This window comes from Mercenaria mercenaria, unplaced genomic scaffold (genome assembly GCF_021730395.1).
Source record: "Mercenaria mercenaria strain notata unplaced genomic scaffold, MADL_Memer_1 contig_4268, whole genome shotgun sequence".
Lineage (NCBI taxonomy): Eukaryota > Metazoa > Mollusca > Bivalvia > Venerida > Veneridae > Mercenaria > Mercenaria mercenaria.
In genome coordinates this window covers 108-61,859 of record NW_026462484.1, presented here as the reverse complement: position 1 = coordinate 61,859, position 61,752 = coordinate 108, and the positions used below count along the sequence as shown (strand labels likewise).

General features: G+C 35.0%; 2 protein-coding genes across 2 annotated transcripts in view; both read right to left on the bottom strand.

Annotated features, from left to right (window-relative positions):
- Positions 1 to 1,004: 1,004 nt before the first annotated feature.
- LOC128553750 (trichohyalin-like) lies at positions 1,005 to 37,143 on the bottom strand. The gene is made up of 8 exons (XM_053534925.1): positions 36,785 to 37,143; positions 22,980 to 23,038; positions 21,621 to 21,701; positions 20,745 to 20,818; positions 20,124 to 20,207; positions 19,050 to 19,123; positions 11,454 to 11,509; positions 1,005 to 2,635 (listed from the first exon to the last, which is right to left on the bottom strand). The coding sequence occupies exons 1-8, from the start codon at positions 37,066 to 37,068 to the stop codon at positions 2,361 to 2,363; spliced, it is 987 nt and encodes a 328-aa protein (XP_053390900.1). The 5' UTR covers positions 37,069 to 37,143; the 3' UTR covers positions 1,005 to 2,360.
- Positions 37,144 to 46,504: 9,361 nt separating this feature from the next.
- LOC128553749 (uncharacterized) overlaps positions 46,505 to 61,752 on the bottom strand; it is a 15,349-nt gene continuing 101 nt past the window's right edge. The window contains exons 1-12 of the mRNA XM_053534924.1: positions 61,731 to 61,752; positions 61,201 to 61,455; positions 59,604 to 59,741; positions 59,114 to 59,368; positions 58,720 to 58,896; positions 58,228 to 58,404; positions 57,515 to 57,685; positions 57,040 to 57,216; positions 55,916 to 56,005; positions 53,668 to 53,889; positions 52,849 to 52,922; positions 46,505 to 50,835 (exon numbers count right to left, since the gene is read on the bottom strand). The exon at positions 61,731 to 61,752 is cut by the window's right edge and continues 101 nt beyond it. Of these exons, the coding sequence (XP_053390899.1) occupies positions 49,804 to 50,835; positions 52,849 to 52,922; positions 53,668 to 53,889; positions 55,916 to 56,005; positions 57,040 to 57,216; positions 57,515 to 57,685; positions 58,228 to 58,404; positions 58,720 to 58,896; positions 59,114 to 59,368; positions 59,604 to 59,741; positions 61,201 to 61,455; positions 61,731 to 61,752 (2,790 nt within the window). The 3' untranslated portion in view covers positions 46,505 to 49,803. The remainder of the gene's footprint in view (positions 50,836 to 52,848; positions 52,923 to 53,667; positions 53,890 to 55,915; positions 56,006 to 57,039; positions 57,217 to 57,514; positions 57,686 to 58,227; positions 58,405 to 58,719; positions 58,897 to 59,113; positions 59,369 to 59,603; positions 59,742 to 61,200; positions 61,456 to 61,730) is intronic.

Below are 61,752 nucleotides of genomic sequence, written 5' to 3'. Positions count from 1 at the left end.
GGAAAAACAAATTTGGAAAAACAAAAAGACAAATAAAACACTTTTTCCAGACAAGACAAACTGGTATGAATGTGTAAACAAGAACAATCCCAGTTTAAATTTGTTACTTTGAATTACAAAATGTACATATTCAATTCTTTATATGCTAATTTTATGCACATGCAATCATATAGGAATATGAGGCAAAATAAAACACTGACATGTTATATCAGTGAGGTTCAATTAGCCTGGGAAGCCGTTGATAATATTTGTGCTTTGTCAGAAGAAATCATACCTAATACCTATGCATTAAAGATCACTTAATTTGCGCTAATTAGTGTTAATTGGCATTCATCGAGTTTCTGATATTATCAACGCCTGGGGAAATCTGAAGGAGTTTCCATGTAACTACTGATTATCGATTTTCTATAATTAGCCTAATTAACATGTGATCAGATTTGCGCTTGTCTGAAACGGAAACGAGGCAATGATGTCAAAAATTCGGCAATTTCCGTAGATTACTAGGTCTGCATTAATATAACTTCTTGATAGCTATGACGCAAAAAGTTTATACTGATATATTTAAAAGTTGTTACAACTTGCTGGAAAGGCTATGGGAGGTACAAACTGGTATTTGTCTATGACCAGGAAATGTTCGGAAACCTTTGGAAGTACACGATTCCGATCTGTCTTTTCCGTGAGAATTCCGTTTCTATTTTTAGCCGTGGTATATTGCTTTCAGAAGTTATCGTTCTTTATCAAACACCCGCATATTTCGGGTGTAATATAGGTGGCGCTTCGGTCGGAAAACAGGTTTCCCCAGGCTGTCAATTTGCTGGTATTAAAAAAGTTAGAAATTGTCAGACTGGATTCCCAGGCTAAGGTTCAATATACAGTTCACATTACTATACAAATAGAGAGGTTCTTTGCAATATCAGAAATACAAGCATTCACCTGACTTTGAATGTTTGACCTTGATTATATATAATGACAAAATGTAGCATAAAAGTTAACAATCCTGTTAAGTATGAAAAAAATGCATCCTTAAAATATGATAGAAATGACCCAGACATGAAAACCAGACATATAAGCTACAAGGCCTTTACCTTGAAAATATGATCTCAACAACTGTGTCAAGGTACAGGATATCAATTAAATGCAGCCAAAGTATTTTAACTTTGTCTACAGATTTCCTTAAAGACATTTTGAAATATGGTATACAATGTATACAGTGGCAACCTGTCTTTCTTATCTGATGATATGGTAGTTTTCATGGATTGTTCAGAAGCTTTAAGGCCAACTGCAAGTCAAGAGATAGTGTTTTTCTTTCGCAAAATTTGCCAGAAATATTGTCATTTTTTTAAAATTTCAATTCTTGATACATTTTACGTTAAAAGAAAAAGCTGTTTATGAGAAAAAGTCTTTCAAAATATATTCCTAAACTTAAAATAGTGCTCTTTCAATGGTAAGTTTCAATACCCCCATGCCTCAAAATTATCTATAATTTTGGAATTAACTGTTTCTTTTGTTTTTGAACCTTCAAGTCTGCATACCAAATAAAAGTATTCAATTCAATAAAGTTCATAAAGTAATCAAAATCATTACTAAATCACATGAGAAATTATGCCTTATTTAGAATGTTATGAGAATGTTATGAAAAGTTCATGAAATATAAACTATTTCAGTATCTCACATATGATTTTGACCTAAAGTCAAATCTGTGCTAAATATCATCTATGAACAGAAACCACCATGCTTTAAAAGACTAAAAGTTACATTTAAAACTTAAACATTGTGCTGTGTATGTTAACAGTGACTAAAGAACACATGCAAATTAAGACAATGTTTTGACTTTACCAAGAATGATCTTATACCCATATTTGACTAATATTAAATGTAATGCTATGAAAAATTCAGAAAATACATAATTTCAATGTAAATCATGCAAGAAATTTTGGCATATTCCAATGCTAAGACAGACTGGTATAATACAAAATGTTACACAGTAGGTGAAAGATTTTGGGCTGATTTATACTGGTATGAAAAATTCATAAAATGTAGAATTTTCTTGCAACTTTTTAGAGAAATCTTAGTAATAAAATGTCATAGTAAAAATCAGCTTTAGTAGTTTTGTCAATTTTTTTCCGATATTTCATCTATACAGAAGTTTTGTCAATAAGGAATTTTGCCATATCTCATCTCTACGTCAAATCTATCAAATACTTTGAAAAACAATATTACATTCAGCATGGTCACTAACGCAGAAGACAATATTATTGAAAACAACTGTTCAAATATAATTTAAACTGATGTTGACAAATTAACCTTCACTAGTCAACATTCATTGAAGTTGATATCACAGTAAAAACAATCCCTTTATATCAGTCCTGTAGAATGGCTACAGCTGAATCTAATGAGAAATCAACCTGTTTTAGTATTTCCAAAAGTTCTGTTTCAGGATACTGTGGAAAAATGGCAGCTAGCTGACTGACTCTTTGTGTTTCCATTGAACTAAGTTCTTCATCTGTGTCTGAATAGTGATGAGTGTCCATGGCAACTGGAAATGAACTTCCCACTGCACCTTCTGGCTGCAATCTCTCATACGACTCTGATGAAGATGTATTAGGTGTTGGCTGAGTACTTGAAGACGGTTTGGCTGAAATATATAAAGGTTCACTAATTCTGTTAGGAATTAAATATTTGCATAATAGTAAGAACAAGAATAACGTCAACATTATATGACACATATCCATTGCATGGCTTGACAGAATAAAATATAGAGTGAAAAAGGGCCAACTCAAAAGGAAACAAGAGCTCGTCGAACACGAAATGCCCCCCTTGATGCATTTAGTAATTGCACAAGGAACAGAAATTATATGCACACTGTAAATAAGTATATGTAAACCATGTGACCCACAGGGCGGAGCCATATTTGACCCTTGGGGAATAATTTGAATAATCTTAGTAGAGGATCACTAGATGATGTCATATACAAAATATCAAAGCCCTAGGCCCTGTGGTTTTGGACAAGAGGTTTTTCAAAGTTTTTTCCTATATAAGGCTATATAAACCATGTGACCCTAGGGGTGGGGCCATATTTGACCCCAGGGAAATAATCTGAACAATCTTGGTAGAGGACCACTAGATTTTGCTACATACCAAATATCAAAGCCCTAGGCCCAATGGTTTTGGACAAGAAGATCAGAAACCATTTAACTGTTCCTGGCCAATGTGACCTTGACCTTTGACCTAATGACCTCAAAATCAATAGGGGTCACCTGCTGGTCATGACCAACCTCCCTATCAACTTTCGTGATCCTAGGCCTAAGCGTTCTTGAGTTATCATCTGGAAACTGTTTTACTGTTCAGGGTCACTGTGACCTTGACCTTTAACATACTGACCTCAAAATCAATAGGGGTCATCTGCTGGTCATGGCCAACCTAACTATCAATTTTCCTGACACTAGGCCCAAGTGTTCTTGAGTTATTGCCTGGAAACCATTTTACTGTTCCTGGTCACTGTGACCTTGACCTTTGACATACTGACCTCAAAATCAATAGGGATCACCTGCTGGTCATGACCAACCTCCCTATCAAATTTCGTGATCCTAGGCCTAAGCGTTCTTGAGTTATCATCCGGAAACTGTTTTACTGTTCAGGGTCACTGTGACCTTGACCTTTAACATACTGACCTCAAAATCAATAGGGGACATCTGCTGTCATGATCAACCTCCCTATCAACTTTCATGATCCTAGGCCCAAGTATTCTTGAGTTATCATCCGGAAACCGTTTTACTATTCAGGGTCACTGTGACCTTGACCTTTGACATACAGACCTCAAAATCAATAGGGGTCATCTACTGGTGATGACCAACCTCCCTATCAACTTTCATGATCCTAGGCCCAAGCGTTCTTGAGTTATCATCCGGAAACGGATAGGTCTACATTCCGACCGACCGACCGACCGACAGACCGACCGACATCTGCAAAACAATATACTCCTCCTTTTTCAAAGGGGGGCATAAAAATCTGACGTGAAAGTCCTAAAAAATATGTTCGTGTCTACTTCATGTTCTGACCAAGTCTGGTGAACACCCTTTACAAAGCTCATTAAAATTAAAGGTCTTTCAAGGTTTTCCCTATATTTTGCTGTGATGGCCCAAAAATTCATTACCATTATAACAAGCCTCAAAATAAGAAGTCATTTAATCTCTTTTATAACTCTAGCTCTAGTGTCCCTAGAAGGGACCAAGCAGAACCATTTGAACAAATTTGAAAGAGGACCTTACCATGAAGTTACAAACCCAGTTCAAGTGGTTTATGAGAAGATGTTTTTAATTTTTAGTTCTAGTGGCCCCTGATAGGGGCTAAGTGGCCCTATCTGAACAAGTTTAGAGAAGACCTTACAATGATGCCACAGACCAAGTTTGATGAAGATCCATCAAGCAATTCAGGAAAAGCAGTTGTTTAAAAGTATTTTATTCTAAGCTCTAGCAGTCCCTATAAAGGGCCAAGTGGCCCTAACTGAACAAAATTGATTGATGACCTTATAATGGTATTACAAATCAAGTTTGATGAAGATCCATCCAGCAGTTAATTAAACACGTCTATTTTTATGTCAAGCAGCAAATACAACTGGCCAAGAGCCCTTAATTGATAAAATGTTGTTTAGGACCTTAAAATGATGCTACAAATCAAGTTTGATGAAGATATATCAAGCAATTCATGAAAAGGAGTCATTTGGGCATTCATATTTTTAGCTCTAGTGGATCCTAACAGAGGCCAAGTGCCTCCACTTAACAAATTTGAGAGAGAGTCATATAACGATGCTACAGACCAACTTTGATAAAAATTCATTCATCATTCATGAGAAGAAGTCATTTAAAGGTATTTCTATTTCTGACTCTAGTGGCCCTTAAAATGTGCTGATCTTACCCATTTGAACACTGTCATGACAAGACCTTATAATTATGCTACAGACCAAGTTTGATAAAGTTTCATCCATTGTTTCATAAGAAGGGTCAATTAAAAGTATTTTCATTTTTAGTGCTAGTGGTCCCTACAAGGGGGCGACTGCCACCATTTGAATAAAACTGGGAAATGACCTTAAAGTTAAATGCCACAGTTGCCTATAAGTATATAGGGCAAAAAGTTTCCTATGATCAGAATTCCAATCAAGTTTAAAACGGAAATATGTTTTAAACAAGAGGACCATGATGGTCCTGAATCGCTCACCTCTTCCCATATGACCCAGTTTTGAGTATGACGTCGTTTTTTCTATTATTTGACACAGTGACCTAGTTTTTGAGCTCATGTGACCCAGTTTTGAACTTGACCTAGATATTATCAAGATAAAAATTCTGACCAATTTTCAAGAAGATCCATTGAAAAATATGGTCTCTAGAGAGGTCACAAGGTTTTTCTATTATTTGACCTATTGACCTAGTTTTCGAAGGTACGTGACCCTGTTTTGAATTTTACCTAGATATCATCAAGGTGAACATTCTCACTAATTTTCATGAAGATGTCATGAAAAATATGGCCTCTAGAGAGGTCACAAGGTTTTTCTATTTTTATACCTACTGGCCTAGTTTTTGACCGCACGTGACCCAGTTTCGAAACTGACCTAGATATAATCAAGGTGAACATTCAGATCCATTTTCATGAAGATCCATTGAAAAATATGGCCTCTAGAGAGGTCAAAAGATTTTAATAATTTTAGACCTACTGACCTAGTTTTTGACCGCAGTTGACCCAGTTTCAAACTTGACCTAGATATCATCAAGATGAACATTCAGACCAACTTTCATACAGATCCCATGAAAAGTATGGCCTCTAGAGAGGTCACAAGGTTTTTTTATTATTTGACCTACTGACCTAGTTTTTTAAGGCACGTGACCCAGTTTCAAACTTGACCTAGATATCATCAAGGTGAACATACTGACCAATTTTTATGGAGATCTATTCACAAGTATGGCCTCTAGAGAGGTCAAAAGGTTTTTCTATTTTTAGACCTACTGACCTAGTTTTTGACCGCACATGACCCTGTTTCGAGCTTGATCTAGATATCATCAAGATGAACATTCAGACCAACTTTCATACAGATCCCATGAAAAATATGGCCTGTAGAGAGGTCACAAGGTTTTTCTATTATTTGACCTACTGACCTAGTTTTTGAAGGCACGTGACCCACTTTCGAAACTGACCTAGATATCATCAAGATGAACATTCAGACCAACTTTCATACAGATCCCATGAAAAATATGGCCTCTAGAGAGGTCACAAGGTTTTTCTATTATTTGACCTACTGACCTAGTTTTTGATTGCACATGACCCAGTTTCGAACTTGACCTAGATATCATCAAGGTGAACATTCTGACCAATTTTCATGAAGATCTCATGAAATATATGGCCTCTAGAGAGGTAACAATGTTTTTCTATTTTTAGACCTTCTGACCTAGTTTTTGACCGCACGTGACCCAGTTTCGAACCTGACCTAGATATCATCAAGATGAACAATCAGACCAACTTTCATACAGATCCTATGAAAAATGTGGCCTTCAGAGAGGTCACAAGGTTTTTCTATTATTTGACCTACTGACCTAGTTTTTGATGGCACATGACCCAGTTTCAAACTTGACCTAGATATTATCAAGGTGAACATTCTGACCAATTTTCATGAAGATCTTTTGAAATATATGGCCTCTAGGGAGGTCACAAGGTTTTTCTATTTTTAGACCTACTGACCTAGTTTTTGATAGCACGTGACCCAGTTTCGAACTTGACCTAGATATCATCAAGGTGAACATTCTGACCAATTTTCATGAAGATCTTGTGAAATATATGGCCTCTAGAGAGGTCACAAGGTTTTTCTATTTTTAGACCTACTGACCTAGTTTTTGAAGGCATGTGGCCCAGTTTCGAACTTTACCTAGATATCATCAAGATGAACATTCTGACCAACTTTCATAAAGATCCCATGAAAAATGTGACTTCTAGAGTGGTCACAAGCAAAAGTTTACGGACGCACGCACGGACGGACGGACGGACGACGGACGACGGACACCGCGCGATCACAAAAGCTCACCTTGTCACTTTGTGACAGGTGAGCTAAAAATCATAGGTACCCAGGCTTGATCTTGTATTATCTGCCCTTGAAAATCAGAGAATACTAAAAAAATCTAATTTTCAAGGGCAAACAATTCAAGATCAAGGCAAGAGAACTGTGCATTTTAATTTTTATTTCTGTTTCAGACTTCATTTGCAGTCAGTATACAAAGTTTAAAGAAATTCAGTCCATAGAAAAGACCAGGACTTTGCAGTATCATTTTGTCATGTTCATAGTTAAGGACACTTGCAACAGTCTCTATATTGACATGGGGCAAACATTTTCTAACAGAAAGAATTTCTTCTTTAAACTTTTTTTACTGACAGAGAATCAAATCAAAAACAGAAATATGAAATAAAACAAGAGGGCCATTGACCCTAAAGCGCTCACCTGTGTATAAGGCTTCAAGTGTGTTTGTATAAGTACAGAATTAGGTTTCTTCTATGTAAGCCTATATTATATACATGTCACACACACTTTTGAACCTAGGGCAATAATTGAACAATTACGATAGATATTACAAATCTGATATCACACGCCAAATATCAAGGCTCTAAGTTTCTAATATAAAAGCCTATAGTAAGTACATGTCAGACACAAGGGCATGGCCATTTTTTTACCTTAGGACAATAATTTGGACAAGTATGGTATACATAAAGGGAAAAGTGACCACGCCACCAGGCAGCCATGTTTTTTGACAAATCGGAATAATTTGAACAATCTTGGTAGAGGGTCACACAAGAACCATTTACGTAAAATTATTTTTAATCTGGCTAGCAGTTTCACACAAGAAGATTTTTAAAGTTTCCACTTTATACATATAGGAGAGTCGCCATGACATCATGCATTAACACCTGTTTATCTGGTGGTGGGCAAAACAAATGTTTCTACATCGATTGTGTAAGGGATCGGAATTTTTAATTTTTAATAACTTTTTCACTTATTTATGTATTTTAAAAATTCAAAAAGTTTTGAAATGCCTATGATTTTCATATTTTCTCATTTAAATACGTTTTTAAAATGAATAACCATTTTAAATGACATATGATTTTAATAGTGGCGTAGCGATGCTCCAAACTTTTCGAAAAAACACTGTAAGTTAAGCGTTCATAATTAATCCATTTTATTTCAAAATAATTAAAAGTAATCAATAAATTGCTTGTTTTATATCCTTTCCATTGACCAAAAAATATTGATGTCATTTGTATTTTAAGAAAGTTTAAGCCGTTAGAAAAACATCACTGTTTACAAAAAAACATGGACTAAAAATAGAAAATACAACGGATTTGTATGGAAACACGATTTCTCCTATAGGGAAAAGTGACCATGCCCTCTGGCGGCCATGTTTTTTGACAAATCAAAATAATTTGAATAATCTTGGTAGAGGGTAACACAAGGCCCATTTGTGTAAAATTATTCTAAAATCGGGCCAGCAGTTTCACACAAGAAGATTTTTAAAGTTTCCACTATATACAAACAGGGAAAAATGACCACGCCCTCTGGCGGTCATGTCTTGACGAATCAGAATAATTTGAACAATAATGGTAGAGGGTCACATAAGGATCATTTTTTTGTGAAATTATTCTAAAATCAGGCCAGCAGTTTCACACAAGAAGAATTTTAAAGTTTCCACTATATACATATAGGGAAAAGTGACCATGCCCTCTGTTGGCCATGTTTTTTGACGAATCAACATAATTTGAACAATCTTAGTAGTGGGTGACATAAGGACCACTTGTGTGAAATTATTTCAAAATTGGACCATCGGTTTAGGAGGAAATGTCATTTGAAGATTTTTCTATTTTCAGCTCTGGCGGCCCCTATGTGCAACCAAGCGGAACCGTTTGAGCAACTTTGGTAGAGGACCATCCACGCCAAGTTTCATCAAAATCCATTCAGTGGTTATGGAGGAGATGTCTTTAAAACACAATTGTTGACGACGGATGAACGCACGACGGACACAGAGTGATAACAATAGCTCACCATAAGCATTGCTCAGGTAAGCTAAAAACATAGGAATCCAGTCTTGGTCTTGAATTATCTGCCCTTGAAAGTCGGAAAATACTGAAAAAAATCTACTTTCAAGGGCAGATAATTAAAGATCAAGCCTGGGTCCCTATGATTTTTTATATATATTTCCGTTCTAAACTTGATTCTCATTTGGTACACAAAGTTTAAAGAAATTCTGCCGTAGGAAAAATTTTGCCTTATATACATACAGGCATATCGACGCCTCAGAATTAGAAGGGCGTAAGTGGAAAAAGCATAGTTTTTGGCAAAACGAATACGCCCTTCTAATTCTACAGAAGTAACAGAAGGGCGTAAGTGGACCCTTCCTGTACAACATTTAAGGCAGATACGCACTTCTATTACTATGATTCTGAAAACTCTTTACTTACGCGCTTTTATTATTGGTGAATTTGGTGAACACAGCAGTTTGTAACAAATGTTTTTAATAGGATTATGCCTCTTGGCATGCAGTTTCAAAAAATATATAATTCATAAAAGGGCATAACTAACACTTACGCCTTTCTTATTCTGGGGCGTCGATATGTGGCATTTACCCTTAAAGCAGCATGCCTCCAGATTTGGCTAAAAAATAATCTTTCTTTCAAATTGAAGTTTGGTCATATTATGAACATTAGAATATGAATTTTTGTTTCTAAAATATTTTAAGTTCCAAATCAAGAAAAAAATATGACCGAGCCAGGAATCGAATCCCGGGCTGCGGCGGCAATAAAGACATTTTCCCGTCGTCGTAACCAATAGTGCTATAGCTGAAGTAGTGAATAATGACTTAAAAATATTGATATTTATAATCGAGACAGTTTACCTGGAGTAAAAGCGTGACAAACGCTTTTCGATTTTCATTGTAAAAATAGTAAAAACAGCAAATTCTCATGTGTTTCCGTAACATAAAGTTTGTCAGTAATTAAGTTTTAAAGCTTACTTAAGAAATATAGCATTTATTTCAAGATATCTAAAATTTTTTTATTTTTGTTGTTGTCGAACGATCTGGAGGCATGCTGCTTTAAAATTATGCTAATGACCAAGTTTGATGATGATGCATCCAGTGGTTCATGAGAAGAAGTCGTTTAAAGGTATTTATATTTTTAGCTCTAGTGGCTCCACTTTGAACAAACTTGGGAGAGGACCTTACAAATATAACTGATGTTTGAATTCAATTTGTGACCTTGACCTAAAGATCTAATCCATATGCTCTGGACATTGTCACATCACTATTTACCAACATACCAAGTTTAAAGTCAATACCTTGAATGGTTATTAAGTTATGCTACGGACATGAAATATAATGGATGGATGGATGAACGGACGTTCTCACGAAACGGTATTTATGTGACACCCCCATTGTTCTCTCTATTGTTCTATCAGTCACATAAAAAGAAAAATAGTCACATAAACAGAACGGAATGAATGACATCAAAGAGAAAGTACCGTTATGAAGTCACTAAACCATCATTTCGCGGGCACAGACAGACAGACTGATGCATGCACCATCACATATATCCACCATATTAAAAGGGACATAACTCAAAAAATAATAATCTGACATGAATGTCCTGACAATAGGTGCATGTCCACTTGATGTTTATTATGATTCGAGCTTATCAAATATATTTGAACTTGATGAAAACTGTAGATGAGAACAAGAGAAAGTGTGACTGACCGATGGAATGACCGATGGACAATTCAACATTATATGCCTCCGGGATCTTACACACATGGGGCATAAAAACACTTTTTCTAATCTAATTATTTTTTGTTGATTACCAAAAAAAAACTAATTACATTAAAAAAAAAAAAAACAACAACAGAGTTTGACATTAAAAATAAAGCTGTTGGTAACAAAAATATATGGAAAGTATTCACACAACAAAGGATATACATGATCTAACAGAAAAATTTCACAAACAAATTATTAAGCATGGGATACAACAGATCTGGAATGTTCAAATTAAATGAAACCCATTCTGTTATTAATTGTTTGACAGGCTGTCACTACAAGTAGGTGAACATCAATGTCACCAAATATTAATAAAACAAATTAAACATGAACTTGCATAATAAAATTGTTGCACCTTTTTCATGCTGATAATTGATGCCCTGACCTTTTAATTCTGTTTCTCTAGACATGTATCATTTGAAAGAAAAATACATTACATCAAAGGAAAACCTATAGTGGGGGGCTACCACTTACTTCTTATGTTTGTAAAAACCTCCATCATATATTAATTACAAAGAAATACTAATTTAAGAATTAGGTGGCTGTTGGAATCAAGTCCTTAATGGCAGTCTGCTTTAGCATACAAGTCATAGAAAAAGGGTTTAAAACTGTAAAAAGTACCTCCCGCAAGTCTTTTACTTTTGTTCTCAAATCTCCTTAGGAAGGCTTCATTTGCCCTGGAAAATATAATAAACAAATACAATATAAAAACATTAACAATAAATGCATTTAATATCGATTAAGATATAAATATTGTCATTTTCTTATAATAAATCACCTTAAAGGACCATCATTTCCCATCCTCGTCTGAGGAAAACACTTTCTTATAAAAAGTTCATTTGTGTTTGAATAGTGAATGTATATCTGATAACATATACACTTTATTTTGGCTAATACATAAAATACTGAGCTTACAAAGAATAATGGTTCTAAAATTACTAACACTTTTCAGTGAGTGCCTTATCTTTGTATTACTATAGATTATTTGAGCCACGCCATGAGAAAACCAACATAGTGCATTTGCGACCAGCATGGATCCAGACCAGCCTGCACATCTGTGCAGTCTGGTCAGGATCCATGCTGTTCGATAACAGTTTCTCTAATCGCAATAGGGTTTGAAAGCAAACAGCATGGATCTTGACCAGACTGCACGCATGCGCAGACTGGTCTGGATCCATGCTGGTCACAAACGCATAATGTTGGTTTTCTCATGGTGCAGCTCATTTCTGTTTTCTGCAGCTGTTACACCTGTGTACAGTAAAACACCATTCACTATGGCATCAAAGACTCCAGCACTTGGAATCAGTTACTCCCCAGATCTGGATTGCTTGAAATTCTCTTTTACTTAAGAAATAATAAATCTGTTCCTATATTTTATCAGTTTATAAAATATGGGCAGGAGTTTGGATGTGTTATAATTAAATCACGAGTGCGTAGCACGAGTGATTTCATTAGTCACATCCAAACAACTGCCCATGTTTTATTAATTGATAAAATTATTGGAACGTATTTATTATTTCGATTCTAACAACGCAAATAATTCGCATTTTACAGTACTTCATTTTTAGCGTAATACGTCATTCGGGTCATATGCTGTTACGATTTACCCCCTATGGTAAGAAAGTGCTGCATAGCCAATGGAACGTATAGATATTTGATTCTTTTTTATCAGAATTTTGAGAAGTATTTATGAATTAGTAATCTAACAGCTCGCAAACTAATTATGAAGAGAATCATCAAATTAGGCGAGTTGACCCTGTGTTACGAGTTACGAGCTTAACTTTATATGATGTCACATCGTTATGACGTCATACTTTATGTCATACATTTATGACGTCACTGCTGAATCATAATTAAGCTAATTGAATTCGCTCGTAGAGATCAAAATGTGTTTAACGGTCCTACACACAGGTCAGTATGACTTTTTATCATATTTATGTTTTTGAAATGCTGTTTTCAACCATTTGGCCCTGAAATAATTCGTATGTAATGGAACTGAAGTAGAATCTCTTCTGCCACAATCATATGGGGATGAAATGTAACAGCCAACCATATTTTATCGTAGATTCATGTATAGGCGATTTCGCTATTTGTTTATATAGCAATTGCTGCAGATTGTGTTAGAATCCAGCATTTTGCTTATCCCCTTGTGATTTCATGTTATAGCTGATTTACTGCACTATAATTTAATTATACTTTTCTCTAGTTGTCCCATCTTTGTTGTCATTATACTATATTTATACAGCACTCTTTCCATGTTCAAGGTTTGGGTTACTTTCACATTTCTCTAGTTGTTACTTTTGTGTTCAACAGTGTTTGTTCACATACACTTTTCCCTGGTTGTCTAATTTGCCTTTTTACACTTTCTCTCGTTGTCAGATTTGTGTTTAACAGTTTATTTACATTATTTTCTGGTTGTCTCATCTGTGCTTAACAATATGGTTACTTACATTTTTTTTGCAATTGTCCCCTCAATGTTTGGAAGTATGCCTAACTACACTATTTTTTTGGTTGTCCCATCTGTGATCAGTAATATGGTTACATTCACTTTTCTCTTGTTGTCCCATCTGTGTACAGCAAATATGATTACTTACACTGTTGTCCAATCTAGCTGTTTTAAGCAGTACGTTTTTTTCTTAAACCTTTCTCTGGTTGTACTATCTGTGTTCAGGAATTTGGTTTCTGTCATTTTCCCCTGGTTGTCTTATTTGTGTTTAGCAGTATGATTATTTACATTTTACTCTGGTGGTCCCATCTGTGTTCAGAAATATGGTTACTCCATTTAGCGTAGCTGAATTCAGAAATATGGTTACTCCATTTAGCGTAGCTGAATTCAGAAATATGGTTACTCCATTTAGCGTAGCTGAATTCAGAAATATGGTTCCCTACACATTTCCCTTGTTGTCTAGTCTAGCTGTGTTTAGAAATATGATCAGTTACTTCTTTCTCTGGTTGTCCTTTCTTTCTTTTCAGTACTAAGGTCATTTAAATTTTACTCTGGCTGTCAAATCTATGTTCAGTAACTTGATTACTTACACTTTTCTCTGGTTGTTTCATTTGTGTTTGTGTTCAGTATTATGGTTACTTACACTTTTCTCTTGTTGTTCAATCCATGATTAGCAGGTTTTTTACTTAATATACTTTTCTCTGGTTGTTCCATCTATGTTTAGCAGCATGGTTACTTATATTTTTCTCCAGCTGCCCAATCTGTGCAGCAATATAGTTACTTACACTTTCCTCTGACTGTCCAATCTGTGTTCAGCAATGCAGATAATTACACTTTCCTCTTGACTGTCCAATCTGTGTTCAGCAATGCAGATAATTACACATTCCTCTGACTGTCCAATCAGTGTTCAGCAATGCAGATAATTACACTTTCCTCTTGACTGTCCAATCTGTGTTCAGCAATGCAGATAATTACACATTCCTCTGACTGTCCAATCTGTGTTCAGCAATGCAGATAATTACACTTTCCTCTGGCTGTCCAATCTGTGTTCAGCAATGCAGATAATTACACTTTCCTCTGGCTGTCCAATCTGTGTTCAGCAATGCAGATAATTACACTTTCCTCTGGCTGTCCAATCTGTGTTCAGCAATGCAGATAATTACACTTTCCTCTGGCTGTCCAATCTGTGTTCAGCAATGCAGATAATTACACTTTCCTCTGACTGTCCAATCTGTGTTCAGCAATGCAGATAATTACACTTTCCTCTGACTGTCCAATCTGTGTTCAGCAATACAGTCACTTACACCTTCCTCTGGCTGTCCATTCTTTGATCAGCAATACAGTTACTTACACTTTCCTCTGACTGTCCAATCTGTGTTCAGCAATACAGTTACTTATACTTTCCTTTCACTGTCCAATCTGTGTTCAGCAATACAGTCACTTACACTTTCCTCTGACTGTCCAATCTGTGTTCAGCAATACAGTCACTTACACTTTCCTCTGACTGTCCAATCTGTGTTCAGCAATACAGTCACTTACACTTTCCTCTGGCTGTCCAATCTGTGTTCAGCAATACATTTACTTACACTTTCCTCTGACTGTCCAATCTGTGTTCAGCAATACAGTCACTTTAACCTTCCTCTAACTGTCCAATCTGTGTTCAGCAATACAGACACTTACATCTTCCTCTGACTGTGCAATCTGTGTTCAGCAAATCAGTCACTTACACTTTCCTCTGGTTGTCCAATCTGTGTTCAGCAATGCAGTTACTTACACTTTCCTCTGGCTGTCCAATCTTTGTTCAGCAACACAGTCACTTACACCTTCCCCCGACTGTCCAATCTGTGTTCAGCAATGCAGTTAATAACACTTTCCTTTGACTGTCCAATCTGTGTTCAGCAATACAGTCACTTACACCTTCCTCTGACTGTCCAATCTGTGTTCAGCTATACAGCTACTTACATTTTCCTCTGACTGTCCAATCTGTGTTCAGCAATACAGTCACTTACACTTTCCTCTGACTGTCCAATCTGTGTTCAGCAATACAGTCACTTACACCTTCCTTTCACTGTCCAATATGTGTTCAGCAATACGGTTACTTACACTTTCCTCTGACTGTCCAATCTGTGTTCAGCAATACAGTCACTTACACCTTCCTTTCACTGTCCAATCTGTGTTCAGCAATACAGTCACTTTAACCTTCCTCTGACTGTCCAATCTGTGTTCAGCAATACAGTCACTTACACTTCCCTCTGACTGTCCAACCGGTGTTCAGCAATACAGTTACTTACACTTTCCTCTGACTGTCCAATCTGTGTTCAGCAATACAGTTACTTACACTTTCCTCTGGCTGTCCAATCTGTGTTCAGCAATACAGCTACTTACACTTTCCTCTGACTGTCCAATCTGTGATCAGCAATACAGTCACTTACACATTCCTCTGGCTGTCCAATCTGTGTTCAGCAATACAGTTACTTAAATCTTCCTCTGACTGTCCAATCTGTGTTAATCAATACAGCTACTTACACGATCCTCTGGCTGTCCATTCTTTGATCAGGAATACAGTCACTTACATCTTCCTTTGACTGTCCAATCTGTGTTCAGCAATACAGTCACTTACACGATCCTCTGGCTGTCCTTTCTTTGATCAGCAACACAGTCACTTACACTTTCCTCTGACTGTCCAATCTGTGTTCAGCAATACAGTCACTTATACTTTCCTCTGACTGTCCATTCTGTGTTCAGCAATACAGTTACTTACATTTTCCTCTGACTGTCCAATCTGTGTTCAGCAATACAGTTACTTACATTTTCCTCTGACTGTCCAATCTGTGTTCAGCAATACAGTTAATTACACTTTCCTCTGACTGTCCATTCTGTGTTCAGCAATACAGTTACTTACAATTTCCTCTGATTGTCCAATCTGTGTTCAGCAATACAGTTACTTACACTTTCCTCTGGCTGTCCAATCTGTGTTCAGCGATACAGTCACTTAACACCTTCCTCTGGCTGTCCATTCTTTGATCAGCAATACAGTTACTTACACCTTCCTTTGACTGTCCAATCTGTGTTCAGCAATACAGCTATTTACACTTTCCTCTGACTGTCCATTCTGTGTTCAGCAATACAGTTACTTATATTTTCCTCTGACTGTCCAATCTGTGTTCAACAATACAGTCACTTACACTTTCCTCTGACTGTCCAATTTTTGTTCAGCAATACAGCTACTTATACTTTCCTCTGACTGTCCAATCTGTGTTCAGCAATACAGTTACTTACACTTTCCTCTGACTGTCCAATCTGTGTTCAGCAATACAGCTACTTACACTTTCCTCTGACTGTACAATCTGTGTTCAGGAATACAGTCACTTACACTTTCCTCTGACTGTCCAATCTGTGTTCAGCAATACAGTCACTTACACTTTCCTCTGACTGTCCAATCTGTGTTCAGCAATACAGCTACTTACACTTTCCTCTGACTGTCCAATCTGTGTTCAGCAATACAGTCACTTACATCTTCCTCTGGCTGTCCAATCTGTGTTCAGCAATACAGTCACTTACACCTTCCTCTGACTGTCCAATCTGTGTTCAGCAATACATTTACTTACACTTTCCTCTGGCTGTCCAGTCTGTGTTCAGCAATACAGTCACTTTAACCTTCCTCTAACTGTCCAATCTGTGTTCAGCAATACAGACACTTACATCTTCCTCTGACTGTGCAATCTGTGTTCAGCAATACAGTCACTTACACCTTCCTCTGGATGTCCATTCTTTGATCAGCAATACAGTTACTTACACTTTCCTCTGATTGTCCAATCTGTGTTCAGCAATACAGACACTTACATCTTCCTCTGACTGTCCAATCTGTGTTAATCAATACAGCTACTTACATGATCCTCTGACAGTCAATTCTTTGATCAGCAATACAGTTACTTACACTTTCCTCTGACTGCCCAATCTGTGTTCAGCAATATGGTTACTTACATGATCCTGTGGTTGTCCCATCTGTGTTCAGCAATATGGTTACTTACACTTTCCTCTGACTGTCCAATCTGTGTTCAGCAATACAGTTACTTACACTTTCCTCTGGCTGTCCAATCTGTGTTCAGCAATACAGCTACTTACACTTTCCTCTGACTGTCCAATCTGTGATCAGCAATACAGTCACTTACACATTCCTCTGGCTGTCCAATCTGTGTTCAGCAATACAGTTACTTAAATCTTCCTCTGACTGTCCAATCTGTGTTAATCAATACAGCTACTTACACGATCCTCTGGCTGTCCATTCTTTGATCAGGAATACAGTCACTTACATCTTCCTTTGACTGTCCAATCTGTGTTCAGCAATACAGTCACTTACACGATCCTCTGGCTGTCCTTTCTTTGATCAGCAACACAGTCACTTACACTTTCCTCTGACTGTCCAATCTGTGTTCAGCAATACAGTCACTTATACTTTCCTCTGACTGTCCATTCTGTGTTCAGCAATACAGTTACTTACATTTTCCTCTGACTGTCCAATCTGTGTTCAGCAATACAGTTACTTACATTTTCCTCTGACTGTCCAATCTGTGTTCAGCAATACAGTTAATTACACTTTCCTCTGACTGTCCATTCTGTGTTCAGCAATACAGTTACTTACAATTTCCTCTGATTGTCCAATCTGTGTTCAGCAATACAGTTACTTACACTTTCCTCTGGCTGTCCAATCTGTGTTCAGCGATACAGTCACTTAACACCTTCCTCTGGCTGTCCATTCTTTGATCAGCAATACAGTTACTTACACCTTCCTTTGACTGTCCAATCTGTGTTCAGCAATACAGCTATTTACACTTTCCTCTGACTGTCCATTCTGTGTTCAGCAATACAGTTACTTATATTTTCCTCTGACTGTCCAATCTGTGTTCAACAATACAGTCACTTACACTTTCCTCTGACTGTCCAATTTTTGTTCAGCAATACAGCTACTTATACTTTCCTCTGACTGTCCAATCTGTGTTCAGCAATACAGTTACTTACACTTTCCTCTGACTGTCCAATCTGTGTTCAGCAATACAGCTACTTACACTTTCCTCTGACTGTCCAATCTGTGTTCAGGAATACAGTCACTTACACTTTCCTCTGACTGTCCAATCTGTGTTCAGCAATACAGTCACTTACACTTTCCTCTGACTGTCCAATCTGTGTTCAGCAATACAGCTACTTACACTTTCCTCTGACTGTCCAATCTGTGTTCAGCAATACAGTCACTTACATCTTCCTCTGGCTGTCCAATCTGTGTTCAGCAATACAGTCACTTACACCTTCCTCTGACTGTCCAATCTGTGTTCAGCAATACATTTACTTACACTTTCCTCTGACTGTCCAATCTGTGTTCAGCAATACAGTCACTTTAACCTTCCTCTAACTGTCCAATCTGTGTTCAGCAATACAGACACTTACATCTTCCTCTGACTGTGCAATCTGTGTTCAGCAATACAGTCACTTACACCTTCCTCTGGATGTCCATTCTTTGATCAGCAATACAGTTACTTACACTTTCCTCTGATTGTCCAATCTGTGTTCAGCAATACAGACACTTACATCTTCCTCTGACTGTCCAATCTGTGTTAATCAATACAGCTACTTACATGATCCTCTGACAGTCAATTCTTTGATCAGCAATACAGTTACTTACACTTTCCTCTGACTGCCCAATCTGTGTTCAGCAATATGGTTACTTACATGATCCTGTGGTTGTCCCATCTGTGTTCAGCAATATGGTTACTTACACTTTTCTCTGGTTGTCCCATCTGTGTTCAGCAGCTTTCGCTTCCTCTTTCTTTCTCTTCTCATTTTGTTCTGCCTAGTGAACATCAAATGCATCAATACATGCTACCAAGCTAACTTGTTTATCATAAATCTCAACAAGACTGCCCACCAGGACTACTACTCATGAATTTTTCCAACATTTCTTAACTTTGTTTTAAACTTGGTTTACACACTCAAAATCACACTGCATGAAGTAGAAATCAAATAACTTCAATAGTAATAAGTTAGTGAAAACTTATGCTAAACAACCTAATAGGTCTGAATTACTCATCAGTACAAAAACAGTGATAACTACAGTTTATGGAAGATATTCAGTGCAATTATCTTTTCCTCTTCCTAACTGTTTTTGATAAAGGCTTTAACATTACTATTATTTATACAAGTGATCAGCATGTCAAAAAAACATGTAGCAGTATTCATGCGTAAAATGAGCTTTTATATCTTTTGGCCTCAATGGCAATCAGGTGACAAAACAAAACTGAAAACCAATGAATAGCAATGTTGGATGTAGTACAATACAAACGAAATAATTACAGAAAATGCCAACTGTAAATCCCTGAAACAATTAACTGTAATGAAATAATATTTCACTAATATATTGAAAGCATTAATATTTGTGCAGAATTAGCTTTCATGGATACCATGGTCGAGTCAAAATATAATATTTGATCCCAACAAACCATTCATTTGATCACTCTTTGTGACGTTTCGGCCAAGGGCCTTTATCAATTCACATGCACAAGTCTTAGATTACATATTCTGCAATTATTTTGACTTCCGTGATTCCAGACAGCCTAACTTATCTTCTGTATCTGTTAGCCAGAATAATTGCAAAGAGTGATAATACATGTAGAAACTATTAAAAACAATCCCTACGGATATTAATCAAATATATTTGCATTCATTTTATGTTCAAAGGTCAAAATCCATGAACTTGTATCCACTCAAAATAGTTATTTTGGTAAAAACCTCAAAATTTTATGCCCACAAAGTGAAATTGTTTTGCAAGTTAAATGTACAAGCTGTATATAAACCTTTCTTCTCTGTTCTTCTTTCTTCTTCTGTATTTCTTCTTCTTCCTTCTGTTTGAAATAGGATTTTTTCTCCTCTTTCTTCAGCTACAATTTAAGAACTGTAACTTACAGACAGTAGTAGATAACAAGTAGTTTCTCAAAAATAAATGTATGCACTTTATAAACTGTATATTAGAAGTGAAGTTATCAGGATCTATCACACCATTATGTTTCAATAAAGCACTTAATATCACATATACTTACTGCTTCAATGCTCAATGACTGTTCCCTTGGCCAAATTTCAACTGGATATCATACTATAAGTTGGCTCTAGGTGAGAAGTTTTGGGGGTGGGGGAGGGTGGTTTAATCCAAAGAAGTAATGCTAAAAAGAGCTGTTACTGGTTGTTTGTTTGCAAAGTCAGATGTTTCCCAGATCAAAAACATACAAAAACAAAATTCATATGTTCTTGCAAAAGTTTCAGATCCATTTTATTTCAAAGATCTTTGATTAAGCATATGCCATCATATGTAAAACTTTTTGGGAATATCAATCAGAAAAAAAAAATTGTACATAATTTAAACATATCCATTTCTGTCCTCCTCTGTTAGATATATTAAAGTAATGTTGAAAGAATGTTACCAGCTTTTGTGTTTTAGAAGGACTTTCCTGAATCAGTTTTCTTCTTGCCTCTGCTTGTGTCAACTGCCCTCCACCTAATTACAAACGCATTAATTTATCAGTGATATTGCAAATTTTAATTCATTTCTAATCTCCTCATGCCTAGGTAAAAAGACTGCAATTTCTGTTAATATCATGTCAATGCATTATCAATTTATATTTAACAATGACTACAGGATAAAAGACACTTCCATCAAACAAACACTGCCACTCAGAATCATTTGGATACTAGCACAAAATATTTGAGATAATATAAATCCATTTCAGTAAAAAAAGATTTACAGGCATAATTATACTGTATAAGTGAATATATGCACGGGTCTGAAAGTTCACGAATGGCTGATACCAGACGCTTCGCAAGCGGAAATATTCACAATCTAATATAATGTCAGTGTTAATGTTTAAGGACATGATGCAGATTAATATCCATGTATATTTTTAACTAGTGAGTTGCAGTATATGCAAATATTAACAAAAATAGCGCCATATTGGATATTAGAGTGTCTGAGTTGGGTTTTACGGTGAATCGGCACAAAATGGTCATATATATCGCCGAGGTCTTTGATATTACCCAGCGTACAGTAAAAAGACAACCCTTACCCTGCTAAATTACTATAATGAAGTTGTCCATCTTTCAATTCGGACAGTACCATTAACTGTTAAAAGGGATACTTACCAAAAAGATACTGACTGAATGGCAAACAGTGCAGATCATGATCAGACTGCATTGATGTGCAGGCTGATTAGGATCTACATTGGTCGCATAGCAGAATCAATCGTGTCCAGCATGATAAGGGTTAAAGTATGACATAAAGGAGTTGGGGTAATCAAAGTTACCTGCGGTTCCTACATAGTTGAAAGAGCCAGGGGTGTTCTGTTGTTTATGTTCCTGATATGCTTGTGTTTCTCTCTGAGCAACTGGAACAAAATACAAGCAGACATCAATTTCAACTTCAATCTTTTTAGAAGCAGGTCATTGAAAGACTCTACATTGAATGGAAGAGCGCAGTAAAATTTTAGATGCTCTAACAAAGTTAATGATCATCTTCAATTTCCATTCTGAAGTATTGTATCAAAGAATTTAAAGTATTTACACACAGTCACCAGTTGTTATTTTGACCCCGCAAAAAACTATTTGAATTGCATACTAAGTTCTTTCTACAGACTAGCAGTGTCCTTATTTAAATTTGATGGCCTGTTTGGAAATGAATTTTTTCTATTCTATATGTAACAGAGAAAAAGAGGATATCAAATGAGTGAATATTTAATGCTGAATTTATTAAATAAGTTGAACCAAAATTAAACTAGAGCTGCTTTTGAGAAAAGTGCATGTCTCCCACAACAGCCTAAGGCCTAAAGAAAAATTCTTTCCGGTAACATGCTAAAAAAAAATTAGGGTAGAATTCTTTTTTTTTTTTTAAATTTTTTTTATATTAAGGGAGACTTTTCGGAAAATATTTTTGTGTCAAAAAATGAATACAAATAAGGGGGTTATGCCTTCAGAGCATCAGTAAGTTGATTTATAACATCACTGACGATGTTTAAAGCATAAAAAGTGCAGTTTTGCAGCTTTTTGTTAAAAAGTTGAAAAAATTATCCTCCAAGGCCATAAAAACATTTAGGGTTGGGCCAAAAATTTAGGGTAGGTCGGGATACCGGAAACATAAAATGTTTTTTTCACACCTAATCATCTGAATAGTAAAAAAAGTACACTTCAGGAGTAAGTTTTAGGATGAATGGTTCAGTGTTTAGTTAGTCTAGGTGGACTAGGATGAATGGTTCTGTAATTATTGGAGCAAGTTCTAGGATGAATGGTTCAGTATTTCTATGAGTCTAGGTAATAAGGATGAATGGTTTTTGGAGCAAGTTTTAGAATGAATAGTTCAGCATTTTTATGAGTCCAGGTGATTAGGATCAATGGTTCTGTAATTATGGTCAAGGGCCATAATTCCGAAGAGCCTGGGCCGATTTGGCTAGTTATCGAACTTGGCTGAGGACTTACTGGCAAACACATTTTGTTCAAGTTTGGTGAAGATCGGATGAGAAATGTTCGACAGACACACACACACACACAAACAGGAGTAAATCAATATGTCTCCCACACGGCCACACCACTGTGTGGTGGGAGACATAATTATGAGCTTGTTCAATAAAGACCGTACTGAAACAGTTGATATAATTAATGATAATTGCTACCTTGGTTTATCTGCTCCCTCCGTCGCTGGTCTGGGGCAATCATGCTGTATCCACCTTGACTGCAATAGAAAAAAACATAAATAAAAACAGTTTTTTTTTTTAAATAAAAAATCTACGAGTTGCTTATGAAGTTTAAAGTTTAAAACTGTAATCTAAGCACATAGTTTAAAATATATGTGAAACTGATATAATCAAAGCTTTAAGAAAAATAATGGGGCAAGTTTATGTTATAGTAATGCAAAATGGTAACTTAATATAACTGTGTAATACAAGATATGCAAATTTAGTGTAACAATATGATTTTATTTCAAGTATTTTTAATTACTTTTTCTGCCTTAAAACAAATTTGTAAGAGACTTTACAAACTCCTTTAATACCCCAGTCAAACATACGGTGCATATAGCTACGTCTAGCCACGGATAAAAACGTAGTAATCCGTATCAATCCGTACCTGAGTTGTACAGACTGGTACGGATTGATACGGATTACTACTTTAAAGTACGGCTCAGGTAATAATTGATACAGATTACTATGTTTCTATCCATGGCTAGACGTAGCTATCCGCGCCGTATGTGTGACTGTGATATTAGAAAGGTTAACATTACTTATACATACAGGTAATGTCACCATAAAATTTGGCAATTTACCAACAGCTTCAATAAAGTTGTTTATTTTCTTACCTTGCATTTACTGATTTTGTTTCAAGCAACTTCTCAGGTACATGTTAAACAACAAAAGAGTGTTCTACCTTGTTTTGCATATCGGTAGTTTTGAGTCTACTGTCTACAGCTAGTTAGTTCAATACAGTAGTCTCCCTTGCATGCCTACTCTCAAGACAGTACCATAGAAAAAAAAGCTATATGTTCTATATAAGATAAGCAATCTTCTCAGAGTCACACATAGCTAGGCTCATTGTAAAAACAAATTATTAACCTTATCAGTCCTTATGTTCATAAATGACCTATAAAACACAAAAAAAACCCCCAAAAATACCATGAAAAGTAGGGGTCATCAGGGACATAATAGATATTATTCCTGGGGTCATCTATCTTCCAAGAGAATTTTTTTTTTGTCTGACAGGTGAACAATATGGAACATCTTCCAAAATTTGAGCACTTTCTATTAAATTTCAGAATATTTTTAGATATTAAAAAACAATAAAAGAAATGTTTAACCAGTGGCACATTATATTTTGAGAAAAGCTTAAGAATCTTTTCCACAGTCAGAGCTTAAAGTTTGGTAATATTAATATAGTTCAAATGATAAAACGTTTATAGAAAGGGTGATAACTTTTGACTGTTACTATCTCACCAATATAAACTATCAAATAATAATATAAGCCATCCTGATAAGCCAAATGTTTGTTTGTTTGTTTGTTTTGGGTTTAGCGCCGTTTTTTCAACAGTATTTCAGTCATGTAACGGCGGGCAGTTAACCTAACCAGTGTTCCTGGATTCTGTACCAGTACAAACCTGTTCTCCGCAAGTAACTGCCAACTTCCCCACATGAATCAGAGGTGGAGGACTAATGATTTCAGACACAATGTCGTTTATCAAATAGTCTCGGAGAACATGCACTCCGCCCGAGGATCGAACTCACGACCCCGCGATCCGTAGACCGACGCTCTACCTACTGAGCTAAGCGGGCGGGCTGATAAGCCAAATGAGTAAGGCTACTACTAGTAAATTTAACAAGTCATTAAAGTGGCATTCTCGTTTTTTTCTATTCCTGTTAAAGAAATCAACTAAATTGTCCCAGTCATCATCAAACACTATATTGGTAAATTAGTATGGTGACTATAGTCAGATAGCAATGAAATTGGTAATTCCTGATTTGGGCAAAGTAATAGCTTACTGATTTGGTGTGAACTTTATTTTTTGCTGTAATTTTACCAGTTGTGTGATGTCTTTGCTCTTTCCATTGTTTACATCGTAAAGCAACAATCATGTATGTGATCTGTAAATTATGGGAAGACACTGCATGACATTATTATTATCTGCCTCATTTTCTTACGAAAAAAAAACAAAACAACCTGTAGTATATGAGTTAATAGTTATCTAGACCATTGTTTTAAGAGCTATTAGAATGGCAGTCTTCAAATCCTTTTTCTGTTCTCTAGCCATCTTGCCTTACAGAAAATAAGACTGCATTACCGCTGCCACAATAGCCTTATTCATTTGGCTTATCGGGATGACTTATTTTATGGTCTGATATTTTATAGTTGTCATCCCTGCCTTACTTGTATCTGCATTTAACTATTAGGAAAATGAAGACATTAAAAAGTGTCATAAAAAAATTCTCAGACCAAAGAACTATTAAAAAAAAAATAGATCGGCAACTTGAAAGGCATACAGAGCTGATATCGTCAACACCAAGTGGGAACTGAATGTATCTCGTTTTACCGGTGTATGAATAGACAGCAGAAGGATAAACAAGAGCTATCACAGGAGACAGCGCACTCGACTATTTTGATGCTGGGTACATCTGAGGAAGATGGAGCTGTCACTGGAGTATTTAACCCTTACCCTGCTAAATTTCTATAATGGATTGGTCCATCATTCAATTTGGGCAATACCTTCTATTATTGGAAGGGGTGTGCACTGAAAATTTACAGACTGAATAGTGAACAGTGCAGACCATGATCAGACTGCACGGAGTGCAGGCAGATCTTGGACTGCACTGGTCGCAAAGGCAGAATCACTTGCCGCCAGCAGGCTAAAGGTTAATGACTCCAATGGTGGATGAAGATATTGCACAACAGCTTGAGTCTGTGTCAAAAATATTAAGTAATAAGAGAGATAGAGATAAAGTGTATCAAAACACTAAATAAGTATAGTTCTAAGCAAAAGGGGAAATAATTCATAAAATATTGGCGCAAGAGTTATGCACCTTGTGTCATATGATGTGGGTGATGATGTGGAACAACTGCTTCAAGTTTGATTGAAATCCATTTAGTAATAACTGAGATATAGTGGAAATGCATCAAAATTAACCTTAAATTCTAAGTAAAAGGGGGCACAATTCATAAAAAATTGGAGCCAGAGTTATGCAACTTGTGTCATATGATGTGGGTGATAAGGTGGAACAACTATTCTAAGTTTAGTAAAAATTGAGACAGACTGAAAGTGCATAAAAACTTTAATCTGAAATTGTAAGTCAATAGGCGGAATAATTCATAAAAAATGGTGCAAGAGTTATGGCCCTTGTGTCATAAGATGTGAGTGATGATTTCGAACAATTGTCTTAAGACTGAATCAAATCCATTTAGTAATAACAAAGACAGAGTGAAAATGCACCAAAACCTTAAATTGAAATTCTATGTAAAAAGGGGGAAAATTCATGAAAAATTTATGCCAAAGTTATGAACCTTGTGTCATATGATGTGGGTGATGATGTGGAAAAATTATTTTAAGTTTGAATCATATTCATTTAGTTATAACTGAGAGTGAAAGTGCACCAAAACTTTAACCAGAAATTTCAAGTTAAAAGGGGGCATAATTCATGAAAAATTTGTGTCATATGTATGGGCCGCAGTAACCGCCAAAATGAGTAAATATACAATCAATTCATAAACAAGTCAGTCAGTGCAGTGCATTTCAACGTCATCTAGTCTAAAACTTCATCCCATCCAATATTTTTGCATTCAACGCATATTGTATTTGAAAACCATTCAAACAATGGAACGATGCATTGAAAAACTTGTTGCGATGCACCGGAATATGAAATCATCTATCAAAACATGAAACCATGCAGCTCAATGTGAAGCCGTTTAACACAACATGAGTACGAGCAGTGTAAAATGAAATGATTTATTACAACTTCATGCCGTCTAATGCATATTGAAACCGCTTTCTGTAATTAATTGCGGTTTATAACAACTTGATGCCATGCAGTCCAATTTAAAGACATTTAACGCAACATGAGTTTATACAGAGTAAAATGGAACGATTCATTAAAGCTTGGCATCGTCTAATACATACTGAAACCATGTTGTGTGATTTGAAGCGGCATATCAAAATCTGGTGCCAGTCAGCCAAAGGTGAAGCCGTTTAACGAAACATGAGTACGTGCATTGTAAACGGTTAATAAGTCTATCGCAGTTCATAAGTTTGACCTGTTACAAATATAGATTCTGCATCAGTTTTATATAAAAATATCTTAAAATTTGTCCTAAAACCGACCTTGTGCTGAAATTCTAACATTTAATTTTAAACAATTCCTGTAATTTATCTGTATATTAAAAGGGACTTTATTCTCATGAAACATTTTCTTTTCTAAGTAAGCAGACTCAGTAATAGAAATAACAAGCAAATTCGATGAATTGGTATCCCCCGCCGAAAGGGTTTGTGGTCAGGAATGGCAAAAAAATATATCAGGTAAAAAGTTAAGGATGTTACTAAGAAGCAAAAGAAGCAAATAATTTCATTTGTCAAAGTCAATTTAACAGAAAATGAATGCTATTTTTTGGTTGGGGGAGGGGGCGCTGCAGGGGTGACTGGGTGAGGGTACAAAACATTGATTTTTGTCATTGATGTTGATTATAAATATTGAAATATGGATGGAAAATTAAAAAAAAAAAAGTGTGTGTGTGTGGGGGGGGGGGGGGGGGGGGAGGGGGGTGATGACTGGGTGGAGGAGTGAGGTGGGGGAACAGTACAACTTTGCATGTTGATAAATATTCATGGAGGGTTTGAAAAAAAATAATAATAAAAAGGAAAGAATTTTTTTTTTGGGGGGAGGGGGGTGGGGAGGGGGAGGGGGTGTGACAAAGGCAAGGTGGTGACCAGGTGTGGGTACACAACTTCACATGTTTATAATAAATGTTCATGGAAATGAAGTTTTATGAAATTCTACCAATTGGTTGGTTTGTTATGTACAAATCTGTAGATTTTCAAACAATTAAAGGGCAATAACTCTAAGGAAAATTGACCAATTGAAAAAAAAAATGACAGACATCACCGAAGTTTGTTGATTCATATTTAATTTCAAGAAATTCTACCAGCTTGTTACTGAGAAATGGCTGCAGACGTGGATTTTTCATTAAATCAAGGGCAATAACACTAAGGGAAATTGACCAATCCCAAAAAAAAACTTGACGGGCATCATTGCAGTATGTTGGTTCATGTTTATTTCAAGTTTCATGAAATTCTACTTGCTAGTTACTGAGAAATGGCTACGGACGGACGCATGCACACACGGACGTGACGGACAACGCCATTTCAATACCCACCTCCTGATTTCATCGGCGGGGGATAATAATGACAAAATTAACAAACACTAAAAATCTCCCGAGTCAATTATTAATCATATAAAATAAATGTTAACATGTTTATGTTTTAGACAATATGTCAAAATTACATGTACTTCATTGTACAATGCAAGTTTTGTTTGTTTGTTTTTCGGAGGGGTGGGGGAGGGGGCAGAAGATCTTATGCCGTTTTTAAACAGTATTTCATTTAAGTTGGACAGTCAGTTTCATGGATTTCATACATTAGTATTAACTTTATCTCCACAAGTATCTGCTACACTTGCTCAGTTCACAAATAAATCCCCTCACAACTAGTATGAAATCCAGAAAAATGGACTGTCCAACTTAAATGAAATACTGTTCAAAAATGGCATAAGATATTCCGCACACTCTCCCCCCACCACCGCTTAAATCTTAGGAAATATGATGTGAACAAGTTCGAGGAGATATCTACGCAGACACTGGTTTCAATTAATACTGGGTATACCAATTACCAAGACCAAGATTCAGTGGACTCTATTTATAACAAAATGATTGTTTGAAAGGATAAATTTTATTCTGTTTAATTAATTTATATTTTAGCTTATTTATGCTTAAGACTTTTGGCAAAAAATCGTCAAAACCCCAGGAAAATGTTCCACTACTCTCATTCAAAGAACAGAGGTGGGGAATTTTAGCATTTTCATGCATATACCTATTACCGTGAATTTCAACTTTCAATCTAAAGAAGTTGTTAATATGATCTAAGACAAAGAAAGCATTTCTATTTTACAATAGGCCAAACTAAATATGAAACAAATATGGCAGAAATAAGCAAGTTTAATGAAAATGTGCGGAGAAAAATTGCAAAGATTAACCATAACGACCAGTCACTTAGCTAAATTCCTTAATTTCTGGGATCAATGTGAAATAAAAAGAAAGACACTCCAATTTTCAAAAATAGTTTTCTTAAAAATCTGAGCACATTGAGCATGAATAATGAGAGAAAAATTGTAAAGCAATTTTCATGTTAAATGTCAAAACAGGACATTCACGGTAATATGTATATGTTGAGCGCAAATAACCAATCTGCGCTATTTACCAAACGCTCAGCGCATATAACAAATTTTTGTACACTGGTTATATGCGCAACGATTTACCAATCGTTGCGCAGGACAAATTTAACCTGCGCGATTTACCAAATGCGCAGCGCAAATAACAAATGTAACTTTATATATCAGAAATTTGCATTTCGTGTTTGATAAATCATGCAGTTGGTCAATTTATTAATAAATGTAGATGTCAAATGCTGAATATCTTGGTACTTGAATTATGTGTCATAAATTTGTTTCTACATCAGTAAATTCACGGCAGTCGGTCACCAGGTTTCAATACTTCCGATCTTATACAAGGTGCAATAAAACCCAAACATGCGTGAAGGTGTGATTTCCTCCAGCTTGCACACGTCGTCCTCTGGTATGTTTTAGGCTATTTTTATAATTTTCTACTTCACCCGAGAACACACTTAGCAAAATATCGTTTTTATTATATTGAAATATCTTGAAATTTCACAATAATATTCTTTTTACCAACGGGAGCATATCTCTCAACATGTCTAAGATAAAAGATGAAATAAAAAAGTCACATAATTAAAAGAAAATTCTTACAGATTTTATCTATATTATTATTATTATTACATGTATTATTATATAGTACAAAATCGATTGAATAAAGAGTAGGCCTAATTTTCATCAAAACGTAAACGAAATTTTATATTTTGTAGCTGCACAAGATATGTGTTCGGTGCCCTGCGCTAAATGAAAATCTGGAAATTACTCTGATAACTTGAATATCTTTTATAAATCATATTAACTTTTACTTAGATTTACGATTACAGACTAAAACTATAGTTTTTTTTACAAATCTAAATGGATCTATAATGTTACACCTGTAACTTGCGTGGGAGGGAGGTCCTGCGCTAATAGCAAAGTTTGAAATTACACTGTATTTCAAATATATTTCACTCATAAAACATATTATTTATGTAACTTTCAAATGAATACTGTAAAAGAATGATTAGAAAAAGAGTGATTTCTGTCATAACGAGAACGAAATATTACATTTTTTTATCTGCGCAAGATGTGTGTCTGCGCTAATAATAAATCTGGAAATTACTCTGATAACTTGAATATCTTTTATAAATCATATTAATTTTTACTTTGAGTTACGATTACAGACTAAAACTATAGTTTTTTTTTACAAATCTAAATGGATCTATAGTCAGTGTGGGGAATCACGTGACCCAAAATGGTACGGAACACGGAAATCAACATGGCGGATTTTTTACTTTTTTACCAATTTTCAAAGGTAAGTAAAAACTACAGCATCTATTTTGCTCGTTTTATAGCGCAGTCTATGCGCATTTTATTGCTCTTTCCAGCGATGTATGTGTCTTGTCTACGTTCTCTCTAGTTTCTGTGTTACCTTCGAGGTTTTGACCGAACCGATGATAATTTTCTGTAAAAGCGCAATGGTACGATACACGTAATTACTCTTTGCACACAAAAATCTATGTAATTTGCAGCTTTTCGTACTTGTTTCAATTTGTAACTGTTAGATCTTTATCATATGGTAACCATGCACAGTGTTTCTTTATGATTTTTCGTGAATTCTTGCAAAAAATAGACAAACTATTGAAATGGTACGCGACACGTGCTATGATACGCAACACGTACTAACTGTTGGCAGTCTGATACGCAACACGTGCATGTGTCACCAACGGCGATTTAGCTTCAAATTTGCGTCACAATTAATCTATTAAACTATTTCAAACGTGGTTTTCAGTTTTTAAGATCGTTCAAACGCACTGCAATCATTATTTATGTTTTAAGAGGTCAGCACGCTAAGACTTTATGTTTCAAAATTACATAAAATCTTTTAATCTTATTTCAAAAATGCGCAGTTGTTCAGTTTTCTAATCTTGTATACTTTTCTTTTACAGACATGGCCAAACCTAAGAAGAAACGGAGTCTGACACTTGGGGAAAAAGAGGTGGATAAAGACAAAACAAGAATATCAATATCAAAGTAACTTTCCAATTACTGCAATGCGCCAGGAAATCACCAGCGAGAAAACAAACAAAAAGACTGCTCCCCTCTACAACTTATATCCAGCAAAATGAAGAAAAAAGGGATTTAGGTCACCTGACGCTTCTAAAGAAACAAATATACAAATAAATAAAGGCTCTCGATTAATGTCTTCAAGATCATTTTTGGACCTGTAGAGGAAAACAGTGATATGTAAAGACAATGTATAGCACTTCTTAAACACTGGATTGCAAGTGTGAAGAGCTGCGTAATATAGACAATGTAGTGCCCGTTGATGTGACTGATGAAGCAATTAATGAAAATTTATTGTCAGAAGTTTTCTCGGTATTATAAGAGGAAGATGGACTTGATGAAGTAATGATAAAAATTTTAAAAATGGCTAAAGATAAAAACTCCCAGTGACCAGTATAGCATTTTGTTTGTGGATGGAGGTTGTTTGTTGGTTTGTGTGCACTAATACAACACAAATGAGATACTCGAACAAAACTAAGATGTTTGGATACTTGGCTGGAGAATGTTTGGAGGATGGTTTATTCGTTTTATGAGCGGATACAAAAATAGAGTAGAGAATGTATTGGGAATGTCAGATCCAGGGCTGGCATCACCCTAAACATCTTTGATAAACTTTGCCGTACCAGATTTGCTAGTGTTCATAACATTTAGTAACAAATAACATCATCTAAAATTTGAACTAATTATTAAACTCTAAATAAATGTTACTATATAACTTTCTGACGCATTTTAGTCGATAGTTCCTTCATGGAAACATTTAACAGAAAACGTTGTTTTTTTTTGCAGTATCGTTGAAAAAAAATACTACACTACATTTTGTATATGGGGTTTGGTAAACCTATCCCCCTTGGCTACCCCCTGTACAGTATATTTTAACGTTATGGTACATCCCGAGACAAAACAATCATACAAAATAAATAGTCTTCTTCGGATCACGTTTTAAAAAGTTTACCCGCCACACCATGTTTGCGAACTGGGTGAGCTTTTATATTATGTACGATTGTTTTATGTCTCGGAATGTACAATACTGTATATGGGCGTAGCTAATATGCGAGTCTGGCCAAGAGGGTATGTTTTTCAGACCCCATGTGTCTGTGTGATATTTTGGAGCGAAAAAATCGTCTTTGTATATCTGTAATTGTTTTAAAATACTCTTCTCGCGATTTTAAGGATTTTGTGTTACTATGTTTATAGTTGACATTTTTATGTTTTTTATGTGACGGTATCACCATTTCGACACTGTTTCTAGTTTCAGTTTTGTATATCCGTATATATATATACTTGCAATTTGCTCAAGTATTATTTATGTGTGAGTAAAGTGTGATTTAACCAGGAGTTCAAGTTAAATAAGTATTTTATATTTACGTACAAAAGATGAACAATTAATAAATAAATATAATAATTTAAACTGACGTAGTTTTTGGTGGCTATATTGTCCTTTGAAACAGTATTCCAGATACTTACGAGCGGAAAGAGGCTTTGGAAAAACCAACACAAGATACTACCAAGTTTTCTCATATAAAAAGGCTGGTATAAGTGGGGCTATAAACCCTCTATCTTTTCAATTTCACAGTGATTAGAAACTTGAATAAAAGTTCGGTAACTACTTTATTGCAATTAAAAACATAATTAAACAAAATTTTGTCACAAAAACATGTGCAAAAAAAGAACACATCATTTTTTCAATTGACAAAAAAGCTATCAAAGGTCATTTTCATTATCTATACAGAATCTATACAGCAAGCTTCCAACAATAAATTAAAACTTCTTAAAATTTCTTTTTCTCAATGTCATTGAGTCTTTCTATTCCCATTTAGTATGTCAATTTATATGACATAATGTCCTTTTGTATAAAATTTAGCCCCAAGGTTTTAATCACGCTGTTTTCACATTGTTTACTGAATATATCAAATTTTCCCTACCATTTACTATTAAAAACATCGGTTCTTTCTTCACTCAGTATCTATTTCACTTCCCGTATTTGTTCTCATTTAGTCTATATTTATATCACATTCCCTTTCACATTAAGAACTCAAATATTTTTTCTTTTCTCCAATTGTATTTATAACATCTCCCTTTTATTTTCGGTACTGATATCGTAACTATTTCTTTTCTCGTTCATAAGCACTTCTCAGTCCAGTCCCATCCTCTTCTTCGGTAGCATTTTATTTCATTCGTCCTAGCCTTCTCCCACCTTATACACAGAGCTCCTTTCTGAACTGCATTCCTTGATGTACTAACAGTTCCCTGTTTTCTTTTCACAGGAAGTCTTTTTCTGCTTGCAGTATCGAACATGTGATTTCTTCACATTTCTTCACACAGTAATTCAGTGTTTTAGAAGTGTTCTACATCGCCTCTGGTATCACTGTTTTCCTCTACATGTCCAAAAAGTGGTCTTGAAGACCTTTATCGGGAGTTATTGTAAATTGTTTTTTGGAAACGACAGGTGACCAAATTCACTTTATTTTTTTATTTGATGGAGATGAGTTATACAGAGGGGATTTAGATGGCGTAAGCAGCCTTTTTGTTTGTTTTCTCGCTGGTGATTTCTTGAGGGATTGCGGCAACTGAAAAGTTACTTTAATATTGACAGTCTTGTTTTGCTTCTTTATCCACTTCTTTTTCCCAAGTGTCAGACCCGATTTCTTCTTAGGTTTGGCCATGTCTGTAAAAGAAAAGTATACAAGATTAGAAAACTTCGCCATTCTGAAATAAAATAAACATTTTATGTAATTTTGAAACATGAAAGTCTTAGCGTGCTGACCACTTTAAACATAAATAATGATTGCAGTGCTTCCAAACGATCTTAAAAACTGAAAACCACGTTTGAAATAGTTAGTAAATTGATTATGACACAAATCTGAAGTTAAATCGCCGTTGGTGACACATGCACGTGTTGCGTATCAGACAGCCAACAGTTAGTACGTGTTGCGTATCATAGCACGTGTCGCGTACCATTTCAATAGTTTGTCGATTTTTCGCAAGAATTTGCAAAAAATTATTAAGAAGCACTGTGCATGGTTACCATATGATAAAGATCTAACAGTTACAAATTGAAACAAGTACGAAAAGCTGCAAATTACATAGATTTTTGTGTGCAAAGAGTAATTACGTGTATCGTACCATTGCGTTTTTACAGAAAATTATCACCGGTTCGGTCAAAACCTCGAAGGTAACTCAGAAACTAGAGAGAACGTAGACAAGACACATACATCGCTGGAAAGAGCAATAAAATGCGCATAGACTGCGCTATAAAACGAGCGAAATAGATGCTGTAGTTTTTACTAACCTTTGAAAATTGGTAAAAAGTCAAAAATCCGCCATGTTGATTTCCGTGTTCCGTACCATTTTGGGTCACGTGATTCCCCACACTGATAGTGTTACACCTGTAACTTGCGCGGGAGGTCGGCCTGCGCTAATAGCAAAGTTTGAAATTACACTGTATTTCAAATATATTTCATTCATAAAACATAGTTTTACTATTGATGTAACTTTCAAATGAATACTGTAAAAAATGAACAGAAAAAGAGTGATTTTTGTCATAACGAGAACGAAATATGCGCAAGATGTGTGTCTGCGCTAATAATAAATCTGGAAATTACTCTGATAATTTGAATATCTTTTATAAATCATATTAACTTACGATTACAGACTAAAACTATACGGGGTTTTTTTTACAAAACTAAATGGATCTATAATGTACACCTGTAACTTGCGCGGGAGGTCGGTCCTGCGCTAATAGCAAAGTTTGAAATTACACTGAATTTCAAATATATTTCATTCATAAAACATACTATTTATGCTTGTTTTATTTTTAATCTTGGCCATGTCAAGAGATATGCTCACGTTGGTAAAAAAGAATTGCGCTTTTTCAATATGATGAAAAAAGCGATATGGTGAATTATGGTAAGTGTGTGGCAATTCAGTCTTTTATGTAAGTCTCTTTTATGTTCTATATCCGGTATAAAATGACTGCGTGTGATTGAATGAAGTAAAAAATACTTTAGTTATAAAAAGAATAGAGAGGACGATGTGGCTATCCGAAGGAAATCGCACCTTCACGCATGATGAGTTTTATTGCATATTGTATCATACTGCAGATATTGAAACCTGGTGACTGACTCCCATGAATTTACTGATGTTGAAATAAATTTATGACACATTTTTAAAACCAAGATTTGCAATATCAGTCTGTAATTGTTGAACAATGTAAAAGTTAGCATGGTTTATGGCAGTTATTCATATTATCAGAGTAATTTCCAGATTTTCTATTAGCGTAGGACACATCTTGCGCAGCAACAAAAATTCGGTTACGTTCTGGCGAAAATTTTTCTTTTGTACTACAAAACATTAAAAAATATCAATACGATCTGTAAGAAATGATCAATATATATTTGAAATATCGGTGTCATTTCAGGATTTGATATTAGCGCTGGATCGACATCCCGCACAGGCTACGGCATTTAAAAGTTAAAAAAAAAAAAAAAAAAAAAAAAGTATATAAAAAAACTTGTGTTATTAAATATACTTTGGATATTTTGTATCATTTTAAAGTTTTTTAACACCTATGACAAATGACTCTTAATACCGTCTTCAACAGAAATTTTTAGTCCATAAACTACCAGGGACGTGAGCATCTCATTGAAATTACCGCATAATTACGCTCATAAATTTACTTTAAAAAAATGTTTTTCTTGTTCTTTACAAATTCAGCACAGTAAATTCACACCTTTACGCGTGCCTGATCACCGTCAGTTTTAAAATTAAACAGTTTTATGTAGGCCTACAAGTCAAACCCTCTAATGATATTCAATTTTATCGGGAGATATCATCCATATGTTAAAAGCGCAGACTCATTTACCAAACGCGCAAGACAGTTACCCTGCGCATATAAGAAATTTATATGGCTGCCCGATTTACAAATCGTTGCGCAGATAACAAATTGGTTATTTGCGCTGCGCGATTTACCAAATGCGCAGATTGGCTATATGCGCGTAACATATATCCCGGTAATTGGTATACCCAGTAAAATTGCAGAAACAAAACACAAATTATACATTAAAAAATGTCAGCGAGACAATTTCATGCTTTAATGTCAACATAAATTCATTATCAGAGACGTTATCATTACGAATACAATGTACATGTACCAGAAAACATTACCAACAAATTTCAATGGTGATTTCCTAACAGAAATATGCAAAATAAGTTTGGACATGATGGGACAGCAACAGTCAAATGTTATCACGCTGTCCTGAAACATCCTATTATTTGGACAATACTTACACAAGAGAAAGTGGCATGGGGAAAATACCATTTTCAGTATTCATATTGATTACTAGAGGTCTATACTGCACAATACCAGTTGTCTAACTGTCCCTATAGAAAAAGAGAAAGTAAACTATCGAATATCTGTACAGGGAAATCAATTGAAACTTGTAATCAATGAATGAACATACTATGTCATCCTTCTTTCTGCACCAGAACCTTGGTTTTCATCTCCGGTCGGTAAATCTGTCTGTTCTTGTCCTGCCATCCTAGATCGTCCAAATGGTGGAGGCTGCACCTGTGCCTGTGGCCGTGGTTGTGCCACCCGTGGTCTTGCTCCAGCTCTTGCCTCTGTTCCTCGATTCGTTTGTTCTAATCTGTTGGCATTAACTGCTTCTACTTGTCTTGTCTGGCTGCCCCTACCTCTACCTCGAGAATTAGTCAATCCAGGTCTAGATGTGAATGTTTTGCTCATTACTGAACTTAATTTGGTTTTCTTTTTCCGAAAATTCCTACTTTCAGTTTCGAAGGTAAACAAAACGGTGTTTCGTAATTATTACCAATATTGTGACATCCGGTCAAGGTCAGAGAGAACTAACTGAATGGGTTATGGTTATAACACACTAAATAGTTGTTGTTCTTTATTCTATATAAAATTGACCTAATTCCAATGACAGCAGCACACATCAGGACCCATTTTAAATGTCTGTAACCTACATTTTCTTGAAGAATATTGTCAGTACTAACTAAAAATCAAAAGAAAAGTTTGATGCAAGAAAAATAATTTCAGTCAAACACACAAACTGCAAAATCAGCTAAAAATGAGACCCCAAATTAAACTGGTGGTGTATGATCTAAATTTCCATGAAAATTTTTGTAATGTTGTTATTTCATTATGAAAATACTACCTACATGTCAAGCATAGATCTGTCATGTGATTTTAGCAAAACAATTGCAAAGAAAATAAGGAAAATAGCTCTACAGAGCAAAAAAACTGAGGACTACTGTATTTGTATCCACCATTTTTTATCGCGCCATTTTTCTTTTTAGTGTCTGTATGCTTTATGGAGTATTCCTACTTATTGTTGTTCTAACATTTAAAAGCGTTCGATTCCACCTACTCAAGATGAAAGAACTATCCAAGACACTGTCATATAAGTGTAAGGTATATCACAGGGCGAGACAAATGTACACTCAGTCCGAGGCTCGAACCTGCGGGACCCCGTTTATTATGCTAATATTCAATATAAATTTGTTCTAAGACTGAAATAACTGTGAAGTTTACCACCAACCATTTACGCAAAAGGCAAAGTTTATATATTGCAACAACTGGTTCTCACCTTGCTAATGTATTTGCAATTAGGGCTGGGACGATTTCACAATTTTGAAACCGGTTAATCATTTGTATGAAATCGGACCGAACCGGTTAATCGGCTGCCATATTGAATATGCTGTTTTCTTTCCTGGCAACCTAATCAAGGTACTTTCAGTAGCTGACTTCATTAGGAACTTACGGACTTTATCGTTTGCAAGCAGTTTATAATTAATAAGTCATATTCTGGTGTATTTTTTTTAAAAAAACATAACACGACAGGCAAATCCGAGACTATTGGCTATTTTCAATGCGTTTTTTTGCGGAAATATACTGCGGGTCTATGTGCTGGTCAAAGAAATGCATAAAGATGAAGTACGATTCGTTATGTTTATTGTTTGAGAGCGATTAACGGTTTTGCAAAATAGAAACCGGTTTCACCTAGTAATCGAATCGGATCCGATTAACCGAGTAATCGTCCCAGTCCTATTTGCAATTGCTCGTACAGAAAGCAAAGTAGAAAACCTCGCTTTGGTAATTTCGTTGTTTTTTAAAACAAAAATCCGACTGTAGATCTAAATACCGACGCGTTGAGACTGGCCGTATCAAGGAAAAATATGTTTGAACTTGACAAACATGAAATATTTTACGTTCTTCTTGGATTTACAGTATTAAAACAACTTCAGGGAATGTTCCGGTTAAACCAGGATGTTCCTAGTAAAACGTTTTTCTGTAATTTACGAGGGTCATCCAATAAGTTCTGATAATGGTCCCATATCTTTTTCATCTTATATCGTAAAGTAATAAAACATGGCAGGCATGGCCATTAACTATTACGCTATTAACTGACGCCGAATACGTGCATGTGCGTTATATGACGTCATCACGCTGTGACGTCATTTAGACGTCGATTTAGCGTCATGGCCGCGGTAAGTCAAGTTGAACAGCGTGCGTATATAAAAAATGAGTTTTTGAGTGGGAAAACAGGAAAGGAAATCCATGAAAAATTATTAGAAGCTTGTGGTGGATATGCAGTGTAATTTAATACATTTTATAGGTGGATAAGACGTTTTGCCGAAGGAAATTTTGACATTTCCGATGGCCCCCGCAGCGGACGACCGATCGAGGCTACAGACAAGTTTCATGTTGAAAAAGTAAAGAAACCTTTGGATGAAGATAGACATGTGAGGAGTTAGCTGAGGGTGTTGGAATTGTTCATGGATCAGTTCATACGATATTAACGAGGCATTTGAAAGTGCGGCGGGTTTCCGCGAGGTGGATCCCTCATCACTTGAATCGGGACCAAATGACGAATAGGGTAGTAGAACTTGCAGAAAAACACTTAAAACGGTATGAAGATGAAGGTGATAGGTTCCTAAATCGTATTGTTGCAATAGATGAGACGTCGTTACGAAGCTATGAACCTGAATCAAAATCGCAATCTTCCGAATGGCACACTCCTGGGTCACCAAGGCCTGCAAAATTTAGACGAAAACAGGGAAATCTGAAACAGCTGGCAATTATGGCATATGATAATGGTGGTGTATTGGCCACGGACTATGTTCCCCTTGGACAGACAGTTACAGTAACGGAACGTAGGCTATTATGCAAAATTTTTGCAAGAGAAATTGAGGCCAGCTATACGTAAAAAGCACTCTTAAATGTGGGAGTAGTGTAGATTCATGACAACGCGACGCCGCATAAATCAGACCCGGTGACGTCACTAATAAGGGAATATAAATGGGAAATATTATCGCATCCGCCGTATTCTCCAGACATAAGTCCATGTGACTATGACCTGTTCCCCAAATTAAAAATGCCGCTACGGGGAGTTCGTTTCAATGATCTAGAAGACTTGAAAGTTGTCGTGTCCAAGGAACTGCGAAGCATCTCCGATGGTTGCCTAGCAACGGGAATCGCGGATCTTCCGAAGAGATGGAATGCGGTAATCCGAAGCAGGGGTCAATACTTTGAAGGAATATAGTACAGGTATGTTCTTTGATTTTCATATACTTTTATACAGGCAATTTTGTGGTTTACACATGCATTTTGTTTTCATTACGTGTGTTATATGTGTTCTTTCGACGGAGATTACTTTTTGAACTGCCCTTTGACTTTGGAAAATAATGAAGGCGGGACGGGATTAAGAATGAGGATTGATGGCACCATAAACAGTTTTAAGCAATTCAAAAGCGGTGACCCAGTGTGTTCATTTCTTTGTTTGTTTGATTCTGTTTGGTTTCACCTTGTATTTTGTATATGCTTTGTATTCTATATTAATCATGCCAGTACACACAAATATATATACACTGCTATTTGGTTGTGGTTTTAGGAGGATGCTTTTTTGAACGTGACATTTTTTTAAAAAAAACTTTTTTACAATTCATTTATACTATACCGAATTATGATTATATATATATTAATATAAAAAATGAAATCAGTAAAAGTGTTGGAAGAGCAAGCTTGAATTAGAAGATTTAAACGGAACAGAAGTGCCAGATTTCTATTGAAACAATAAAGGTAGTTTCGGGACTTTAGAACACGATTCAACTAATAAGTCATAAAGGAAAACCTGGAAACATGAATTTATTATTATTTTTATAGCAGATTTATATAGCGCCCTTTTCATGATAAACACGTTCAAAGGCGTTTTACATATAGCAGACGCAGCCACACAGGGCGCAAAATTCTCTACTGGTACAGGCACAGAGCGATCTGACCAGAGGGACAGAGTGAGATAAAGCCCCCAGAACAGACAGAGAGAACGTTTTATATACAGACGTGTCCGGCTAACTTAGCCTAGCTCTTTGCGAATCGACAGTCTGGTTCTTTAACGTGCCAGGTGTATAGCACCGATACAAGCGAAGCCGTCTTTCCTGGGAAGAACCAGTACATACCTCTAGTTAGGTAGGAGACACTCAAGAACATCTCAGAAATTTCCAGTGCCTGGACCGGGATTCGAACCCCGGACCTCTGGATTGACCGTCAAGCGTGTTACCACTAGACCATCGGCCCAATTTACACAATCATTTTAATGATTAAGGCTTTCGCTAATGTCTCGTATAGAGGTAACACTTAGATTTGAAATATCGACAAAATAATTAAAGTGAACTCAAAAGTTCTTTCTAGAAAACGTTTAAAACCTTTTTTGGACAAAAAATTGCCTGGACTGTTTCCAGAACATCTCCGTTTCATACTTCCTTTTTAAAATTAACGTTTAGGACTAGTGGAAGAAACTCGACCAATCATTTATTAATACAACTTTGGCGTGAGTGCTCCTTAATGATTTGTTACTGTATAGGATCTCAAACTGAACATTTGTTACAATGAAATGCAGATCATTGGTTAGATACTTATGTTTTGGGTTTAATTTTGTGCAAATATAGCCTGAAAACATCTCGTTGTCTCTCTGAGAAGCACATTTAACACAATTTCTCTGAAGATTTTATAGAGAATTTCGACAAGTATGATGTCAGCTAGTATAATTACTGCTTGATTTATTTTCCACCTTCGCGTCTATAGGTTAGAAACCTCCAATATTTTTTCCACAAAGACTTCCTTTATAACATTATGGCGTGTACGTATGTATATCTAACCACATATTTTTCTAGAACTGTCTTAGTTCCATATAAATATCGGACGAAAATCATATGAATAGTGATACTTTGTGTGAGTAATTTTCATGTGAATAAGATAATCCCCTGTTTACATCATTTGCATGGCGGGAGAAATTCGTTTGATAAGACTTTTTTTTCAATACACAAAAATATAGCAAATATTGTCGAAACCTATAGTAATATACTGATGTAAATGCAGTAAAAAAATGAAAAAAATCACTTCTTGGGTTTGTTTACATTACTGACCAATCAGAACTTATTCCCAGGTATTCGATCACCTTACACCCAGCAAGTTCTCTGTACTCTTTTGATTTGGTGGTCTCTTAACTAAACTAGCTGAGGATAAAACATTCGATATAGGTCGTATAAAACGAACGCTATACATGGCATCTCATGAACGCACATTCCCTTTTTCACCACATTTTGCCATTAATACCAAAGTAGCCAATACCATAATGCCAAACCATGTCAATGACATTTTGGTTATTTAGCTGTGCGATATCAACATTACTGTTTAATGTTGATAGAAGTCATGAAACCATGCTGTTGCGGAGATGGAAATTTAACTAAGCGGATTTGTAAGTATTTACTAATGCAACTGACCACAAGTTTATCAAATACAATGATCTGTAGCTAATGGTATCTGTTCTTGGTCTTCCCTGTCCTTATAAAAATGTGTGCTTGTTTTCCAGCCATGATAGGAAGATGTATCTTATTTCAAATTGTTTTGTAGGATTAAAGTTTTGTATTTGCTGTGATAGTATTGTGTTTATTGTGTCAGTGAATGTTTATTGTGTTGGTATTGAAACGATCGAATGTTTGCTAATCGCCCGCTTCACGGGTATGAAACGTTGCCTGCGGCACAAAATGTGCCGCACTGAAATGAAGGCATCGCGCTTCCGACGGCGCAGGCATTGCGCAGGATGTTTACAAAAATAACGAGCAAGGTGAGTAAAATTGAAAGTTTTTGGTTATTGTCTTTTTACAGTAAAAACTTTTTAGAAATCGGGGAATGCAACGGGATGTAGTTGTGTCTTGCCGACAAATCCATGCCCAGTTTGTGAAGAAATATGTAATATTGTTATTTTGCGCGTGTTTTTCATCGGATACAGTAACATGAAAATTACAAAAGCAGCGAATATTCCGGATCATTTCATATCCTGCTGAAAAAGGAATGATGTATTTCTGTAATATATTATATATAGACATCTGATCGATTGAGATAAAATACATGTCAAGGAAAAGGCATATCACCTCGTTCTGCCGACTATTCAGTCCAGTGCCGCAGGCATTTCGATTGTGCCGCAGACATCATGAGAGGCACAGTCATCTTGAATACTAATATTGTAGTCGGCAGTACGTGTAATTTCCACCTTCTAACATGTATTTAAGTACAAAAATATCAATAACATGTTGTTCATCCAGATATTGTGTAAGACAAATCTGCTCTATCCGAACTTTGTAATATTAATAGCTATTTTAAGAAGTTTGCAATATTTTTCTAGCTCTTTTGGGGGATGGGACCAAGTGCCTCCCAGTTGAGAAAATAACGTCATTTTGTATCGAATTTCGATTATTTTTTCCTAAAAACAATATTCAATTACCAAACATTTTCATTTGTAACAATTATTGATGCTTAGTTTAAAGCAATGTATGAAAACCAGCATTGGAGCACAAAAACTGTCATCACTTTTGTCATTGTTCAACCAATTTTGATGTTTTTGTCCTAACATCAAGTTTTGCTGTTGTTTTTTTTTCTTTACATTTTGGGCGTACTGTTTTGATAAGCGATGGTCTGAATTTCGCCCCCTCCGGCCCCCAACCCCGGAAAAATGTCTGTTTTGGCTTTCCGAAGGAAAAGGAACGCAAAAAGACACACACACAAAAAAAAACAAAAACAAAAAAAACAAAAAACAATCGTAAAACATGAAACTTCCCTCAAAACGATACCGTTCCCAAGTTTTGTCTGGAAAAGAAGCAATGAAGTTATTGATGGTTAAATATTTTGTTTATATTATATTTTCAGATGGATGTACATGCATTCAGTGTATATAAAAAGGAAAAATAAAAAATAATTTCTCCTTATGATCAAACGAAAACTTTATGTGTACAGTCAGCACACAGACCTAAGTCATAGTTGAACGACAAAGAGTGAGTAAAATATGTTATTTTTGTAGAATTTCAGAAATAATTAGAACAAGCTAAGCCCCATTTTGGACAATTAGTTCTTTTCTACACAAAACTTGAGAACAGTATCGTTTTATATATTCTTCATTCGTATCTAAATATCTTGACTTAACAGTGAAATTTGTGCTGATATACTGTTATAGAAAAACATGGCGGGGTTGAGCGAGAGAATTTTCATGTTTTTATGTGTGTATATGTTTTTTGTTTGTTTTTTTTTTGTTTGTTGTTTTTTTGGGTTTTTTTTTTTGGTCTTAATACGTTCTTTTTTGGAACGCCTAAACTGCGAATTTCATCATTTATATATTTTTGGAGAGGGTGGGAAGGGGGTGAAATTCAGCACGCCGCTAATAAAAAAGTACGCCCAAACTGTAAAGAAAAAAAAACTTGATGCTGAAACAAAAACATTAAAATTGGTTGAAAAATGACAAAAGTTAGGACAGTTTTTGTGCTCCAGTGCTGGTTTTCATACCTTGCTCTGATCTATAAGCATCAATAATTGTTACAAATGGGATGTTTAGTAAGTGAATACTTCTATTTTACGTGAGAAAATGAATCCCAAATCGATACAAAATGACGTGATTTTCCCAGGCCCCATTCCCAAAAAACAGCGAGAAAAAATACTGCAAACTTCTTAAAATAGCTATTTATATTTCGGATTGAGAAGATTTGTCTTACTACTACAGTAACTGGTGGAACAACATTGTTATTGATATTTTTATACTTCAATAAATGTTAGAAGGTGGAAATTACACGTACTACTGACTACAATAGCATTCAAGATGACTGCGCCTCTCACAATGTCTGCGGCACCACCGAGAGACTGAAAAGTCGGCAGAACGAGGTGATATGCCTTTTCCTAGGCATGTATTTTATCTCAGTCGATCAGATACCATGTCTTTATATGATATACTACAAAAATACATCATTCCTTTTTCAGCAGGAGGTGAAATGACTCGGAATATTCACTGCTTTTGTAATTTTCATGTTACTGTATCCCATGAAAAACACGCGCAAAATAACAATATTACATATTTCTTCACAAACTGGACATGGATTTGTCGGCAAGACACAACTACATCCCGCTGCATTCTCCGATTTCTAAATTGTTTTTACTGTAAAAAGACAATAACCAAAAACATTCAATATTACTCATCTTGCTCGTTATTTTTGTAAACATCCTGCGCAATGCCTGCGCCGTCGGAAGCGCGATGCCTTCATTTCAGTGCGGCACATTGTGCCGCAGGCAACGTTTCATACCCGTGCGCTTAGTTCAATAGGGAGAGCGCAGATCTACGGATCGCAGGGTCATGAGATCGATTCCCGGGCGAGGCGTGTGTTCTCCGTGACGATATATAAAAGACATTGTTTCCGAAATCATTCATCCTCCACCTCTGATTCATGTGGAGAAGTTGGCAGTTACCTGCGGAGAACAGGTCTGTACTGGTACAGAATCCAGGAACACTATTTAGGTTAACTGCCCGCCATTACATTATAACTGAAAAATTGTTGAAAAAGGGCGTTAAACCCAAAACAGACAAACATGACTGGATGGTTGTTAAAATGAAAACTCAGTAATGATATAAAAAACACACAGATGATTGAAAGTCTTTATTTCAGAACAACAGTACTTATTTTGTATTTTGTGTTGTTTCAACAGAAAACATTGGTAACAATTTCTGTAGCATATATGTTATATTAAATTTTACTATCATTTTCCACAATTTTATTAGTTAAGTAATCTAAATAGCTAATTAAACGTTTATATGCAATCAGTAAGAAGTACGACGCTTTCTTTTTGCTTACTTACAAAATACTCTACCACAGAAGAAGTAAAACGAGTATTTCCGCACATTTGATTTAATTACCTTGAATCTTCCTTATATAAATTTAAGTCAAGTTACCTGATAAAGTAAGCTAATAAGTTTAAGTGTATGTATAATGAACGTTCTATTATCCTACTGAAAGAAATTGTAAGAAGAAAAAAAAAACGTTACATGCTCTCCGGTTATGCTTTTCGAAACAAATGTAGTAATAAAAGTTGTATATATAAACAACTACTGTTCAAAATACGAGCAAGAAGCTATGTAACAATATTTCATGTTTTTGACTTAACCGACAGGTTTGTTTGCTACTATGTGAGAACATTAACAATACATGCAACGTAGTTCTTTTTATCTTACCTATATTCCTAGACCTGTGATGGTTTTTTTACGGAATCCTGTTCGTGCCACTTTAATTCTCGCCTCACCAACACGCGACAATGCGATAATTGTCGCATTGTCGCCTTGTCCCAAAACATATATACATGCGAGATTTAATAATCCTCGCGAGGTTTTTAAGGCGATAATAATCGTCTTAATTTTCGCATGTCTTTCTTAATTCTCGCATCGGGAAATTAAAATTTCGCTTAAATAATGATACATAGTTGTGAGAATTAGTAAAACCTCGCATTGTCGCCTGGTGTTAGGGGTTATTTCTTACTATAGCACCGTGAATGTAAATTTCCGTTACACCGTTAAAAAGGACAGGGAGTGTCATTAGAAATTTGTTTCGATGTAGTGATACATAATACCCGGGAAGAATTATATCGATCAATTATCCAGAAATTTTATCCCAAGCGACAGTGCGACAATGCGCGCAACTATGTGTCATTATTTAAGCGGAAATACAATTTCCTGATGCGAAAATTAAGACGATAATTATCGACTCAAAAACCTGGCGTGGATTATTAAATCTCGCATGTTTATATGTTTTTGGACAAGGCGACAATGCGATAATTATCGCGTTGTCGCGTGTTGGTGAGGCGAGAATTAAAGTGGCACGAACAGGATTCCGTAGTGTTTTTTTCAGAATCTAGCGTAGTATTTAAGTATCAATAAACCTGAGAACATTTGCAACAGTATGAAGTAACTTCGTACTCCAAGCATTACACCATGAGAAAAGGAAAGAATTACAATGCATTGTCAGTTTTCATTCCCTTTAAAAGCGAAATGTTTGAAGTAGAGTTTATCATGGATTTGATTAAATATATAGACATATTTACATACATACATTAAACATAAATGACACATCATATAGTATATTTTTTATCGCACAGGAACATTTCCAAATATTTGTGTCCGGAAAAGAAATGTCAAATCAGCAATCAGTTCAAAATTTTGGTTGGAAAAATCGTATACTCTTTCTGAAAGAAGTTTGAATCAGTTCATGCTAGTTCATTCGGTTGTTGAACTTGTTACATTTCAGCGGTAGTTACATATATCAGCAGGCCGAGTGCATGATGTGCCATTTTGTTTTTAAAAAATTCGAAATGAAATGCAAGAAAAGTGATCTAGTAACTATTGACATTAGTAAGCATGCACATTTTGTTTTGTCCTTCTTATAAAGCTAAGAGATCTTGGCTATGGCTTACATTATCCAAAGGTTTAGGTATAGAACACTTTCAAAAGCTGAGCATATTTTCTCCTTACCTCCTTATCATTGAAATGTTTCGCTTGTTTGAACTAGTTAAATATTTTTTATATCTTTATTTACGTCTCATTCTTGCATACAACATATAATTACAGTGTACATTTACAAACAAACTATTGCAAGACCATTCTATTACAGAATTATAAGAGACTGCAAATGTATTATAATTTCTGTACATATCATATAAAATATTCAAATAAGTTACAGCTAAGATTCATGAATAAAAAGGGCTGTCCGTAAGACAGCACACTCGACTTTTCTCAGTGCTTGCCCCTGAATAAGAACTTTGCCAGTAAACGGTGCATAAATCTCTCAAATTTCTAATCAGAACTATGGGAATTGTTTCGTATGGTGTCACCTTTAACAGTAAACAAGTATTTAATTTTCAATTCAATAGCTTTGATAGCAACAGAGATCTTGGACATTATATAAGAGGAAAAGAAAAATCTAAGTTAAAAAAGCGGCATAACTCTGTCAACACTGAAATCAGAGTTGTGGGGATTGTTTTTCATTGGGTAGGTTTTGATTGTAGAAAAAAAAGAAGTTCTAAGTCAAAAGCTTTGATAGCAACAAAGATACTTGACTTTATAAAAAACTTAAAAAGGGGCATAAATCTTTCAAAATTCAAATCATAACTATGAGAATTGTCTCTCCTGGTGCAGACTGATAGATAGTAACTATATAATTGTAAGTTCTAAGTCAAAAGTTTTGATAGTAACAGAGATATTTATCAAGATCTTTAACCAACGACAGTGCCAACAAGTATGCCAACACTGATGTGAGTGCAATAGCTCTACATTTTCTTCGAAGAGTCGAGCTAAAAACTATGTGTAAAAACCGAGAAGCTGGCATTAATCTGGGCCTTTCATTGGCCTAAAAACTGCCATAAAACGATTCAGTTACCTAAAATATTGATAGGCCAAAACAACACTAACTTGTATCTGGTAAAAAACGGTTTAAAAACAGATCAGATCTGTTGTAAATTGATTAATACCAGCCTCTCGTTAAAACATACTTTTACAACATTTAATCTTATAAGATTGCAACAAACATGGTTTAAACAATTTATTGCATTACTAATGTAGCTTAACTATAAAATTGGTATATATCACATTATAGATATATTACTGTTAAAATTAACTAACATGAACCACAAAGCATCAAATTAAGATTTAATGAATAATTGTACAGTTCAGTGCAAGACCCAATCCCATCCACCAGAGAAAGAACAACACTGCCATGAACGGCAAAGCCCGCAATGACCGTGCCACATCAGCCCCTAACATGACATACCAAGTTCCACTCTGAACACATACAATCATTTGCTATCCTACATGCAAAATTTTAAAGGACTTTAAATAATTCGCTAGATCAGTTAATAATTGAAATTTTCAAAATTGGATATAAATCTTCAGTAATAGAAATTAACATATACTGATGCTTTATGGTGCATTAACTATACAGCATGTTGTTTCTGGTTTTTAAAATCATATAACAGGTTTTGGCACTTATTTTTATCATGTCATCATCAGATAGTAAAATACCATTTTTTCTTCATCACCTAGGTTATTATAATTACTAATAACTTCACAGGCTTTGGTACGTAGGTCAGTCTGGAAACTTTGATAGGCATTACAGTGAAATAAAACATGTATTTCATTTTCAATCCTATTCCTACAAATAATGTAGAATTATTACATTGCGGATTCAAAACGTTATGTGCTCCATTATTTCTTGATAAAATAAACTACTAAATTCTTGTTTCAACTTCTTTAAAACTGTATCAACATTATTAGATACTAAACCATCATTATCTATAACTTCCATTGGTACTGGTTTCCTTTTATTTTGAGCAATACCTATTTTGCCTATGGATTTCCAGAACTTTTGTTGATTATTTTCACATTCATATAAAAGTTCTGTTTGGACAGAGACCCAATATGCCCGTTTACTTCTTTGAACTTCACGATCAAAGGCCCGTCTCGATGTCACGAAAACAGACTTCAACCGTTTCTTAACAGATGCAATATATAAACATGTATAGTATTTAGGCTTTTGTACAGTGTGAACATCTGATCAACTAGCTATTAAATATTCTAAACAGTTTGACAATTAGTTTAAAAAAATATTTGGATAGTAAGACAGCAATAAAAGATAAATAAAGAAATAACATTAAGATACTTGTACATCATTATCTTCTTAATATTTCGTTTCGATTAATGCTTTTATTACTTGTACGATTTGGTCTTATGATTTATTACTGCTTTCAATAAAAACAGATTTTATATAAAAGTAAAATGGCATACATACTTTACATGTAGCTAAAACTTACATTTTTTCTCATTCTATGACACATATGTTTAAAGATTTATTCAGAGATGTTTACTTCCACCAAGTGTGAATATACTTCTAAATTTCGAACACATAATAGTGATGAATATTCAAACTGGTCTTACAAAAAATCAAGCACACGACCATATTTATTTATTGGCTGAAATTCCTTCGGATACAGCGATTCTTTGAAAACATATGGTTTAAAAAATTTCTACATTGTAGAACAATGTTTGTTTCAAACAGACAGAACTACATTAAATTGGTTCCAAAGATCTTTTTACAGATTTTATTAATCTTCCAAGATTTTGTTCAGTTCTGTTATTAGTTTTTCTATATTGTAGAACTTAGCCTCGAGAAGGAGTTCTTGTAAGACAACCCTCTCTGTTGGATATATTTCTTGTGGAATTTCGCATTTATTTCTCAAGAAGTTTAAGATAAACCTAAAATGCTCAGGATCTCTGTCAATAAATATACATTTATTCTGAATTCGAACCGGTGAGTTTTGTTGCATCATTTCCGATAAAACTGAATAGCCATTATTCAAAAGCGTAACTTTCGAAGTTTGAAAGACAGTTCCGCCAACATTCAGTTGGATATATCCCTCTTGGTGTTTCTGAACAAGTTTTACATTATCTGCTACATTTAGATTCTTGGATTGCTCCTCCTCTGGAACTAGTTGTTCATCACTGATACGAACTGATACAGGTGACATTTCTACGTCACGAGTGTCTGACATAGTATCTTCCTTAGGATCAGGAGAAGGTTTCGTTTCTGGGTTTATTTCATTGGCGCGTTCCAGTAATGCGTGTTCTCTTATTCTTTTGTTCTTTTTACCAATAAACGTATCTTCTTCCTGGCTGTCATTCTTTTTAAGACATTTTGATTTTCTTTTTAAGCCGTTACATTCATTAACTGTTTTCGTTTGAGCCGGTTTCAATTGTTTCTGTGTTTTCTTCTTTCCTCTAATTTCGTTTAACTTTCTGTGTTCAGTATCTTTTCTAGTAGCATTTAGGTTTTCATTTGACTTTTTTACTTTTCGTGTTTTGCGATGTATCACTTCTATGTATTTTTCTGCCATTTCCTTCTCATATTTGTAGGCTTCATCCTCGGCCTGTTTTCCTTTAAGTTTACTTTTTGTATTAAAAGCCTCGAACTGTTTTTTATCTTTCCGGCATGTATGTGGAGCCCCTTTTGTAGCAAACTCTCGTCCACATAAGCATACATAGCAATATCCGAAGTGAGAACTTTTCAAGTGTTGAATCACTCTGGATTTTTCTGGAAATGGGGCTTCTTTACACAGCTTGCACTGGTAGATGCAGTTCTGCAAAAATAAAAACAACAATGTTGTAAAAGCATTAAAATAAAAATATCGTATGGAACGAGTAATTACTTGTTTTGATACGATTTCTCACTTAAAGTTCTGAAGATGAAGAGTCAAGGGTATGGAATTCAGAAGTTTGAAAGTGACGTTTACGTAAACTTTGTACAACAAAACGTTTTATAAGCAAAACCTGCATGTTCACAGCGCTACATTTGAGCTCACTTCGGTTCAAATTGCTCAAGGTGGGCTATTGTGATACCACTGTGTCCGTCGTCAGCCGTCAACTGTCAACATTTTTACTTTTGAGGTCACATTCATGAAAGTCTGTTCACACTGTTTGATTTAACAAAAAACTGGATAATTAAGAAATTGGTTTATCTGGGTCAAAACTAGGTCACCAAGTCAAATCGTAAAAAACTTTGTTAACTTTCTAGAGGCCAGCCATCTTTTCTACCTGATCTACATGAACTTTGCCTTTATACAATAAACTGGATTATCCAAAAACTAGGCCATGATGACGAGTCATAGAGAAACCTTGACTACACTCTATAGATCGCATTTTCTTCTTGATCTACATAAAACGAGACCAAAATAATAGCCTCTATAAAATCTGTATTAAGTTTGAAACTAGGTCACAAGGTAAACTCAAAGAAACAATTGTGGTCAAAAACTTGACAAACCATAGAAAAACTGTATTAATGCTCTAGAAGGACGCATTCTCTACAGTATGATACAAGGTCAGAATATTTGCCGCTTTGAAATTGAGGCCAAGCTGGAGACTGGGTCATAAAAAAATAAGTCACTAGGTAAAATCAAATGAAGACCATGTTAACGCTCATTTGGTCGTATTTTTCACTATACGAAACCTTGTCAGAATGTTTGTCTTTATGAAATCAAAGTCAGATTTGAATCTGGGTCATCTAGAATAAAAACATACGTCACTAGATTATACTATTAATAAACCTTGTTTATAGTCTAGATACTACATTTTCATCTGATCTATATGAAACTTAGTCAGAATGATTGTCTTCATTAAATCTGGGAGAAATTCGAAAAAGGGCCACCCGGGTCAAAAACTAGGCTACCCGTTACCGGTAATCAAAGAAATATATTGTTCACACTCTGTAGGCTATAATTTCTGCGTGATCTATATGAAATCTAGTCAGAATGTTTGTCTATATGAAATCTAGGTCATGTTTGAAACTGAGTCATCTGAAACTAGGTAAGACGGTCAAATCATTGACAAACAATGTCTAAGGAGTAGAGGCTTGATTTACCATTTGATCTAAATTTAACGCTCCATAGGCAATATTTTCTACATGATCTATATGAAACCTGGTCAGAATGGTTTTTTCAATGAAATCTAGGTCAAGTTCTAAACTAGGTCAAAAAGTAGCTCGCTAATTTGATCAAAGCAAATCCTTGTTCACACCCTGTAGACGGTGTTTCTACTTGATCTATATGAAACAAAATTACAAACTGGGGTAGGTCTAAAGTTTTAAAAAAGACAGGGCTTTCTTTCGGAATTGGTTTCAATTCGTAATGAACACATATTCAATTATAAAGATATAAGTTCAGAATGAGATATTTTTGTTTTATTCAGGCATGGAGCTGAGGAGGATCAACTAGCTAACTTTCCGGAGTCATCGTATTGCAACTTTTACCATTTTATTGACCTATATGTGTTTCTAATAATGTCTTATTTTACGTTGATATAATCTGGCACACTGCTAAGTGTATTATAAAAATGGATGAACCCAAAGATAAAGTACATTGTATAATCAGAAAGCAGACATTTTAGTTCCGGTGTATGCCTTTTTTTAGTTATGAAAACTGGGCCTGTAATAAGTTTAAACTAGTCGGATTTCGATAAAGCATTAACGATTGGACACAAATAAACATGAACAAGACGAAGGCAGACGCTGTTATTCAATTTCTTGTAAAACCAATCGATCATATACTTTTACCAACAAAACTCGCTTGACGTTTTCAAATACAAAATTAGTGTCCTACCTCTTCAGGATGATCGATTTTGTTTTCATAGCCTGTCATTGTAGTGGAATTATCTATTACCAAGTGTGATTTTTCTACAAGAAATAATTACAAGTAATTAGTTGTGAATGAACTTTAATTTCATATATAGGAATACAGATAAGTCGTTTGTAGAATATAAAATATATGGATTGAAAACATGCAACACTAATGAGCCTCTTCCTTTTTATCTTACGTCATATATTTGAGTTTTGTTTTCTCAGTGTTTTGAAAATTTTCCAAACTGAAATAAAATTAATGTCTTCAGGCTTCGAGTTACAACAGAATATTGTTCGGCGTATGAAAACCCACTGTATCTAATTTTCCCATACAGTGTGTGGCAAATGTCATAAAATTTGTAAGTTTAACTGTGTTTTCGCACGGATAATATCATTTATATTCCTACATCGATCCTTTTTTAGTTTTTAGGAAATGATATTAACACTTATCAGTTTGGTTTTGAAACTGCCGCAACAACAATATTTTTAACTATGAAATACAGAAATAGTTTGCTCTCTTTCTCATCTTTAATCATGCATTTGGAGTTTGTTAATCAAAGTACCGGAACACTACTATAACAACACTTGAAAGGAGGCAGACATAATATAGGCTGGATTAGGATCTGTGCAGGCAACACATTTTTAATACTATACATAACTGTGCAGAAGGAAGGTTAAGCGTTTAATTAAACTATATTACGATTTATAGAAATAGATATATAATTAAAATGTCAAATAACTTTTGAAACTTATGATAACAATTATAATATTGCATTACAATGTTGCAACGCTTTGTACTTACCCAGGTTCTTAGTCTCTTCTACACCCACTGAGACCGCACCTGTCCTCCTGTCCTTTCTGTCGATTTCCCTATGAACGGTTCGAGGTATCTCGTCTCGAGATTCATTTGACTTATTGATATCACTTTCCAAAGGTCTCGGAGACACAACCCTACTTCTACATTCTGACGAGTTCCCATCCGAAGCTTGTGGAATACAATTTCCATCAGAAACGCCTCTTTCATCTGTAACTAAAAGCAAACATTTGAGTGTTCCGACACTTGGATTATTTTGCTTGTCAAATTCTGTATTTAGAGTATATTTAAAAACATTTTGTTCAACAGTTGGTCCACCATCGAACCATTGAATGTGTAATTAGGCTATCATTCAATGTTGTTTGTCCGCAGTGGTTCGAGCAACACATCAAAATAGTCCCTATCTCACATTTTTAAAAACGAAATAGACTTATTTAAAAGGTCAGATAGTATTCTCTTCTTTTGGTCAGAATCACATTAATGTTAACCGCATATGAAGTAAATTAAATTGTAAAAAGTAATGCTTAGTTTCTTATGTTACTCCCATCACAGACTTAAAATTTTGAGTCGAAGCACAGCAAACAAATTGCGAGTGGCCTATTATCACAAAGAGTGACTTGTTTATTTTTCTTGATTTCTTTTCAAACATCACATGGTACTCTAGACTTACAAAGTCTGTTGAGATCAAGTTATCTGCAATAAAGTTTATTCATTTCTTCATAATGATACTGATAATTTCTTATAAATCCCTTTTCTCTCTAGGCATATCTCAACAGATGTAGATAAGAGTCAGAGATAAGATATAATGTTCTTTTTCTCAGAAAGTGCTAATTAAGAGGATTTTATGGCAGAGATATTTATTTTAAAGGAGTCTATGCCAGTCTAAATGTACACTTCCGAAAGAACTTGTCTGATTATACAACAAATCAATGTTTGCATTTAGAAATCAATTGTAATCTGATAAAAGTTATATTTGCTATTATGCAATTTTTAAGGTTTTTTTTTAAATCAGATTTTGGTCAAGTAATGTAATGAATTGTTTTGAAACTTTTAACAACTGATCATTCACACTTAATTCTGGTGTTATCTAATATTTTGATATCCCTATTCTGATTGCCCAACCAAGATAGAGCTATTTTATCATAACTGTAAGAATACTTAGACTAAGCAATGATGTGAATATATGAACAGTTGTATTGACAAAGTTGTGCATTGACACTTATATTGTAGCCGAAATGTATTAGAAAAGCATGTTTGTCAAATTCGTGTACCAGTAGTAAAGATCAAACCACCCTGTGACCTCCACCCCCACCCCCCAAAAAAAAACCAAAAAAAAAAAAAAAAAAAAAAAACCGTAATAATAAGCACTAGATCGTGGCGTGATCTGTCAACACGTTCTATATTTAGAATGGAGGTGTCCCACATGTACCCAAGTAGGTCACGGAAAATGTCACGGTCACTGACTTTGTTAACATGAATAGCATGTTAGCATGAAACGGTGGAGATACAGCTCTTACTTTACTACTTATGCACCCCTTTGTCTGTCTTAGTTCCGCAACCAAGATAGATTGGAAATAAATGAATTATGAAGCTACACGTGGTTTTTAAACTTGTCTTGTGATTCAGATTGTTGAAGTACCCAATATGTTTTAAATACAAATGTAAAACTAGAATTAAATTGAAATAAAAAATACTCCACCTTTTAGACATTTTGATATTAAAGGAATGCTAGTGGAATGTTAGTACGTTTTACATAAATATATGTTTAGAAGTTATAATAGGGATCTTACACTATCTCATGAATCTTTTTGATCCTTAAATAAATCTCAGAATATTCGAAAAGTTATAATGTCATAAAATGTTGCTTGAATGTGATTGCATGATCTTACTGGTTGGACCTTACCTAATTCAACAAGTTGTATGGTCAAAATCAGTATAACACTGAATTTCGTCAGTGGGAGTAAAATAAATTATTTACATTATTCATATTGTTGTATATCTGCCTACATCATTTAAATAAAAGTTTTCGAATGTTTTTATTTTTCTAGCTTTAGCCGAAACATAAGTTTTATAGATGACGAACACAGTGCCACTTTCTACCAGGCCCACGTTAACATTAAAACAGTGCATGTTTATTATCATCTCTCCAGCTTTTATTTAGATCATTATTATTTTTAGATTAAATGATAAAAAATCTAGCCTATATAACTTGTGAAAATAATACAGTTAACAATACCTGTTGTGTTTGCTTCTTGCACAAAAGGACATTCCAAGTCTTCATTGGATGATCGCAGCTTAACTTTTAATTCAGCTGCTTGACACACTGCTGCATAAAATACGTAATACTTTAATGTCGTCGGAAATACATAAAACTGGCAACTTCATTAGAGTATTTTTCCGCTCAATAATATTTTCACAAGATAGAACACTAATTTTGATAAAAACTGCTGACAACAGAAACTGTTTATATGGATATTTTGTAATAATGTATATTATGGATTTTGACTAAAATATTATAACGAATTTACATTTATCTCCAGTATTTTGTATTAAAATACTGAAACTGACAATTTGAAAGCAAATTAAAGGAAATACATATTTATAGAGAGCATGTGTTTGTTTCAGTGTCAGATCAAAAATATCTATCACCGGGTATATTTTCACAAGTGGCGTATGTAAGATTTGGTGTTCACTTGTGAAAGATACTTAATCTTACATGTATTTATTTTTGTTTCATTCTTTCAATAGCTTTTAAGTAAATTTGGTACAGCTGATATATTTCAAATAGTAACAAGATGGACTTTGTGCAGTGTACACCACAAAGCAGTGATAAATACATCTAAAATAAATACTATTTTTACATAATGCTTCAGATTCTGGGTTACAAACTTATTAACCGGACAAGAATGTACAATATGTTATGACAATGTACAATATGTTATGACCCTTTTGACCACACTTGAAGATATAATGTCAGATTTGGTATACTGCTCTGGCATGCATGAATTTCAAGTCGAAATAAAGTCAGTCAACACCGCATACCCGTACAGAACCCAGCAAGCATTGAGCAAAGCCAGCGTAAGGATCAACACTGCACATTGGCGTTCAATCACAAATAAATCACGTACATATTCAGATACAAAATATTGCCTTGAAAATTTGTCATTTTAATATTTTTATGTGCTGTTAGATATCCATGAAAGAAACTATTATAACCTTTGTGGGTTCCATATGAGACGCCATAAATAATCATAAACAAGATCGATTTTAAAATTATTTTATACAATTACTGACACGTGCCTGTTTCGTCCTCTTTTTCACTTCTTAAGGGCTGTGGTTCGAGTGAAAGTTTCTTTGTACCTGCAATATGTATTTCTTCGATATCATCCACTTCACCCACGACTGACTCTATCTTTGTCGTCCCTAGACGCTCTGTGGTATATATCTGTCCAATTTTTGTACTGTTAATACTGGAACTGTGCTTCCTATCAACAGCATAAGAAACTTCACTATGAGCTTGCGTCTCTTCTCCCTCATCTAGAAGTATCAACAGAAATGAATTTAGACTCAGTTACAAATACTGTAGCTAAGATTTTAATGTGTCCTATTACGTAATGATAATGAGTAAAGAAAATTCGTTAAAGTAGATTTGCACACAGAATAATACAAATTTAATCATTGTACGAATATAGAATTAAGGTTTACCAGACAGTGCCATATTTACAATTTATCAATTACTCGTACAATTACTGAAACGTGCCTGTTTCGTCCTTTACATATGCGACCTCTTTTTCACCTCTTAAGGACTGTGGTTCGAATGAAAGTTTCGTTGTACTCTCAGTATGTGTTTCTTCGATATCATTTCCTTCACCCACGGCTGACTCTATTTTTGTCGTCCCTAGAAGCTCTGTAGTACGTATCATGTTTGTAGTGTTAATACTGGAACTGTGCTTCTTATCAACAGCATAAGAAACTTCACCATGAGCTTGCGTCTCTTCTCCCACATCTAGAAGAATCACCAGAAATGGATTTATACTCAGTTATTTTATTTTTTATTTTTGTTGGGTTTAACGTCGCACCGACACAATTATAGGTCATATGGCGACTTTCCAGCATTTGATGGTGGAGGAAGACCCCAGGTGCCCCTCCGTGCATTATTTCATCATGAGCGGACACCTGGGTAGAACCACCGACCTTCCGTAAGCCAGCTGGATGGCTTCCTTACATGAAGAATTCGACGCCCCGAGTGAGGCTCGAAGTACTCAGTTACTGAAAAAAAGTTATAATATAATACTGTCGCTAAGATTTTAAAGTCTCCTAATACGTAATGATAATGAGTAAAGAAAAGCCGTTAAGATAAATTTGCACACAGAACAATATAAATTAAAGCATTGTACGAATATAGAATTAAGGTTTACCAGACAGTGCCATATTTACAATTTATCAATTACTCGTACAATTACTGAAACGTGCCTGTTTCGTCCTTTACATATGCGACCTCTTTTTCACTTCTTAAGGACTGTGGTTCGAGTGAAAGTTTCGTTGTACTCTCAGTATGTGTTTCTTCGATATCATCTCCTTCTCCAACGACTGCCTCTATTTGTGTCGTCCCTAGAAGCTCTGTGGTACTTATCTGTCTAATTCTTATACTGTTTATACTGGAACTGTGCTTCCTATCATCATCATAAGAAACTTCACGATGAGCCTGCGTCTCTTCTCCCTCATCTAGAAGTATCAACAGAAATGAATTTAGACTCAGTTACTAAAAAAATATATTCAAACGTAATACTGTAGCTAAGATTTTAAAGTCTCCTATTACGTACTGATAATGAGTAAAGAAAATTCGTTAAGATAACTTTGCATACAGAAAAATAAAAATTAAAGCATTGTACGAATATATAATTAAGGTTTACCAGACAGTGCCATATTTACAATTTATTAATTACTCATACAATTACTGAAACGTGCCTGTTTCGTCTACATATACGACCTCTTTTTCACCTCTTAAGGATTGTGGTTCGAATGAAAGTTTCGTTGTACTCTCAGTATTTGTTTCTTCGATATCATCTCCTTCACCCACGATTAACTCTATTTTTGTCGTCCCTAGAAGCTCTGTGGTACTTATCTGTCCACTTTTTGTAGTGTTAATACTGGAACTGTGCTTCCTATCACCATCATAAGAAACTTCACGATGAGCTTGCGTCTCTTCTCCCTGATCTAGAAGTATCAACAAAAATGAATTTAGATTCAGTTACAGATACTGTAGCTAAGTTTTTAAAGTCTCCTATTACGTAATGATAATGAGTAAATCGAATTTGTTAAGACAGTTTTGCACACAGAACTATATAAATTTAATCATTGTACGAATATAGAATTAAGGTTTACCAGACAGTGCCATATTTACAATTTATCAATTACTCGTACAATTACTGACAAGTGCCTGTTTTGTCCTCTACATATGCAACCTCTTTTTCACTTCTTAAAGACTGTGGTTCGCGTGAAAGGTTCTTTGTACCCGCAATATGTGTTTCTTCGATATCATCTCCTTCACCCACGACTGGCCCTTTTTCTGTCCCAAGAACCTCTGTGGTACTTATCTGTCCAATGTTTGTACTGTTAATATTTGAACTGTGTTTCCCATCACCATCATAAGAAACTTCACTATGAGCTCGCGTCTCTTCTCCCTCATCTAGAAGTATCAACAAAAATAAATTTAGACTCTGTTACTTAACAAACGTTAAAACATAATACTCTTGCTGAGATTTTAAAGTCTCTTATAACGTAATGATAATGAGTAAAGCGAATTTGTTAAGCCAGTTTTGCACACTGAACTATATAAATTAAAGCATTGTACAAATATAAAATTAAAGTTTTCCAGACAGTGCCATACTTACAATTTATCGATTACTCGTACGATGTTTTACCTTCTTTGCAAGTTTCCAAATATCCCTTATCCGTGATTGTATTACATTCACTGTCTTGACATTGATTCTGTACCGATTCTAACGAGATGGTATTCCCGGTTTCATCACCTTCACATATGTTTCCTTTCAGCTCTGATGCTACCATGAAATGATATTCAGTCAAAATTACATATCAATAAAACTACGACCTGTCTTTCTCAGATTCCCAAAATGTAAAATTAAAATCTGATACGTTTTCAATTTGTCATAATGCTAATAGCACTCAAATGACGTACTTTACATCAATACTGCATAATTTGACTATACATTCCGAGACATATAATAGTCTCTGATAAACCTTCAAAACTTAAAAAAAGATTAAAAGGGGATCATTACGAAAGCTGTCTTGTGTATTCATCTTATGATGCCAAGTTTAAAAGCATTCGGTCTGGTAGTATCCGAAAATGCAAAACGTATTTGACTTGGATACAAACGCTGACGAAAGCTCTACAATTTTGTTAATTTCAGATATTTAAGCTAGCGCGGACAATCCTTGACAACTAGAGGCATAAATTTAAGTTATTTTCCTCAAATGGAAACATGTACCTCAGGAAATTTAAATATTAGATGACAATATTTCAATTGTAAGAAATTTCTTAATTTTTATAAACTCCTGCAGAGACTTTTTTTTGTTTATTACGGAGACATTATTTATTGTATTGCCATTGCCTTATTGAGGAAAAGAAACCCTACCCCTATTCTATAACTGTCATTATAATCGTGTTTTAAGTCAGAAAAAAACCTTTAAATTGTTCATCATATAGACGAATGAACAATTCAAAATGCAGCGTTACGCCTCGATTTCTCCATTCTTCCACATAAAAGATATAGTATTCTCTTTTACTTAAAAGTATTATGTTTCAAGGCGCATTCGCCTGTTTGTTTTGTACTGAAAGTTTAAGTTTGAGTTTAATTTGGCATTAAATAATAAATTGTCTGCTATCAATTTATCCTGAATAAAAGATTGTTCCATCCTCAACAAGCCCGTTATATCTGACTATCATAATTCATGACATGTTTTCCCTTTCAATTGATGTCTAAAGCCATTTATTACATACACGTTTCTATTCCCCGTTAAGTTACACTGGTACCGGAAACGTCAATATTTTTCCATACACTGACACCTGAATTTCATATCGGGTGCGTGACGTAATTCAGTGTTTGTTCTTGCACTATTTTTTTTCTATTGAGTTCAGTATTGTCGAATCTATTCAGGCTATTGAACAAATTTATGATATTTACATTATATTTATACGTGTAGATGTGTATGTAATAAAAAAGTTATTAACTTTGCATCGGGAAATATGCACTCGTTCTTCAGCGGAAGAATATCGCGCTCCTAAAGTCGCGCAATATTTCCGCTGAGAACTCGTGCATATTTCCCGATACAAAGCTAATAACCTATAATACTGACCACGCACTTGAGACTCAGATCTGACGCAGCTGTTTCTGAAAAGTAGTTTAATCACTTATCCACGACATTTGCTAGTTTTCTTTGTGTTTAAATTGAATTCATGACAGTTAATACACCCTCTTGCATCTTTCTAAACATACTTACAAGTACCGTTCACAGATGACTCTGTACTCCTTGCTATATCTTTATCTGCAGGTTCTAACACAGAAAGTGAAAGTTCATTAAAAAGGTATGCATGGCTTTCAAATTTTCCATCGTCTTCTTTTGAAAAGATGTCCAAGGCATTACCATTAATTTGAGTTTGGGCACATTTATCATGATCGTCATTTGGAATGTGTGTCCTAGAGACTTTTTCAACATTTTTTTCATTATATGGGTGATGTTCATTTACTCTGTGATCTGAAATCAGTCGATGAATATAAAATGAGGGATATGATAATGATTAAATCCAAACAAAATGCCATAATAATAGTAAATATATACATGATCACCGAATCGAAGTAACTAACAGCAGTGAAAAGAGAACGAATTTAAATAATATATTGTATAATGACCATAACTTCATTTAATTATTAAATGAAAGGGTATAGGTAAATTATTATGCGTTAAATAGAACTTTTACAGTATGTTTAAAGGTTTTTAGAATTAACGAGTAGAACTGGTAAATTATCCACCATCAACAGAATCATTCCATTT

What these genes read in the sequence shown, in the direction of transcription:
- LOC128553750 (XM_053534925.1), bottom strand. Translation starts at nt 37,068, where the DNA reads ATGAGCAAAACATTCACATCTAGACCTGGATTGACTAATTCTCGAGGT. An exon ending in GAGGGAGCAGATAAACCAAG is followed by an intron (nt 21,702 to 22,979) that starts GTAGCAATTATC and finishes ATTTTGTTCCAG; the next exon opens with TTGCTCAGAGAGAAACACAA. An exon ending in TGGGACAACCAGAGAAAAGT is followed by an intron (nt 11,510 to 19,049) that starts GTAAGTAACCAT and finishes TATATTTTCCAG; the next exon opens with GGCAAATGAAGCCTTCCTAA.